At 31.4% G+C, this 72,089-nt stretch overlaps 4 protein-coding genes and 1 long non-coding RNA gene across 9 annotated transcripts; 4 read left to right on the top strand and 1 right to left on the bottom strand.

Annotated features, from left to right (window-relative positions):
• Positions 1–17,818: 17,818 nt before the first annotated feature.
• On the bottom strand, positions 17,819–19,682 carry LOC126654660 (homeobox-leucine zipper protein HAT22-like). The gene is made up of 3 exons (XM_050348595.2): positions 19,188–19,682; positions 19,003–19,082; positions 17,819–18,385 (listed from the first exon to the last, which is right to left on the bottom strand). Exons 1-3 carry the CDS (start codon positions 19,584–19,586, stop codon positions 18,091–18,093), a joined length of 774 nt encoding a protein of 257 aa, XP_050204552.1. The 5' UTR covers positions 19,587–19,682; the 3' UTR covers positions 17,819–18,090.
• Positions 19,683–36,035: 16,353 nt separating this feature from the next.
• On the top strand, positions 36,036–40,859 carry LOC126656479 (uncharacterized). 3 transcript variants are annotated; one of them, XR_007633244.2, is made up of 11 exons: positions 36,036–36,506; positions 36,581–36,767; positions 36,912–37,045; positions 37,140–37,252; positions 37,341–37,464; positions 37,919–38,068; positions 38,210–38,365; positions 38,532–38,611; positions 38,693–38,742; positions 40,259–40,507; positions 40,586–40,859. XR_007633244.2 is itself a non-coding variant. In XM_050351058.2 (11 exons), exons 1-10 carry the CDS (start codon positions 36,108–36,110, stop codon positions 40,396–40,398), a joined length of 1,533 nt encoding a protein of 510 aa, XP_050207015.1. In that variant the 5' UTR covers positions 36,036–36,107; the 3' UTR covers positions 40,399–40,434; positions 40,586–40,859. The 3 variants fall into 3 exon arrangements, 2 of the variants coding, with proteins under 2 accessions (XP_050207015.1, XP_050207014.1); XM_050351058.2 differs by having other exon boundaries at positions 40,259–40,434; XM_050351057.2 differs by having other exon boundaries at positions 40,259–40,434; positions 40,508–40,859.
• Positions 40,860–42,965: 2,106 nt separating this feature from the next.
• LOC126655197 (protein CROWDED NUCLEI 4) lies at positions 42,966–49,234 on the top strand. 2 transcript variants are annotated; one of them, XM_050349239.2, is made up of 8 exons: positions 42,966–43,339; positions 44,788–44,997; positions 45,073–45,326; positions 45,699–45,969; positions 46,064–46,147; positions 46,280–48,000; positions 48,124–48,431; positions 48,533–48,680. In XM_050349239.2, exons 1-8 carry the CDS (start codon positions 43,151–43,153, stop codon positions 48,658–48,660), a joined length of 3,165 nt encoding a protein of 1,054 aa, XP_050205196.1. In that variant the 5' UTR covers positions 42,966–43,150; the 3' UTR covers positions 48,661–48,680. The 2 variants fall into 2 exon arrangements, with proteins under 2 accessions (XP_050205196.1, XP_050205195.1); XM_050349238.2 differs by lacking the exon at positions 48,533–48,680 and adding an exon at positions 48,752–49,234 and having other exon boundaries at positions 42,969–43,339; positions 48,124–48,451.
• Positions 49,235–50,122: 888 nt separating this feature from the next.
• Positions 50,123–54,706, top strand: LOC126656645 (branched-chain amino acid aminotransferase 2, chloroplastic-like). Of its 2 annotated transcripts, none has more exons than XM_050351256.2 (10): positions 50,123–50,391; positions 50,526–50,611; positions 50,732–50,909; positions 51,118–51,294; positions 51,379–51,510; positions 52,535–52,633; positions 52,889–53,005; positions 53,449–53,544; positions 54,068–54,180; positions 54,412–54,706. In XM_050351256.2, the coding sequence occupies exons 1-10, from the start codon at positions 50,245–50,247 to the stop codon at positions 54,524–54,526; spliced, it is 1,260 nt and encodes a 419-aa protein (XP_050207213.1). In that variant the 5' UTR covers positions 50,123–50,244; the 3' UTR covers positions 54,527–54,706. The 2 variants fall into 2 exon arrangements, with proteins under 2 accessions (XP_050207213.1, XP_050207212.1); XM_050351255.2 differs by having other exon boundaries at positions 50,124–50,391; positions 50,726–50,909.
• Positions 54,707–70,544: 15,838 nt separating this feature from the next.
• Positions 70,545–71,245, top strand: LOC130014881 (uncharacterized). Its single transcript, XR_008789566.1, has 2 exons — positions 70,545–70,622; positions 71,026–71,245. It is a non-coding gene; the product is annotated as an uncharacterized LOC130014881 (long non-coding RNA).
• Positions 71,246–72,089: the final 844 nt, after the last annotated feature.

The raw sequence follows: 72,089 nt of genomic DNA, 5'->3' as shown, positions 1-72,089 counted from the left end.
AAATTACGGGTTATTACAGCTAATGTCTTTGGGTATTTATGTCTTATTTGATTTTTAACTGTATTCGGCGAGTATGTTCAATTTTTTCCTTTTAATATATTGTTCAACACGTGTTCATGTAGGATCACAGATCTTCGACGTGTGTTATTTAGATCGTCACGTGCCTTCCATCTTGGGAGTCTCACAAGGTTTTAATAATTTTCCTTTATTGGAATTCATGCATGTATTTACTTCATTTTCTTCAATTTTTTTTTCTTTTTTATTATTTTTCTCAAAATTTCCTTCTCAAATCCGAATATTGTGTTTCTCCTTTGAATCTTATTTGACTTATGCTTCTTATCTTCTCTATTATTCGCTTTGTTTTCAGATATTTACTTGTTTTTTTAAGTGATTACTCATTTAAGTTTCTGAATTGCGCATTATTTCTCTCTGCGTTCTTGACGTTCTTCATTTTTGTTTTTTTTTCTTGGTTTTGATCTGATCATTTTCTGAATTAAAATTTTTTGTTGTTTATTTCTTCTTTCCCCCCAAAATTTCTAAAAATGGCTGATAAAAAAGAAAAACGCGAGATCGCCATGAATTCTATGGTCCTTAGAAGCTTTATCCTTTTTCAGATGAGCAAATTTTAAAAATACATTCTAAGGATATCTTCCTTGTAGGATACAAGGTTAAAAAAACTCGGATCCTCTTTTAAGGGGCACTGTTACTCCGATTCGCCTAAAGATATCGCTTTATTTAAGGAGCATTTCCTTGGTGGACTTAGTTTTTTTTTAGATCTTTTATTTTTGATGTATGGTGTGAATTAGATATTCCTCCTGTACAACTTCACCTCAGTATTTTTCGAGTCCTTGTTTGCTTTGTAGAGTCTTGTAGACTTTAGAGGCAGACCCTTCTATCAATATTCAGAATTATTTTTGTTCTCTATCTCGTAACGATGGAATTTTTGTTTAGTTAACGGTAGGCCAGGTTATCATTAAAGCACCTTCTACGTATGGTTGGCGGTCATTTTTTTTGGTTAGGTATGTCTTCGCATTTTCTAATTAATTCAAGGGTTTTTTATTAAGTTGAAAATTTCACCTTCTCCTTTAAATTTTGATGAGTCTAACTTGGCTGCCGATCTGATGCTTCATTGTGAGATGGCGAAACCTTCAGTGCCTATTCTGGTGAATAGAACTTAGGCGTCGATGGTTTCTTTGGAGGACCCCCCTAAGGGGCTTTCCGATATTTTTCTTGAAGAATTTAATGAAGGTATTCTTCTTCTGACTTGTTTTTTCTTTTTATTTTTTAGAATGAATACTGATCTCAATCAGATCCTTCTTGGTTTCAAAGTAGATTTGTCTATTCTGATGGGTGAGGTCGTCAATACTACTCTTGTAGAGGATGTTCGTGCTGACAAGGACGAATCTCCCTTTGACGTACAAAACCAAACTGATGTCGAGATGCAGCCACGAGAGGAAGGCGGTGATACTATAGCTAATGGCTTCGTCAAGTCTACACTTTCTCCTAGCGAGGCTACACTTGCTTTGGATGAGGCTGTACTTGCCTCGGTCGAGGTTCAATCTGTCTCTACTGTTGGAGAGGATCCTCCAAAGAAGAAATGTAAGAGATTTATTAAAAAGGTTTCTTCTTTGATGAGATGCGGAGCGTAATCGAGTGGATTGAAGGACACGGTCCACCTCGGCTTTCCGATGTTGATGTTCTAAATGGTTTTATGAAGAACTTGTCCAATATCGAAGACATCGAGAAAGGTAACTGATGAGGACTTAGCTCATTTGGCTTGCCTTAATAGTCTTTCAGTATGTTTTCATTTATGTCTTTGCTTTAGTTTATTTCTCTTATTTCTTTGCTTTCTTTCTTGTTGATTTCTTCAACAATTCTTTTCTACTAACGGTTCAAGCGATTCCTGTTTTGAACAATCATCATCGGATTGTTGTTGATGAGGTGAGGATGGTGAAGTCATTGTTTTCCAAGTCATAGTCTAAAAGGATGAGACTTTGGAGTTTGCTGAAGGAGCATGATTCGCTCTTGTTGGTGTTGAAGGTTGCCGACGCAATTTGGGAAAGGCGAGTTGCCATTTTTGAAAGTCGAGTTTCTGAGCTGACTCAGGAAATCGAGAGTCTCATAGCTGCAAGTTCATATATCGTTGCCAAAAGGGACCATATGCGAGTCGAAGTAGAGAGACTCCATATTCAGCTTTTGGACACAAAGTCTTTTTGCTAAGTGCTTATGAGTGAGTACAGGCATGTTCTCAATTCAAAGTTGGAAGAGCAAAATTCTGAGACAAATCTTTCTGGTATTGATCAATTGGATCCCAAGAGTTAGGCCGATACCATAATGGCTAAATTTAAGAAAGACAAGGCTAAATTGTTAACAAACGCTTCTTCAGTTTGATTTTATGTATTTTTGTTCTTTTTTATTTTCTATGACGAGTTTACTCATGATCGCCTTTGTATTTTGTATTTTGATTAATGAAAATCTTTTTCCACATATGTATGCATGGGGATAGTCTAAATCATGTATTTTATTATTTATTATTTATATTTTAAGAATTAATCTGAACTTTGATTTTATTTTAAGATTAACCTAAATTTTATTATTTTTTCAGAATCAATTTAGATTCTATTTGTTTTGTTGACTTTTGAGATTCTTAAGGTTAGTCTAAACCTCAATCAATTTAGATTTCATTTAAATTTTCATATTATAGCTTCTTCGAACTTATTGTTCATTTATTTGTATATTCTTTTTTTAGAATTTTAGACCCTTTTTTATTTGAATCAATATTTTGTTTGAGGGTTTCAGGCACTTTTACTTTAAAATTCATTTGAATCTATCGTTTGTTTGAGGGTTCGAACCCTTTTATTTTAAGATTCATTTGAATTTATCTTTTATTTGGGGGTTTCAAACCCTTTTGGTTCAAGATTCGTTTGAATCTATCTTATGACGATTTTTATGTTAAAATTAGACAATCTTTATTGATAATAAGAATGTGCTTATAAGCTAACATCAAAACTAAAACTTCACCCAGTAGGTTCGGTGTCCCTATTGGCGATGGGCCTCTCTGGTTGTCTTTCCATTTTGCCTATGGAAATTGCTAGGAGGAGTCACAAATTCAATCCTTTAAAGATTGATGTTTTCTATGTGCGCTTTTGTTGTGTTTCTTGCTTCCTCTGTTATTTTACCCATATTGGACTCATTTATCATGTATCTTAGTCAGCGTTTCATGGTAGATTTTTGGAAAACCCGTCGTGGGGGTTGGCTCTCCTGATCCATCTAAAGATGGGAAAACGATGAGGTTTGATCCCCTAATCTGTTGAGTTTGATACTCAAGTGTCGAATTTACAGGATTCAAGTATGAGCTTTCAGGCGCTGAGGTTAGCCCCGTGATAGTCGATGTCTTTCCTCCGCAGGTAGAGTTGGAGGTGAAGAATTTCCAAATCTTTTGGATTTATTGGTTGCTTATTCTTGGGGTTATTCCTGCCTGAATTCATGCTTCAATAAGTATTTGTTTTTGGTTAAAATTTCTTTAATTTGAAGCTTTTTGTTAAGATTTTTTCACAGACGGAGCCAGTTGATAAAATTTGTCTTCTCAATGACTGTTTGACCTGCAAAATAATGTAGACAGCTGATTGTACAGTGGTTGTCTGATTAACTCTCTTATGTTTAAGGGAGTGTTAATTTGTAATTGTTTTGTGTGCAGTTTTTTTTTATAATGAGCATGAAACAATATTTTATAGAGTACAAATAAGAAAAAAAATTCTTATATGACAAATGAATCCAAATTGTTAGAGAAAGAGTATAGTTTTTCTAGCTTACATACCCTCCATTCAAGCTGGGCATTATAAAGTTGCCGACGGCTTATGTTTCTTATAGTTAAAAGGGGCCTTTCAATGGGATTTTTGTTGTCCTAAATAAAGGCTACAAAATCACATGCTAGCAAGTAGCAAACATAGTTTGATTTAATTCCTAAAATCTCAAGACTTTTCTATTAGGTTGTTTTTTTTTATCAGAGATAGACATATTCTAGGGTTAGTTATTAGCGGAGATTAGCCGGAGTTAATATGCATTTTTTGAAATTAAAACAGGCAAACTACGGCCTGAGCGAAAGTCGGGGTTTGAACCCCTGACCTCGCAGTGCACTTATAAAGACCTGGCCATTAGGCCAAGTCCTTATGTGCTTAGGTTGTTGTTAAAGCATAATACTTTATCTGTTCATAATTAAAGATCTTTTAACTGCAGTTTTAATTAAAATTATACTAACTACGTACTTATAATATACTGTTGGAGTATTTGTTAAATAAATAATTTGTTCATAATTAATAGATATAAAAAGAACAGTCGCATATGACTAAAAGATTAAGTTAAACCAAATATCTCTCTCTCTCTCTCTCTCTATATATATATATATATATATATATATATATACACACACACACACACAAAAAAAAACTTCATTTAAAATTATGCCATTTTTATAGATCGATCGCTGATTTAAATATCAGAGTGTTATTTATTAAATTATTCTGACTTATTCTAATCTTCTTCTTTTTTTGATAATTGAAGAGATGAGAGTGTTTGTAGGAAAAATCAAACCCACAATGTTAGCAGTTTATTGGTCAACGTTCATAATATTTGAGTTACAGTTCATTTGTTATTCTAATTTATTTTTTGTGAATGTAAAATATAATTAAAAGAATCAACTCATGTCAATCCGGATCCATCAATTATTCTAATGTATTTTTATCAATCATTGATTTAAAGTAATCATATATATATAAAAAAATTATTAAAAAATTGTTAATTTAAATAATTAAAAATATTTTAACTAATAATATTTTAAATATTTATTTAAATTAATTTTAGATAAATCTATATTTCATATATTTGGGACAAAAATAAAAGTCTATGGATTATGGATTGAGGCTGTATATAGATGAAGGTCTAGTCATTGTTTTTGACTTATATGATGCCAAATGTGGAACATGTAACCCAACCATAATTAATTTATCAATCAAACATTAATTAGTTCAATTATTGCAATTTTCCTTCCAACAATAAACTTTACACCGGCTATTTTTATTTAATTGTCCATTTACTCAAAATTATACATATTAAAATAATAAATATTTATCTTAATTTATAATAATAAATACAAATATAATCTTATTAATTAATAAATATATTTTAAATTGACTCATAAAATTATTTAGTAAAAAAGAATACATTTGAAAGATAATAGCTAAAGTAACACTAAAATTCTAAATAAAAAACTAATTAGAGACAAATATATTTTGCTAAATGGATAACTAAATAAAAACGGAGGAGGTACCAAATATAGGAATATTTATTCCATGTAACGGCTGTGGCACATCATTTTTACAACAAGTTAATGAGTATTTGCGATAGTAATTTTTTTTAATTTTTTTTAAATATTAAAAATTACACATGGCTAACGCACAATTGTTTTATTGCACAAATAATATAGCGCAACGATTGAATTAAATAATTTTTCCAAGTGTAATCATCTAGTCTTTCTAATTTATGAAATATATTATCCAAATATAACTGAAAACTTCTTAAAAAAATATAATTAAAAAGAGATAAAAAAAGTATAGATTACTAACATAAGATCTTAAGTTTGAGTCTTATAAATAATTTTAAAATCACCATAAAACTTAACACTTTTAAATTTGATTGTTTTAAATATTTTTGTGTGATGATTTAAATTTACATGTTGTGGCATTTTTAAAAATTTGAAGTTATGTTAGTTATGCTGTTATGCTAATTCAGTTTCATGATAAATGTATATATATCGATATGGTTAAAAAATTAATACTATATATATTTATGAACAAATTATTCTAAGACTCCTCACGTTTGTAACCGTTTGACATCCCTTGTTTGAAAATTAAACCATTTGATACTTCAGTTTTGATTTTGTAAACTATGAGTCTCTTCTATTATATATAGGTACCAAATCGTTAACGGAATAAAACGTGAGGTAGCAAATCGTTTGCAAATCGTTTGAAATGAGGTATCAAATTGTTAAAATAATTAAAAGTGCAGTACCAATCGTTTATATAATTAAAAATGAAGTATTAAATTATTTGAAAGTAAATATTAAATTATTAAGAAACTATTATAATGATTTTATAGTTTAAAAAATCAAAACTGAATTATCAAATTGTTTGATTTTATATAAGAGATATTAAACTGTGAATTATAATAAATATGAGAAGTTTTAGAGTAATTTGCTCTATATTTAATATAAGCAACTTTTTTTACAGTTGTAATTGTTATGAAAATGCATTTTTATTATGTTTAAAATAAAAAATAGAAAAAGAAAAAGCAACCGTGTTGGTCCACACATGCAATCCTAATAAAGGAAAAGAAAATAGAAATTGTGAACGGTCCACGCATGCATTACTACAATTAGGACTCTTTCTATGTAAATCATTTTATAATTAATTGCCATCAAATGTGCATCACACGTGGTCTTAATTAACGATTGGTGCTAAGCAACCATAGTGTTTGGACTATAGTGTTAGTATAAAAGTATTTAAGTTTAGTAGCTATCAAGATTATATGCGTGATCAAACTAAACCAATAATTGAAAAGATTATTATATAAATTTAATATATAGTATTATGTAATCCGTAACATCATGTCCGTGTTTAATGGTATTAAACTCGACAGACCGACAATTAAGCCAATACAAGACACATGTCTTTGGTATTTTAATACAGTTACGTACTTCCACACGTAAATCAAATCTTACGTTTTATGTTCTAAACTATAGAGACTCTCATTCCGTCCCGTTTAATTTTGCTATATTATTTTGGGATTTTTAGACAAATACCTATAAAACACCTAAATATTCTCAAAAATACCTTTTGACCAAAATTAGTTAAAATTTACTGTTTGACCAAATATTTTTATAAAAATACTTTTTTTATTTGCAAAACTACGATTTCAGTTTACTAACGGTTTACTAACGGTTTACCAAAAATCTATTTACTATAAGTTCACTAACAGTTTACTAACAGTCTGCTATAAGTTCACTAACAGTTTACTAATGATCTACTATCAGTTTATTTAAAAATTAAATTACTATTTTTTATTTTTAAATTATAGAATGCTAAAATGAATTATTACTTAATTTACTAAAATTATTGGTGTGCTATTAGTAAATTATTGGTTAACCAAACAACAAAAATATTACAGATACACAAGTGAAAAAAAAATTATATAAAAAAATTGAAAGCATCATAAAAACAATAACTATAAAATTTACCAACGGTTAACTTATGTTTACTAATAGTATTACTAAAACTAAATTTATTAGTATATTATTGGTAAACCATTGGTAAACCAACAACGACATCATTACATAATTTACTAAAATTTTTGGTGTACAATTAGTAAACCATTGGTTAACTAACAAAAAAAACCATTGCACATACACAAGTGAATAAAAATATTATATAAAAAAATCAAGATCATCATAAAACAGTAATTATAAAATTAACAACGGTTAACTTAAGATTTACTAATGATATTACTAAAATTAAACTTTAGGTATACTATTAGTAAACCATTGGTAAATGTAATACCCCGTAAAATTTTGCATTTTATTACATTTAAATTCCGACATTTTTCCCGGTCGTTTTGAAGTAATCTCGATATTAGTGGCTTGGTTCGAGTTGTTTGGTTTGGGTGTGATTTATTGGTTTAACCAATTATATTTTTAAATTAAAAATAAAAAAAAAATGGAATTTATTCATTCCCGTTCGGGAATTGAAATTCCCGAACGGGAATCTCCTTTTTGGGCCTGGTCTCGTTCGAGACCAGGCATTCCCGAACGGGAGTCATGGGCTGAAAAGCCATTCCCGTTCGGGAATCATAGCAGCCCTTAGGACCCCTTCGTGTGGCCCTCTTCGACCTCGTTTACGGCCCGCTTCCACTCGTTATATCAGCTCGACTTCTAAACAGAAAATCTTCACCACTCATCACTGAAACCCTAGCCGTTTTCCGTTTGTCATTTCGCTGAGTATCGAACCTGTTATCACCTTCCAAAGATCGCTGTTCGGTAAGTTTCTGATTCGTTTGATTTCCAGATTTTGCTTATGAACGACATTACGTAATTTGGTTCGTTCTCTTTCGTTTCTAGATCGAAATTGATTCCGCTTGATCTCAGACGCTCTAGACTCAATTCCCTACGTCTCCCTATCTCAGTTTCGCTGAACGGTACGCCGTCGATCTCGTTCTAATCAATTCCGTTTCATCGTTTTTATACGCGAATGTGTCCTCTGTTTTGCTGTCATGTTTCTGCCGAACCATCCCTTCCTCTTTTGGTTTTGTTTTGCTTGTCTTTTGATTATGGATCCCTTGGCATGATTAGTAGTTATTAGATCAAGCTTTTAGATTGAGTTGTTTCATCATTTGGTTCTCGGATCCGTAGTAAGTTGGTTGTTCTCGGTTTCATTTTCTTTTGTTATAGAGTTACTGTTAACATGTTGACATTGTTTCGTTCTTGCCTTAATCTCATGTTTACAGACTCTAGATTGAAGTCTGATGTGGTTTTGATTGAGGGTTTGAGATTTTGGCATGATTCAGTTTCATGATTTGCTTTCAATTTGAAGTTACATTGTTTGGTTTGTTTCAATGTTTTGAGCTTCTGTACGTGGGTTTCATATGGGTTATAAGTTAGGAAGATGATTGGTTAAATTCTCATTTTAATCACCAAAGACTTTGACTTTAATCAACTTAATCCTTAAGGTTAAACTTTAAACTAATAACTTGGGTTTTATTTTGAATATAAATTAAATAGTGGAAATGATAGATAATTATAAATTAAGTTAATATAATTACTCGGGTAGTTATATTTGCCTTCAAATGTCGTTTTGTCAAAAGTTGGCTAAATTACAATTTAGCCCCTAAACTTATTTTATAACTTAATTAAGTGGATTTTTGATTTATAACTTTGTATTTTGTATTAATTGTAAATAAAAGTAATTAATTTGATTTTTGGAAATCAAATTGGCTAAAGTGCAATTTAGCCCCTAATTGGCAAAAGTACCATTTAGTCCCTACTTGGTTAAAATACAATTTGGTCCCTGAATTTTTATTTGATTTATTTAACTAAGTTTTTGGGGTTGTAACTTGGGTTACTTTGAATTGAAGTTATTGAGTTCCGCTTTTAAAATGATTTATTATTTTATGGAATTTTTTTTATAAATATAAACTCGGGTTTATATTTGATAAACGTTTTGAATCGGGTTAGACTTGGGTCACCCGACAAGTGAGGTTAACTTGGTAGTTTATGATAACTCGGCTAACCCACTATTTGGAAATTTTTTATTATTTAAAGTTATTAAATAATATTTATAAATTGGATTTTAAGCGGGAACTCAATAGACTTATATTAATTGGGCTTTGTTACCTTTTGGATATATTTGTGTTACTTTGGATTGTTATTTACTACGTGTTAATTGTGCTAGTCCTATGTGGTGTCTAGTACTCTCTAGAGTTAGGGTCTGTTTTTAATAATTATTTTATTTGTCTAGACCGTCTATTGTTCGCGCTCCAGAGGCGAACCAGGATTAGTTGCTTGCCGGTTTTCACGTGGATTAGCAAGCAGTGAGTTTGTACTTACTATTTACCGCTTTATTAAGTAAATTGTTATTTTAATATTAAATATATATATACTGTACGTATATTTCGAATTGTTTTTATATTATGGCTTCTAGTTGGAACATGCTACCTAATGGGCATCATTAGGACTGCGTGCGCACCGGTAACGATCTGGAAAAGGTAATTATGGTAATGTGGTAACTCGGTGTGAGCATAGCTCTCGGGACCAAGTAGAGTAACTCGGTGTAGCTCGGCTCTCGGGACTCTGGTATAAGTGTGGTCAGAGGTAACTCGGTGTAGCTCAGCTCTCGGGACCAGACCTATTGGATTATGTTATTTATGTAGAATTGTGGATTAGGGTTCCAACTATTATTCGTAATATTGTTATTAAATGCTTTAAACGTTTTAAAGGTTTTCCACTTAATAAATGTAGATAGTGGTATGAACTCATCTCAGTATATCTGACCCCGTTGTTTTCCCAATTTTCCCCTGGGTTATGATCTGAGAGAGTCTGGTGATCTCCGCATTTACTTTTCCTCGGAGGTTCCCTTTTATTTTAGTAAAACAGTGAAACTATTTTATTCTTAGACCGCAGTAGTAACTAGACGTCTTCGTTATTATTATATATTTGTCGGATTGGTTCGACTGGTTATATTGCTTTGGCGTGTTATATTATTTATATTGGTTTATGATAAATCTATTTTAGACTCGGAATTGAATAAGCATGTTATATTAACTGTTGATTATTATAACTGCTAGTTTAGGTTGAAGTCTCGGTTGCCCCCGAGCATTGGTTTTCTGCAGGTTTATGTGTTTATGAATTATTTGAAAGGCTAGTTACGGGTTTCGGTACTACATTACCCATACCCTAGCGCCGGTCGCGAATCATGAAAATGGGTCGTGACAGTAAACCAACAACGATATAATTACAATCATTAATTACAAAATAAAATCACAAAACATAATGTTTTAATTTTTCTAATTCGGGCATAGACTCCATTTTTCTTCCAATACGGAGGTCCTATACTATATCATTTTTTTCCGAAAAATCTTATACTATTTTTTAATTATTCTAGTCCTTCTAGTTATTCAATTTTTGATTTTTAAGGTCTTTTTATTTAGTTTTTTCCATCCCTCTACCTAATTTTTTTTTTCCAATCAGGCATAAAATCAAAAATGAAATTAGTAAAAGGAACTAGAAGAAAGCAATCTTTCACCATAAATAACACTTGCACTAACACTCATACTAACACACATATGATTAGCATCACAACTTAAAATGTATCCATTTTATAAATTTACCAATGGTTGGCTATCAGTTTACCAACGGTTGACTATCAGTTTACTTAAAAAATAATTTACTATTGTTTTTTTTAATTATTAAATATTAAACTTATGATTTATATCGGTTTATTAAATATAAGTTTACCAACAGTTGACTATCAGATCACCAAAGGCAAAAACAAAGGGGTTATAATGTTTACGTTAAAATGTAAAAATTAGGCAAAAGTGTGCAAAGAATAGGCAAATAATAAAAATATGGTTAGAGCTCAATAAATATGAAAACTAATTGAACCTTTGAGTAACTCTAGCCATAATTATTTCACATAAATATATTTCTTGCAGTGTATTAACCACAACTTCAAAGTTATATAATAAACACTTTAATATATTTTGAAAGTGAATATTAACCATAACTTGAAACACAGTAATATATTTTGAAATTTCCTTGTTACACTTGCTACATGTATAATTTCATATTAAATTAAGTAGCATCCAATATTAATGACTCTGCTATTATTACTTTTTTCTCCATTTCATTAAGTGAATCAAGGACTTTCCCATTTCATTGAGCACATAAACAATATAAAAATTTCTCTCAGACTTTTCATCAAACACTTTATGTGCAACTTTTTTAACTCTTCCATTGAATTCATTCTTTTTATACAGTACCCATTTTATAAAAACAAGTTTCAACAATCAAATCAAAATAATAAATTACATGAAATTATAAATAAAGCACAACAGTAGCAACTTGTTATCAGGAATTAGGGAAGATTACATAGTTTTTTTTAGGAGTAGATATGTTGATTTCAATTTAACTACAATTGAATCAACCCAACATCGTAATCCTTAGCCAATTCGACGAAAATTTTGCATCATGGCCGGAAAAGTCTCAGCGAATTTCTATTCCGACGACGGATTTATCATCATTGGCGGAGAAAACGGTGGTTGTCGGGGCCATTTGTTAGATTTGGATATTGAGATAGCATCGATGTAAAATCAGTAGTTGAAGTGATAAAGATTAGAATCGAACCCAAGCGGAGATAGTCGGGCGGTTTACGGTAAAAACAAAAAACAAAAAATCAAAAATGAAAGGAAATCAGTTTTGGTCGTAGTCTTAAAAGGATGATAGCCGCATCGTATTTGTGAGAATAAAATGGATTTTGATGGTGGTGAGCCTAATTTCCTCTATTATTTTTTATTTTATTCTATTCCTATTAAAGATGATTTGATAAATTAGGTTTGAAATTATAATCATTAATATAAAAAAATATTTTTTATATGAACCTTTTAGATGAAAATAGAGTATAAAAAAATAAAATATGTCCCTTAAAAAAATGAAAATAAATAAATTTATGTAGATGTAAAGATATTTTTTAAAAATTAAATATATTAAAAAAATATTAAAATACATCATAAATCAACTGATATAAAATATTTTGAAAAACAATAAAACAACAATCAATCTTCTTAAAAAAACAAACTATAAAAAATTAAAACTAAAATGTTTAATGATTACTTACTAAACATAGAAAGTTTAAGTGGTGATGATTTTCTAGCACCATTTGCACTTTATAATTTTAATTTTTCAGTATTTTTATTTTAAATATAATACAAAAATTTATTTAAATTTTAATTTATAATAAAAAAACTAATTTATAATAAAAAAAACTAATTTAAAATTTTAACAAACGCTAAATATATTTGATTTAGTCAAAAATTGAACTCAAAAGAATTGAATAAACAACATCAAAGCCCGTACCAAAATACAAAACTATGACCATACAGGCAGAAATCTTATAATTTCTCTATCAGATCAGATAGAGAAGTATCACCTGAAAAACCATTTATCTGAAATTTTATCTTCCTAACTTTTAATTTTCTTAGGACTTTGATTTTTCTTTTTCTAACCGCTTTTATTTATTATGTACAAGATAACTTCGATTGAATTTTTTTAATTAGTTTAGAGTCAAAATGGAGAAGTTAAAGGAGAGGTGAAAGAATAAAAAAAATCGATGATTAGAAAAATACTAACAAATTCTTTTTGAAGATTAATTACAGACAACTGATAATTATATATCAAAAAGAGCGGTCACCTATTATAATGAGAATAAAAGCACCTTTATTTTACCATGAAATGTTTTGAACGGGTTCTAACTATGAAACATCGCCTTCAAAATCTTCCACATTCAATCTAATTCCCTCGAATCGGGTAGATCCCCTTGCGAAAAACAAAGCTCTTGTCCAAAATTTTAAACGGGTGCATACATGAGTACGGTTTGAACCCACAACCTCAATTAAACCAGGAAAACTCCTTTGTTTAATCTAATAGAAATACAACTTTTTTGATTTTTTTTTTCATATTAGTAACTTCTATTTACACAAAAACTAAATATATTTTTCAACTAATGTATTCTTTTATTATTATTGGGGAGGAGGGAGCGCTTATAAAAATTTGAACTTTCAACCTAATAGTTTGCTATTATATGCTTATACCATTTGAGTTATATCTCTATGGTAATTAATATTTTTTATTATAATACTTATAGCGATATATGATGTATTTAATATAATACTATGAAAATATAAATACAAATATAAAAGTTAAATAAAATATTATCTATTAATTTATTGTCATCATTTTCTCACCAAAAGTTTTGTTCTTTCTCTACTAAAGCTCAATTGATTTCATTTAAAGACTCTCCCTTTATATAAAAAAATATACTCCCTCTGTCCCAATAGAGTTGTCCACTTTGAGAAATTTTTTTGTCCCAAAACTCTTGTCCACTTTCAAAAAGTAACTAAATTTTACACTTAATTTTCCTATATTATCCCTAATTAAAATCCACTAATAAGTAAATTAAAAGTGGACCCTATAATTAATAGGGGTATAACAAGAAAAGTAAATAAAATTTTATAAAACCCATAAACAATAATTACTTTTCTTAAACTGTGTGATAAAGGCAAAGTGGACAACTCTATTGGGACGGAGGGAGTATAAAGCAGTAGAGAATCTCTCTGAATTAGTAAAAACATGAATTAATTAAACAAGAAAGACAAATCTCAAATTAGATTATAATTCCGTGTTTGACAGATTTGCAATGATTATTTTATTGATTTTCAATTAGACCTCTAATTATTTCTTGGGTCATAAATTTGAAAATGTCAAAAAGTAATTTAAGTTATTTCTTGATCACTCCCGATAAATTATACTAGTATGATCAATATTGACTTTGGTCTTTCATAGTAATGTTTAAAATGTCCATTGCGTAAGATCAATTGTTTTGTTTAAAATGTCCATTGCGTAAGATCAATTGTTTTGTTTAAAATGTTTAAGATGATATAGATGAAAATTTTGATTTAATATAATTAATTAGATATAATGATTTAACTTAATTTAGATATAAATACTTGGTTTTTTATTTTTTTAATAACGTTACAAAGATTTAAATCTAAAACTTTGATATTTGAATAATGTATTTATATTCTATATTAGAGTTGTCTAAACATTTTAGAATTTCTTGTAGAATAAGAGGAGAGATGAAAAAATCTATAAGATTTTTGAACAGTTGTTAATTAATCATCATTAAAATCATTAATTTTTTTATATAAAAAACAAGGACAAAAGTAGTATCAAATAGGTAGCGTATAATTCAAAAGATTAATCATGATGAGTAACTAAAAATGAAAGATTAATTTTTTTTTTAATAATCGGATAGGCATAATTACATAATGGTAAAAGAAAAATGGGCGATGAAAATGAGAGAGTGCAAGTTTCGTGGAAAGTTCTAACTTTTGCAGGAAAGCCCCCTCAGGGATTTATTGGTCCACACCATAATTCCAAAATATCGAATGCGTAGATTTATGACGAACTTCTCAATCATTTCAATGATACACAATATCCATAACAAATACTCCCTCCGTCTCAAATTGATTGGCACTATTTGTATTTTCTTTGTCCCAAATTATAGGCAGTAATTTATTACTTGAATGACTAATTGTCATATATACCCTCATTAATTATAGTTGAATGCATTAAAAATAACACAAAAGATGCTAAAAGACAAAATTGCTACTATAATAAATGAGGGTAAGTGTGATATTTGTTTATAAATTTACTCATTTTATCTTGATAAGTACAATTTCTTAACACTTGTGTTTGCCCTAAACTGCCTATCAATTTGGTATGGAGGGAGTAGTAATTATGACATAACCGAATTAAATTAACAAATCAAATAAATTTAATTCAATTTTAGTTAATAATTTTGAATATTTAATCAATGAAGATTTTGGTTTTAAACCTAAATTTTTTAAAGTCAAAGCGACCGAATTAATTAAATTATTTGTACGCTTTTATTTATAAAAAAATGTTATTTTTATAATTTTTAAAAAACTTATGTGTAATGAACAATTACTAAATTATTTTTATTAATTTATAATTACTAATTTCTATAAAATTTGATTATATGATTAATTAAATAACTAATCAAACGACTAAATAATTTTAATTTAGTTATAATTTAAACATTTCAATCACGATTCAGTTAAAATATAAAAGAAACTTATTTCAGTTAATTCAATTATATTTGTTTGATGATCAAAACAACCTATGTAGAAGGTTATTTTTGACTTTTTCTGTAAAAAGCTTAATAAGTTATAAACATGAAAAATATTTAGACCGTCCAATAAGGTTGATTTGGTTAGTAAAAACCTAAGATATGATCCATTATTGTAAACTTGGAATATGAAAAGTGAAAGGGACCCAATGAAATAGGAAGGTGACATTGAATTCATGGCAAAATTCCCATGATGATTGATCAACATTTAGATAGGTCATGCCCTACGTACACCCCATTGCTACATCACGTGGCTTATGACCCACTACTACCCCCTAAAGAGTAAGCACCTCACGAGACATTTCACACAAATACTCAATTTATTTATTTCATTTTCAAAAATTATTCTAAATAAATTGTAAAAATATAAAAGTAAATTCGTCTATTTAAATAGATTATTTTATATGTACGACTTTTAATATACTCCTTTTGCCTCTTAAATCTAACATAAAAACTCACATAAAAATATTATATTTTAGTTGTTTTACCCTTTTACGCTTTAGAAACCTTTTTTCTAACTCGACTCTACTATTTTGATTTTATTTAATCTTTGTAGAAAGTTGATAATTATTAAATAGAATAAAATAAATATAATATAAATTAAAAAAATATCATTAAATATTTAATAGTCATAAGAGAAAGATAAAATAATAGCTGCTCATAAATTTAATTATATTAACGAGCTAAACTCAAATGGTGTATATGCTGTATAGTAAAACGTCAAAACTATGGACACAATTTCTTTAGGGTTAATTACATATAAAATCACCACCTTTACACGAATTTTCAAAAATAACACGACCTTTAAAACGTGTCAATTCAGGGCATCACCTTTCATTTCTTTTCAAAAATAACATGGGCACATTTTTTGATAAAATTTTGCTGACTTGGACATCTGATGAGAGTGCCACGTGTCACGCCACGTCAGCAAAAATGCCACTAAAAATGTGCCCGTGTTATTTTTGAAAAGAAATGAAAGGTGGTGCCCTGAATTGCCACGTTTTAAAGGTCGTGTTATTTTTGCAATTTCGTATAAAAGTGGTGATTTTATATGTAATTAACCCATTTTTTTAACAAGCGATTCCCTTTCAAAAGATGATATTTTTTAGTAATATAATTATATAATAAAAAGTCAAATTTAAGCCTATGATAAAAATTAAAATAATCAAAAAAGGGTGGGTCTTATATTATAGTTTATTAATTGCAAGTGAATCATCCATTCCTTTCTTTGTCTATACGTTTCTCCACCACCACTCATTTCTTGACCCTTTTTGGCTTTTTTCCTTTTTTTTTCTTTTTTGTTTAATTAGAACACAACTGACTATATTAGGGACAGTTACACGTGACCTAACCGCCCTCTCCTCCCCCACAATTCTATCTATCCAGTCACTTAATCATCACCTTCAACTCATTTATCATTATCCCCGTTTATTATTATAAAATTGGACCAAATCGAACCAAATTAGATTAAATTTGATTCGGTTTATTACTACAATAATATTAATTTTTTTGATTCAATAACATAAATAAACTAATTAAATTTCGGAAATCAAATCAGAAAAATTAAATCAAATTTTAAAAATTAATTAAATTAATTAACTTAATTCAAATTAAAATAAATTATTATAAAATTTAGTCCGATTTAATTTGAATGAAATGCCGCCCTAGTTGGTGTTATGGGCACAACAAATAGTTGAGCAAACTACCAAAAACAAAAACAGAAGTTGGCACTAAAAAGCATGATATGTCTAATTAGTCTTCACTCATCATTGTGGTATGACTCATTTCTACTTCTTGTAATTAGGTTTTGTTAGACTTTGGCCATTCTAGTCATTATTATTTGGTTGATTATTAGAAAGTTGAATCAAAATTTTATATAATTTCTTAATCTTATTAATTTAACACATGAACCATATCATTTTTTTATATAATATACTCCCTCCGTCCCGTTTAAGAAGGGCATATCTCAATTTTTTTTGTCCCACATAAGAAGGCCAAATCATGGTTTTTGTGCCATTTTACAAGGAATTCTCTTTTATACCCTCATTTTCTCTTTCTTTAATTAAAGCTAATACTCTACACACAAACTACAAGACAATAATTAATAGGGGTAAAATAAGAAAAGTCAAAAGTAATTATTATTTTCTTAATTTATGTGTAAAAGGGATATGTCCCTTCTTAAGTGGGACGGAGGGAGTACATAGAGAGATTAGTAACCATGCCATTCAAATAAATCAAAAACTTACTAAGGAAGTTTCCAACACATGAACTTATAATAACAATCAACAAATAAATAATATAGTTGCCATTTTATATATATCTGCTGAAATGTATACAAGCTTATGATAAAAATTAAACTAATTAAAAAAAGGAAGATTAGATAGATTAGTATTGACTATTTCTCTACAAAATAATAAATTACACTATACTTAATCTATAATACAAGCCCTTAACCAAAAAATAGAGGGATTATGGGCACAGTCTATTTTTTTCTTCTCCTTTATAAAATTTTCCTATATTTAGATAACCTAAAACCATGATTAAGTAATTAATAAATTAATTAACATGCTGCTGAAGGATTAGTGAATGGATTATAGAAATGATGAGATTTATTAGGAGCCAATGAAAATGGATTATTATTCTTTGCTGAAGCAGTCTCACCAACACCACCAATTCTTTCGCAAGATGGACACATAGTTAGGGTTGCTGCCGGCATGTGCATGTAAAATGGCTGAGCCATTTTCAAAGCTTTTAATTCTTGAATTTCTTTTTGTAGCCTTCTATTTTCATCAGTTAAGGTTTCACAGCATTTTTTCAAGAATTCACAGTCCACTTCTGTTTGCTTCAGCTTTGTCCTGCAAATTAATTATATTAATCAGGCATAATTTAAGTAACAGATAATTTTATTATTCACAATATTTGAAATTAGGTTAAAACTACCGTACTTTCTATATTTTAAAATTTTATTATTTGATGAAATAAATTTATATCCACAATTTTAACTAATTTAATAAATATATTTTAAAAATAATTCGAACATTCTAATTCGTTAATTTTACGAAATAAAATAATCAATATCCTAACTTCGAATTATATTTACTTTTACGGTCCATTAGATAAATTTTTAATTATATAAATAATTATTTTACACAATTATTTTTTAATTTCAGTATAAAAAGGATTAATATATTTAAAATAAAAATCCTATGTTGGAAAATAGGTTTAAATTGAGAGATAAAAATACATGTTCCAATGCATAAAATAGACGGATCAAAATGTCATACTCATTTTTATGGCTAAGTTTAATAGAATTGTATTTAAAGAAAATTTTATTTTAAGAAAAAAAATTAAAATTTTAGTTAAACAAAATTAAATTTTTAAAATATAGAAAAATAGTAACTCCAATTACTAATTAACCACTATCTTTTTGGAAATGAATATTTAGAGGATTTAAGATGAATAATATATATACCTGGCTCTTCTGTTTTGGAACCATACTTCAACTTGTCTAGCCCTTAGATTTAACTGCCTAGCTAAAGCTTGTTTTTGCTTCTGCAAATTAATTAAGAAAACAAATTAATTAACCAAATTAATTAATTAAAAAAAAAAAATAATCAAGAAAGCAAAAATTAAACAGAAAAAGAAAAAGAATATTACAGGATTAAGAGTACTGTGTTGCTTGAAACTTTCTTCTAAAAGAGCAGATTGTTGTTTAGTAAGCCTTAATTTCTTTCTAGTATTACCATCTTCATCTTCATCACTAGCAATTCTTGAAGAAATCTTCTCAACTTCTGTATCTTCACTGCTAAATTCTCGCTCTCTTTTAACCCTACCACTCGAGAAAGAATTAGAGATAGCGCTGCAACTCAGTGGAGAAGACGCTTGACGAATCAAATCTACAGAACCGAGTCCCAGACTCAGTGATGGCTCATAATTATTACTACTAATCTTGACTATGGATTTTTGATTATTTTGGTTGGTGTCTGGTTTTGAGGTTGAGAACCCTAAACCTAGAACAAGACCTGTGTTGCAAACTTGTTCATCAAGACAGCCCATTTTGATGTTAGAATTTTGTAAGATTTTTGAAAATTTTGAAGTTTTTTGAAAGAGGAAAAGTATGAATGTGAAGATGAGAAAAGGGGTCTTTTAAGTAGGGATTGAAAGATGGGTTGGACTTTTTATTTTTTAGAGGTGGGTGGGTGGGTGGCTATAATTATAATAATGATGATGATAATAATTATAATTATTATTAAAATAAATGAAGTATATGTTTATTAATGTGCAACTATTTTTCGTTTCTCAAACATACCACCAATTTAGAATTTTATTTATCATTTTTTTTAGTGTTATTATTATATTTATGCTTATTGTTTAGCTAACGTAACATAATATTGTATAAAAACTATATATATTAATATATAATATTATGTTATATTTTTTATAAATATGAATATATTTTTGTAAATTAAACAAAAAAATTAAAATTATATTTGATGAATAAAACATATTTGTGGATAGCTAAATATAATTTATTATTATTAATCACAGAAATGAATTTTAGTTGAGAACAGAATCTTGGAGGCATGGAAATCATGAAAGGGTATAGTAGTTTTAAACTTTAAATTCTTTTTAATTTTGTTTATCTTTATACAAAGGTTGACCATTTGAACCCCACTAATATTATCCTCTTTATTTCTAAATATTTCGTGTTATCGTATCAAACAAACAAGAAAAAGAATTGTTTTATTATTGTTGCCTCTTTAATTCTATCTCAGGAATTGGATACTACTATACAGTTCACATGGCAGTGGAAGACACATCAAGAGAATGATTCGCTCACCGGTTCGCTACCCATTAACGTACCAAATTTAACTATTACCTTTTAGAAAACTGACTTCTTTTAGTCCACATGTTCTAATTAATTGTCAAAAAAATCCAATTTAAAATATTTATTAAAGAAAGTATAAATTTATTTTTATATTATTTATTATATATTTATAATTATAATAAAAAATATAATAAAAAAACTAATAATAAAAGAGAATAAAATATCAATTAAAATGAAACATTCAAAATAAATATTAGTCAATAGAGTGTCAACAATAAAATGAAAAATAAATGATTTGCCCAACAACTATGAATAATTATTATGGTAGAACAATCATTTAAAAATAATAATAATCAAATAGGTCATCTAATTATCATTATAATGTACAAACTAAATTAAATTTTAAAAGTAAAAAATAAAAATATCAAGACTACTCATCATTAGAAGAAAGAAATTTTATATTTATAAAAATTTAACTATATCTTCCATAAATAAAATTATGATAGTTCATCCATCAAAATTTAACGAATTTATAAATATTCTACTATTTTCAAATAATAAAAAAATTATTCATATGAGAATAATCCCTCAGAAAATTCAAATTGAATAACAATGTCAATGTATGTAGTTCGTTTTAAGCGACGAATCAAAATTTAAAACCTATTTTGAATTTTAATTTATTTTAAATCTAACAAGATAAATTTATAGAGTTATTTAATTGTTTTTTAATATGTTCTTTTTTCGTAAAATTTGAAACTAAAATCTTTTATTAATAAAATTTTAGTGATTTCAAACTCTATATTAATTGCTTTTACATATATCAAATAATTAGTAGCCAACTTCCCACCCTATATTTAGACCTATTATTATTATTGATGATATTTTTCTTAGTTGCACTCATTCAAAGGTTGCTTTGTCTCAACTTAAAAGAGGGTTAGGGTTTACAGAAAAAAAAAAAGTAAATGGGAAAATGATAATTGGATCGGAGAGAGGCATTATTTGGGGATATTATTAGTTCATAAGTTTTCTTTAAAACAAACCACATGATCTGTCTCCCACTCCATGCCTAATTGGTTTAACAATGGGAGAGAGATGGGCATGCATCATGTCACATTGCTTTACCCATATATCATCCCCTTTATTTCTTCGAATTTTGAAATAAATTACTCTTTTTAATTAATCAAAAGAGAGGGTGGAGGTGGATAGGTTTTCAGCCGGTTAACAGAAAACCGGCTAGTGGTGCGATCTAATAACATAAAAAAATTAAAAAATTATGCCAGTTAAATTGGTCTAGATAAAATTGGAAAAACTGGATCGATGTAAGGTTGAATCACCGGTTAAACAAGTTGAATCATAAATAGAGAATTATCATCAAATGAATCTTTATTTTTTTATTATTTTATTCAACCGGAAACTAGTTAAACTGAAAAATAATAGTTTCATTGATTTGACTATTGGTTTAATTATTAAAATGCTGATCTTTGAGGTTGAATGTCGGCCATTTTAATGATAAAACTATCAAAATTTTCAAACTAATCGAATTTTTTAAAATAATAATTTCTGGAGCTGAATGTCGGCCAATATAATAATTCATTTCAAAATATTTTAGACAATTGATACTCTAGACGTTTTGATTATCAATTTTTTCAAAAAATTGAATCCAAGTAAGTAATTATAGTTTTTAATTTGCAAACTAGAAACTAATTAAATTAATTTTCTTTTACAATATTGATTTAATGCAATTTTGATAGATCTATTTAAACCCACAATTGATAACTTTATTCCTGCTTATTATAAATGCGAGTGGGCTTATTTTTGGCTTCTTGAATTTCTTGATTTATTGTGCAAGAAAATAAAAAAAATATAATATAATTAGAAGGAAAAAAAAAAGTAGGTAGATGACACAAATAGAGTTACAGAATTGAGAGAGTTAATAATGGTGGCAGAATATGATTCATCAACAAGAATCCGGATCTTTGCTTAACTAGAAAGTTGATGTGGTGTGTGATTGGGACCCACTTTGCTACGTATACATTTTACAAGCACTTTCAATAATGCTTTGTCGGCTATGCTGATGAGAAGTTAGGTCACCCACAAAGCATGATAACCCTAAACTAATTCATATTACCACATTTAATAGATTTAATAATTTATCAACAGTACTGTTAGAGGTGGTAAGCAGTTTGATATCGTTTAAGTAAGGTTTTGAGTTCAAATTTTGTGAATGTAAAAATTTCCGCTAACAGACTCCTCCATCACACCAGATGCGGTCAGATTCGAATTAGTCAAGGCGAAACTCTGCAAACCTGATGAACAATAACAAAAATAGATTTAAGAATTTAATATTATCATGCCTCACTATCAAGTAGTATTAACTTAACTTTATTTGTATATGTAATTAAGATAACCATTTTCAAAAAGAGAAAAAAGTGGTAATTTTTTCATGAAACTGTCTAAATGATTGAGTTTAACATGGCAGTAGAGAATTTGTTGTGTACCGCAACCGATGCACATAAAACTACCCTTCAATCAGTATCTTCTTTCCAAAAAATCAAAGTGTTTTTGGAAAACAAAAATGCCCTTATAACAATTAAAAAATTTAGTTTAAATTGCTCGTAAGTGTTTAAATTTTATTGCAGTTGGACCTAAATAAAAGTATTAATTTTTTTTTGATAATTAAGTATTAAATATTTAGATGACTTGGACCAATTTAATATTAATTTACTATGGTTAAATCTAATAGAAATATTTGATGGTTAATTAAAAATGTACTATAGTTTAAACAATTTAAACAAAAAAAATGAACATAAATTTAGTAAAACAAAATGCAAACCCTTGCTTTATTACATTAACATTCCAATTATTAACAAAACTATATAATAAATTCCATTAGACAAAAAATTTAATTATTAATAAAAGATATGAAGAGAGTGATTATAGGTTAATTATAGGGCAGCCATATATATAAATGAAAAAGGTGCGGCGGACCATATCGCACAAGAATATAGTTAATGGCGGCATTTAAGAAATTGATAGTTCGATCAGATTCATACCAGCACAATGCTGCTAAGCAGCCCTAAGAATTAATGGAATGTGTTAGGCTTCTATGCAATATAAAGGATAAATGATTAAAAAAGACTAAATAATTTTATCTATATCGTTCCAAAATATAAATTTTTATTTTAATAATGTTCAACTATATAATTTTGCTGATATGACGTTTACGTGGCACTGATATATAGCAAAATCGCCTATTGGACATAATTGAAATAACTGCATTTCATAATAAATTGAATAAATTAAAAAACTGAATATTTATGAGGCTTTTATAAAAAAATTAACCTTTTAAAAATGACAGGGTTCACAGATACATATATATATATTAATAAAATGATAATTATAAATATACTATATAAAGAAGGATACAAAAATTACATTCTTACATGGTGATCGTAAGCGCGAAATTTTAAAATAATTATTATAATGAAAAATTTTGGTTTTTCTCCTCTAACTTATATACATTTTTATTAGGCCTAAAACCTTAAAACATTCAATCTTATAACTCATTTTCGATCCTACCATAATGTTGGAAATTTGTCAATTTTATCCTATTTTGCATTTTATCGTTTCAGTTATACCCTAATTTTTAAATTTTTGTCAATTTTTTTACTTAAACGATGAAATCATTCAATCAACCATATTTAAAGATAAAATTAAATTCATTGCCACTTAAAAAAGTACAAATAAAGTTTTTATTTTTAGAAATGATCTAAAACCCATAATCAAATTAAAATTAATTCTTAATTTTTAATTAATTTAAGTAAATCTAAATAAATTTTAAACATTTACAATAAATATATGTTATACATGGAGAACGTTTTTAATTTTTTTTTTCAAATAAAAAAACGTCAATTTAATATTTCAGTGTATAATTGAAACGATAAAATGCAAAATAGAATAAATACAAGTTTCAACGTCGGGATGAGATCGAAAGGGGCTATAAGTAGGAGTTTTTTTAAGGTATTGGACCTTTTTATTATGTTAGATATAATTAGAAAGATTTCATATTTAATAATCAAATCATTTAGACATATCATATTTTTTTTATAATAAATTAATTTTTAATTAGGTTGTAATACAGAAAAGAAATAGAATTGCGGCTCAACTAAAAACCCTTAAATTATATAAATATATATATATATATATATATGTCTAACAGTTAGTTAACCTTCAATTAAATTTATTATTATAAAAAAAGTCAAATAATCAAAAAAGATCAAATTTTTAATAAAAAATTTATAAATTTTAAATATTTTAATTTTATCCAATTTGTTCCAAAATACATAATTTCGTTTCAATTATATATTCAGTTACTCCCAATCTTATTATCATGGAATATCTGTATACCAAAATAGGCCAATATTATGGACTCAAGATAGACATTGACTTGGACACAATTGATTGGAATATAAATGGTTTATATATAAAAAAGAAATATCACTAATATTCAAATAAATAAACAAATATTTATATTTATAATTTACTTATTTATTGGTTCATATTTACAACAAGTTAACGAATATTTATAATAATTTTTTTTAGTTATTATCTAATATTTTATCATTAATTTTTTTATATAGACAATATATTACTGGTGTATTATATGAATGACATAACGTAATAGTTAGGTGCTATAATTTTTTACATTTATAAATTAATCGAGATCAATATATTATATATCTCCTCCAGCTTCGTAGCTTTTTCAAGATATCACTGAATAATTGCATGCATCATCCAACTAAACCTAACCTTTTTTCAATTATTATATTAAATCTTTTCCATATCTCATCCACATACCAAAGCCAACATTTAATCATATGTTAAGAGAAAAGGAAAATAAACTCAATAGGTGGCTCTCTTATCATAACCATTTATATTTTTATGACATTTTGAATAATATTAAAAGAATTAATGAAATTAAATAATTTCTATTTATAAAAAGACTATCCGATATTTAAGAATGATGGTTCTCTCCCACCCTTTCAACCCTAACTCTAACTCTAGTCAAATTCCTTCCTTTCGTAACCATGGTCGTAACCTGCCAAATCTATCCCGTTCTCAACCTTCAGAATCTTCTTTGGCGGTGATTTACTTTGAAAATTTCCCGCAGTTTTGGAAATTCTCATATCTTCAAAGGGATTTTGCTCAATATGGGATTTATAGAAAATTGTCAATTGCTCGTCGTTTGAGTCGAGCTAGCAGGAGATTTGGTTATCTGAATATTGAGGATTCGAGGCATCTAACAGAGGTTTTGAGATTGATGAATACGGTTTGTATTGGGTCCTATAATATTAGGGCTTTCAGAGCTAGATTTCCATTCAAGGTTGCTCCATTTTTAGTTCAAGCTACATATTCTGTCAAGTCTGTTGCCAGGATTTTGCCTCAAAAAACTATGACTATTCCTTCGATTAGGGATACAATATCTTACATGCAAGTGGTTAATCTCCATCCTATCCTAGTTACGCCTTTAATGATGGTGGAACACTCCTATGCTAAAAAATGTTTTATACACTTATCATCTAATGATTGACACACTGTATTCAAATTTAAAAGTTAAATTTGAATAATTTTTGATAATTAAGGAAAGGGCGGCGCTTGTCGGAGAAATTGATCCCACAACCTATGCTGACCAGCGCATATAACATTTGAATTATATAGCTCATTGGTAACTTAAAATATTTTATTATACACAGTGATAAAAAAATTAATAACACGTGTCAAGTAGTAAAAACGAAGCATGCGACGTAGACATAAGAGAGGCCCTACCAATAATTTGCGGATGGGGGGCATTTGAGTCCATGTGGATTGAATGATTGTGGAGCGTAGAAATTACCGATGATGACGAACCGAACTTTGGAGATAAAATAATCTTTTTCGTTCCTTAATTTCCTCCTTTTTTTCAACCTCTGTTGATGGTGCGGCTTGCTGTTTTTTTCAATATTTTCATAGTTGGCCTTAACATTCACCTGGTAAAAATAGAGTGTCAAGGATTAAAAGTTTGATCAGGATAGAGCCGGGACAATACTGGAATTTAATCAGAAGTTAAAAATAAAAATATATTAATAATTTTTTATATAATTTTATAAAAAGAAATAAGTTTTTTACATAGTAAGAATAATGGAAATAGAATTATTTAATATATAAATTATTAAAATAATAAATTAAAAAATAGACATTTTATCAAAAGAGCTCACTCTAAAAAGTCAAATAACCTCTATGAAATTATATATATTTCTATTTAATTAAATAATTTGATCAAAAATAGAAAGTATATGTTTTATAATTAGTTTTATTATTCAATCATTAAATTTTAAATGACTAAATATTTTAGTTTTTTTTTTTGAGTTTAAAGTGAACAATTAAACTAAAGTAAATAATAAAAAAACTAAAACTCATTGAATTTGGACCGAATTTTCCAGGTTAAATGGATTTCCAAATGGTTAAGCGGTTTTAAACGATTTATCAAAAAGATGGGTTTAAGGGTAATACCGGATAGGCCAAGGTATCGATTTTCAGGTTTTTTGGTTGAACCGGCTGGGCCAGGCCAGTTCTGAGAACGACACTTTTTTTGTTTAATGTTTTATGCATATATGTAAGTATTTATGTAATTAAACCAAAAATAAATAAATAAATAAAAAAAAAGCACCGACTGAATAAATAAAGAAAATGGCTTTATGAAATAGCTTGTCCCACTAGAATTCTCTCCACAACTCTGTATCTCTGATGATGGATGCAGTTTTCATAATAACATTAATAACAAATCATCATTGCTTGCGTTTAAAATTAGTGAAACTGGAGAGTTCACTGGGAGGTATGTAAAAATTAAATCAAATTTAATAATCGAATTTAATTGATATATTGGATTTAGTTAATTTGGTATTATAATTTTTATATTTGATTAAATTTATAAATAAAATTTTCTGGTTTTTTTAATACAAACCCAATCAAAATAATCACAAGGAATTTTAAAGATCAAGCGAGGGATGATGCAAGGGACCTACGATTAAGGACACTTGTAATTGGGTTATGGAGATGGTAAGGTGCTCTAGAAATTGATATGGGGAGTGGTTGGGGCAAAACAAGAGAGCCCATTACAGTTGAAAGATTGCCTGCTTCATTGTGGCACAAAGTTAGGGCACTAGGGACCCATTTTATCATTCATGTAATTTTAAGGGTTGATTATTGTTATTTTATGAATTTAAATTTATACCATTTATCCACCATGTATTGGCTCAATTGGTTACAAATGTGAACAGTAAATTTGGAACTTAAATAATCTAGGTTCGAATCCCATCTCCACAAAATGGGACTTAATTGGAAAAATATAGTGATGAGTCGTTATAAGGCTCTTATTAAGTAGGAGGTCCGCACAATGAGATGCCGAGTCTAGCTTTCCCAAAAATTTATCTAGATGATCGGGTTCGCCCCTAAAAAAATGGTCGGACTTTGTTAGGGGTTCTCTCGTCACAAAAAAAATACCACTTTTCACTAATTATATAAAAAATGCATAATTGTGCTTATAAATTGATTTTTAAGATAAAATGCATACTTGTACTCATAAACTTTAACTTTTAGAACTCTTACACACCTCAAACTTACATCAAACTTTAATCTTTATTACATTTAAACACATTTAAAATAAAGATTCATCATCAACAAATAATATATTAAATAGTATAAATATTGGGCAACATTCTATTAGATCGTGGAATTATTTTTTCCCACAAACGCTCTTCCCTTCCTAACTGATGGAGCATGCCTTCTCAACTGGTGCAAACCTGTAAAATAACGTTAGACTGCTGATCGAACGGCGATTGTCCGATAAACACTTCGATGCTTGAATCAGTATATTAATCACAATTCAATTTTGCACAGGCATACCTCAAGTTATTTCATATTGAATATGGAGTAGATTTATTTATGCCGGGCCGCAAAGCTTTGTAATTTTTTTATATAAATTCAAGCCCGGCTCGGGCTTTATATTGCCTACTCAAACTTGGCCCTAACATTATATTTTTACGGGCTCGGGCGGTCTTGAGCGGGCTTACATGGAAAGTTTATAAAAATAAAAATCCAAAACTGCCCATAAAATAGCGGGTCTTTTTCGAGGTTGGACTCGGACTGAGCTTGTGAGAAAAATCATTGTCCAGACCCGGCACTAAAGACCGGGCTTCGGCAAGCCTGGGCAGATATGCAAACCTATGATCAAGTCTATCATGGAGCTTGTAGGGTACAAATAGGATAGAGATTCCTACTTAGCATATGAGTCCAAATAGGAAAGTGAGCCTTGTTTAGCATGTGAGTCCATTTAGAAATAAGTCTACTAAATAGAATTATATTTTATGAATAGGAATATGATTCTGAATATAAATATCTATTGTTTTTCTAGAGAATATAAATCTTCTAAAATCTCATTTATCATTGATATTGTAATTGAATTATATTTATATTTTAGATCTTCGAATATTCGTATTCGGACCTTCGGTCTCTTTCTTATTTAGGCGAATCTGTATAGATTTTTTTTTAAGTGGATGAGATTAGTAGGACTGAGTCTTTCTTACTTTGAAGTTGGTTTTCAAAATTATCATTTTTCGCCGAGTTCCGAGGTCCGCCTCGGTGGGCGAATTCCAAAAAATTCGGTTCATAATATTGCTATGTGGAATTGGATGTCCATCACTAATTATAAAAATATAAAGATTCATTATTTTCGGATAAAAACTGTTTAAAATTCTAATTTTTTAATAAAAGATAAAATTAATAACAACTTATAATAAAAATATTAAAATAGAAATTTTATATTTTGTATTTCATACTTTCTTATTTTATGTAAAATGATTACTTTTAGTAATAAGATTACCGTATTGCTTAAACCTTAAATTTATAAAAACTATAAAAATTAACTAACATTTATTTTGAAAATAAATAAAAAAAATTATTTATTTTTTATTTCAAATACACTTTAAATTTTTAAAAGTGATCAACTGTGCTTCTTATAAATCAGAACATTAACACAGTTTGAAAAGAGAAAAATACTTACATAATTTAAAATCTTTAATAATGTCTTGGAGATAAAAAAAAATAGTTATTTTTTTTCTTACATGCTAAATGGAGTAAGTGCTAAAATTATGGCTACCAAAATTGATTTTACATTTTTAAAAGAATTATGGGATAAGGAATATATGACCTATGTCTATGAATTCAAATTATTCTGATAATAAAAATTCTTAATTAAAATTCTCCGAATCAAAGGACTAAGGTTTTTGTTTAATCACTTATCAGCATAATATATATATGTCTATGGTCAAACCTCAATCATGCATGCACTTGCTTTTTCTATTTAATAATAATTGAATTTTACACGGAATATATAGATAACTAGTGTAAAACCCTCGCTTCGCTTCGGAATTGATTAAATTAAAGATAAAATATGAATTGAAACTCAGTAATTTAAATTATATAAATATTGACGGTTTAGAAAAAAATTATTATTTTAATATACAAATTATATGTTTGATTATATAAATCTTAATATTTTATCTGACATGATAGCATAAATTTTTTGAATAAAATATGGATAATATATTATACTATTAATTAAGCACTATATAATGGTATATCAGATAATTATAAGTTATATTAAATACGGCTATTTAGTTTTTCAAAAAATATATATCGAGACAAATAAATAAAAAATTGATAATTTTTTAGATTCAAATATAAATAATTTTTTTATGTAAGCATAACTTACTATATATATAAAATATTATAAAATATAAATATACAATAAATATACAACAGAATATATAATAGAATAAACATGCATTTTTAAATTTAATAGTAAAACTAATAAAAATATGTATAGTATATTTTAATGAACTTTTTTTAAAAAAAAATTGTTAATATTTTACTTTAAAAAATATTTTAATTTTTTTGTTGAAATTTATAATTTACTATTGTTATCATTAAAATTAATATTAAATTTATATTTTTTGTGAAAATGTGATTAGTTTTAGATTTGGACTAATGCAGGAAGTAATTAGGACTTAAAGGATTGTATTTTTATTATATTTCACATATATAGATAAAATTATTATTTTAAAAATAGATTATAAAAAGAAGAGTGGACCCCATCTGTGTGCATAAATATGCAACTCGAATGTTTTTTTTGTAATTAAATTACAAAAATTGGCTTTTGATATTTAGTAATAGTTGGTGTTTTGGTAATAAAGTAAGGAAGTGTTGGGCATTAAATAGAGAACTATAAGGAAGATACAAAAATGGACACCAGAATTATTCTGTCTATAGTGGTTAGTTTGTTATTATTTCAAAAGCCTTGGTTTTTTAGTAAAGTGAACCCTTAATGAACAGTGTTTTGGGTTCATCTTTATACTAGTTATATAGATTTGTAAGAGAGATTTATGCTTTATACTTGTATACCATCCTCAACTAGAGGGATACTCTTTTATTATTTCTTGAGCAAATTACTATGAAGCCCCTCACATTTGATATAATTCACACTTTAATCCCTTTTATTTGAAAACTAAATTATGTGGCCCCTCACTTTTGTTTGCGTCAACATTTTAGTCTCTCCATCCATTTTTAGTGTTAGTCAACGAAGTTAAAAGACTTATGGATAAATTAATTATCAAACATGAGGGACGAAATCGTTGACAAAAATAAAAATGAGGGGTGAAATCGTTGACAAAAACAAAAGTGGGGGACCATATAGTTTCGTTGACTTCGTTAACTAACATTCAAAATGGACTGAAGGACTAAATCGTTGACAAAAACTGAGGGGCTATAAAGTTCAAATTTCAAACAAGAGGGACTAAACTGTAAATTATGTCAAATATGAGGGGTGTCATAGTAATTTGCTCTTATTTCTTTTTTTTTTCATTTTCTTTTGGCTCTTAGGAAAAAAAAATAGTACATTCAAATAGAATAATGAACATTATTTTGTTAACTTTGAAGGATTAATATTCTTTGGTGATTAATAATATATTCCCATAATCATATGTAGCTTTTCATATTCTTTGTTCTATTGGTGTCCTAATGGAAATGCTCAATCTTGGACAAAAAAGCAAAGCTTTTGGACAAGGTCAATGACCTGCCTCATTAGATAAGTGGTCTCTAAGAACGACCGTACAAAAATTAAATTAAACAGAATAATCAAATTTAATACTTTAATTTGATTTTAAAAAATAATTAAAATTATGTTCAGTTTGAATCAGATGCATTTTTAGATTATAATTCTTTTTATGCTGATATAATTTTATTTGACTGGAATTTAAAGTGTTCAGTTGAATGAAAAACTAAAGAATGCAAACCAGTTTTTTTTCTTTTCAGAAGATTACCATTATTATAATAACAATAAATATTTCAATAATAAAAAAACGAAAAATACAATTTGATTAACTACTATATAAAAAAGATACATTCAAGAAATATAAGACAAAAAAATTAATTAAATAATGAAAATAGATATTGACAATTTTTAATCGTATTGGTGAAGTTTTTTTAATTATGAAATTCGGCGATCCGTCAATTTCATTTAATGATTATTTTAAATCACAAAATCAAATTTTTGAACGAGTCTGCTCGAGAGAATATCAAAAATATAATTTTCATGATAATAATTTAGATCTTCTCTTCATCAATGTATATATGAATAAAACAATATAAATTTATATATAATATATATTACAAAAACTAATTCTAGATTAGTAAAAAATGGTACACCATGGATGACAGTCGGTGGCAAAATTAATTTCTTTTTTGGTAAGCCCATCCGGTTTCTAAGGCTTCGTCCTGACTAATCCGAATCCGACCAGCGTCGCGCACCTGGCATGGTGGGTGAGTCTACCAGTGAAAATTTTCTGCATTCATAAGGATTCGAACCCGAGACCATACTTAAGCAAAATTAAATTTTTTTGATAAAGAGTTAAAAGAATAAAAAGGAGATGGCTGGATTTTTTATAAATGAAATAATCTATATGTAAAGAATCACCATTATGATGTATCAAGTCTGAATGAAAAATTCCCATCGGCAACTATTAATTTATTTATAAATCTTGTACAAACACAAATGGGATTTCATTATATAAATGAAAAATATTATTGTGGACCCTTCCAATTTGCAGTCTTGGTCATTTTCTTGTGAGTAATCAAAATTGGTGCATTTCATCCATTGGTCACAATTTAGCCCTATTACTGCGTATGCATGTGGACAATATACAAAATATCAACGCTTAAAGTTTACTACTCTCAAATAATTGTTTTAAATTATTGAAAAATGACATGCCTAAGTAATTATTTTGACAATCTTTAAAGAATCAATTCTCTGATTCTAGTTCTTTATGTAGTTTTTATTATTATCTATTGATCAAATTAAAATTATCATTTGAAAACCAAAAAGTTTAAGAGTCATAGATGCCTAAAATTGCTGATTTTTTAATTTATATTTATAAAAGCACAATTTGATTCCTCATATTTGGTTTGACTTTTAATTTAAACCTTAATAATTTTTTTATTATTTGCATCCTGGCATTAAAGAAAAAAAATTCAAATTCAATCATCTTTTAACATGTTTTTATTTTATCATAATTCATGTTGAAGTGAACAAACACGTGACATATTCGTGTTATTGACGAAAAATTTATTTTATACTTTTTAGGCTAAAAGTACAAAAAGATCGTTTAATTTATTCATAAAAGCCATTTAAATCCTTTTAGTTTTGTTTATTAGCCACAGTAGAACCTCTATGTTTTTAATTTTAAATGTTGTATGCTTATAAATACACACTTAAGTCAATAGGTTAAGTTATATGTTTTTCGAAATAGTAAATCACAAACATATTTCACGAGATAAAGAAAATCACATTAAATTGTAATTGTTTGGAGAATCAAAAGTGTTAGCACATTTTGAAAAAGTACGTTCATGAGGATATTTGTAGAGGACATATTCTTTTGAAGACGTTTTGATCCACAAAGTATACTAAAACCTCGAGTCAAGGTGTCACTAGAGGGGCCCGGAGGCGGGTAATTAGAGGCGGTTGTCCGAAGGGTGGTTGAAGGTGGCGGCCTGGACGGTCCCCGGAGGCGGGGCTGCCCGAAGGTGGTGGTGGCCGAAATTGATCGGTGATCGAATTAGGTCGCTTTGAGTTGGTTTGGGTTGGTTAGAATTTTTTGTAAATATGTAAGATTTTTATATATAAATATAATAAATAGGCTTATTTTATATTTTTGTAATGAAAAAATTACAAAAAAAATCAAAAAAAAAGAAAAATTACAAAAATACGTACTTTTTAAAAAGTTTACATTTCATACCTAAAAAGTTTATAAAAATACAAAATAAATTTTTACTTTTTACGTACTGTATCGACGATGTATTGATAATGTTTCAAACATGTATTTTTTTATAGTAATAAAAGTATATAAATTGTGTAGTTCTTTTATTTTTAAGTATAGTTAATTTTTTTTGACTAATCACGTTTTTTTATAAATTAAATAATTTTAAAAATAGTTTTGTAAATATTCCTTTTCTAAATTTGTTTGCTTTTAGAGTAGTTTTGTAAGAAGCCCCTTATACAATTACGAGAACAAAGAGTGATACATTTGGTAATTTTGGTTCGGCCCAATGTCAAGCTCAATGTGGTTGGAGAAATGGTTGAGACTTTTGAGTTTAGGCAGAAGCCCAATGGTCTGCCTCATTTTGTAATGGATAATCAGATCCTTTTATTTCCTTCTGTTTTTTTTTTTTAAATCAACTTAGACTTCATTCAATATCTAAATCAATTACATTTGTGAGAAATTTAAAAAAATAATATAACCACTCTTGATAACCTAAAATAAAACATACATTTTTAGCTAATATATGTACAGTCTGATTCACATATCACCTCACAAAAATAAAAACAACATTACTAAACAACTTAGCTAAATTTAAACAATCGTCAATTAAAAAATTTGAATTAAATTTTACTATTTCCTCCAAATTTTCATATCCTTAGTTGTTTTATGGTTTCTTTTTAATTTCTACATAGTTTATGTCTAGTTTTAGCCTTCTCTAGTTTATCTCTTGACCTTTTTTGGTCTAGTTCTAGTTCAAAAACTAGTTTGTGTCTTAGTTAGGTTAGATATAATCTAATCTTTAAAATTTGTATTTCTTCACCTACGGAGTTGAGATGCGAGTTTTGTGGTCAAGAGAGCTGGAACTGTGCAATCAAAGCTATCATCCTCGTCAAAGATCCCTTCAGACAATTGAGTCTCGGTGAACCGCCAGTTTTTTTATCCCTCGGTGGATCCTTATTTGAATTCACAATGAGTATGGTTCATTTGATACCTCTCAATTGTTTGTGTTACTGGGTTATAAAATTTTAGTGGTTCTTATCTCGTATTTTCTCCCTTTGGTGAGTGTATTGTACGTTTGACCTAGTATAAATGAAATCTTTCATTTTTGATAAAAAAAATTTATTATTATTTTTCATGTTTATTATTTTAAAAAATAAATGATACATTTGGTAATGTTTTTTGTTATATTGATAAAAATTATATGCATCATAGTCTTTATAAAGTAATATTTAATAATTAATTTTTTTTTATCACTGATCATCTTTTATATGTTAGATTTAATAAACGATAAAAATTAATATATTGACAATTTAATGTTTCATTAAAAATATTATTTCGACTTTTTAAATTTTTTATTCATAAGGTTGTATTTTCTTTTTGGCTTTGAAACATATTTTAGATTTTTGGATTTTTTTTGGATCTTGTTAGTCATTCTTTCTTGTATTTTTTTAAAAATTTAAAGCTCTTTATCATAAGGAATATAACCATCAAAGAATACACAACTGGTCTCTTTATTTTAAAAACAAACCAAAGAAATCAGTTTGTCTTTTCAAAATTCTTTATCTTTCAAAAATCCAACATATATTTTTATTTCTTCTCACTTCTCTCTCTACTTTTTTACTTTTCTGAATTTCAAACCTGTTATCTCTATATTTAAAATCCAATTGAACATAAATTTACTTTTTATTTTTTACTGTTAAAAATATTTTTTATTTATTTAAAAATATTATTCTAAAAAAATACTATTGGGTATACTCTTACATGTTTAGAATTAACATAAATATTATCCAATTTAAAAGGTAAATAAACCTCAACTTGCAAGTGGGCGTCGATCCAGTTGGCAACGCTCACATTGCATCTCTCTGAGGGTATGGGTTCGAACCACTCCTTGGACAGCTAGTAAGCTGATTAAAATAATACTAATACTAATATCTAACATCTAATGTAGTAATTCTACCTTCGGAAAAAAACCCCAACTTCTTTTTTTTTTCTTTATCACGATGAAAAACAAACATTAAACTTACAGATTGAAATTTCTCAAGTTCATTTTAAATTTAAGGAGATCATGTCACAATTAGATAAAAAAAATACTACAATTTTAATCAAATTAATCTACACCCGTCTATTTTATAATAAAAGGTGTAAATCGTGAATATGATCCCCAATAAACTTGATCGAATCCTAATCCCTAATTTAAACTTTAAAATCCGAAACAAACAAATTAAAACAAAATCAATCATTCGTCGATACATTATAGAAACCTACACTAGCAACCACCCGAACTTCACTCCTCCACCTTCATTTAATCAGAAAACAACACACAACTGAAACTCTACTAAAATGTCAACTCTCAGTCCAACCACTCTTCTTCTCATCATCACCATCATCACAGCATCATCACTATCCCTCGCATCACAACCGTCCTATTCTCCCATCTCCAGAAAACTTCCCCCGCGTTTTCCCCGCAAACTCTCACACCAGATTAAAACCCAGCAGCAGTTACAGTACCGATACGAAACACGATACTTTAACCAAAAACTCGATCATTTCAGCTTCTCAAACCTCCCGGAATTCTCCCAACGCTACCTCATTAACTCCGATCACTGGTCCGGTCCCGATCGACTCGGCCCGATCTTCCTCTACTGCGGCAATGAAGAAGATATCGTCTGGTTCGCTGAAAATACCGGATTTGTTTGGGAAATCGCTCCTCAGTTCGGCGCGATGGTCGTTTTTCCCGAGGTTTGTTAATTTTCCCGAGAAAATTAGATTTTCCCGAGAAAATTACTAATTACGGTTTTTTAACCTCCTTACAGCATAGGTACTATGGTGAGTCGATACCGTACGGGAGCAGAGAAGTAGCGTATAAGAATGCTAGTACATTAGCATACCTAACTGCGGAGCAAGCGTTGGCGGATTTTGCGGTACTGATAACTGACTTGAAGAGGAATCTAACGGCTGTGGATTGTCCTGTTGTGTTATTTGGCGGATCCTACGGTGGAAGTAAGTTTAATAAGATTCAAATTTTAGTAAGATAATTTTGTTTTTTAAACTTAATGCTCAATTGAAATTAGTTAGTTAGTAAGATATTGATTAGTGAGTGTTTTTTTTAATGAAAGTAATTATTATAATTATGATTGTAAACAGTGTTAGCTGCATGGATGAGACTAAAGTATCCACATATAGCAATTGGCGCGCTAGCTTCGTCTGCTCCGATGCTTCAGTTTGAAAATATTGTGCCGCATGAAATATTTTATGATATCGCTTCTAATGATTTTAAGGTCAGTTATAATTTTGTTGCACATTTCTTGTTTAATTAGGCAAGTCTTAATTATCCTACTGGTTAGCTAAATGTGTTATATATTATGCCTGCAGCGTGAGAGTGATAGCTGCTTTAATACTATAAAAGATTCATGGGATGCAATTGCATCTGAGGGTTTGAAAGAGAATGGATTAGTTGCACTTAGCAAAACTTTTCACATGTGCAGGTAAGAAGGTAAAAAGAATTGTTTGGTTATTTTGCATTAGTTTAGTTATGTTGAGATGATCGATGTTTGAAGATTATATCTTTGACAGGGTTTTGAATAGCACAGATGAGCTTGCAGACTGGTTGGATTCTGCTTATAGTTACTTGGCGATGGTGGATTACCCTTATCCTGCTGGATTTTTGATGCCTCTTCCTGGACATCCCATAAGAGAGGTCACTTTCGGTTTTCTTTTTGCAATTTTGAAACTATATCAATCGATGCCATTCATTCATGTACTCGTAAGACATAGGTAATTCTTCTAGCTACATTAGATCAAGGGAATAGAATCTGTTGCAAGTGAAATTTTAGGAGCTAGAGTAATATGAATTTATTCTGGGATGGAAGAACCTACATTCTTCTTGATTTTGAAGTCATATTAGGTGTCAGGAATTGGTATTCTGGCATTGAAATGTTGCTCTTAGTTTATTTCTTTTATTTTAAGTTCCTCAGTTTTGTATTTTGTTTTAAGATCCTCCTAGCATGAGATTTGGGGTTAATGTTGCTATTGTCTTTTTTATGCTTATTTATATCTCAAAAATTCCCTTGTGGGCTTGTCTGTTTTACTTATTACGAGCTATTGTTTTTCATATGAGTTTGTAATATCATATGTATATTTGTTTTGGGTAGGTTTGCAGAAGGATTGATGGATGTCCTGATGGTACTAACAATCTAGAGCGTGTTTTTGAAGGAGTAAGCGTCTATTATAATTATACCGGCAATGTCGACTGCTTTGAACTGGATGATGATCCTCATGGTTTGAGTGGTTGGAACTGGCAGGTATAGAGATACTTGGGCTGTTCCTTTTTTCTTATTTTATTCTGTGCTGTTTCTCATCTCATTTTTATCTACAATTTTTGATAAGCGCAATTGATTTGCAATCCTTATCTGTTTTACTCTCTTCTGTTCTCAATTTTACAGGCTTGTACAGAAATGGTGATGCCAATGGCCAGCAGCAAGAATGAAAGCATGTTCCGAACATATGAATTTAATTACACCTCTTTCGAAGAAGAATGTTGGGAGGAATTCAGGGTTGTTCCTAGGCCCAGATGGATAACAACAGAATTTGGCGGACTTGTAAGAGAAATGAATAGCTTTATTTCTTTTTATAACATTACATCGTTTGGTCATGTTAATTTTGAAGTCTTCTTTGCATATGCATTTTATGCAAGTCTACTCACAGATTTCCCTTGCATTATCCATTCTATGCTTTGGTTCTTATGTTTTCTGATTTATTGAGCAGGACATCAAGACCGCCTTACAAAATTTTGCTAGTAACATCATTTTCTCTAACGGTCTACTGGATCCTTGGAGCGGTGGCGGGTAAATATATGTAATTTGTTTTCTGTTCTCTTTATATATATAAGAGTAAGTTGTGATGATTGGTGGTGTTGTTTCGTGCAGTGTTTTGCAGAATATATCTGAAACTGTTGTTGCCCTTGTTACTAAGGAAGGTAATAATTTAATTCAATCCTTTGTGCATTAGAGAAATCCTTTCCTTCATTGCTGAAAATTTCTGGGAGTTGTTTCATGAACAAACCTTTCATAATTTAAGTGTAAACAATGGTCCTCAACATTTCCATCTTACCATATTAGTCTATGAGCTATGATCTGCGAGACTGAAAGATATCCAAATCGCCGTGTGGCTCTTGTCTCCTCCCTGCTTGAGCCTGGTGAAGATATAGATAACTTTGACAACTTCCGAAGAAAAAATATTTTCCAATGATAATAACATCAAGAATACAAGATGATTATGTACAGGTCTGATTACTAAATCAGAAAGGTAGAAATTAGGTTTCTCTTCTTAATAGGATAAATTAGTTCCCTACAAATCAGGAATATATATACTAACAAATCTTAAATTTTTTTATAACTGTACACAGTTGACTTATTAACAAATCGGAAAATTTCCCACAGGCTTGTCATTAATTTTATTGAAAAACATGAATTATTTGGTCTAACTGCCAACAGTCAGCTTGCCAGTTGCAATAGAATTTGGAACCTAAGTTTATTACATTTGTTTAGTTCTCTAGTCATTTGATGATACTCACGGCTATTCAATGTGCTTGCAAAGTGTTCTGGAGCTTAAGTGCAAGGTTAAATCAGTGGTGTATGTTTTAATTTTCGGTTAAATTTATGCGACATTTAAGCTTGGGTTAGGAATGAGTTAAAATGATAAAATGGAATAATTTTAAAATAATAAATTAAACGATGATTTACGAATAAGTAATTGGTTTTTGAACTTTAGTGACTATCATAAATAATTAGGAGTGTAAGAAGATGGTAGACATCCAATTAATTATTTGCCATTTCATGTTTTGCTTGTTGGATTATCATGGAATTAAGGAAAATTGAAATCAGAGCATAATCTAAAAACTTTCTGACTGTGTTTTGTCCTCCCGAGCTGCAACAGTCAAAATTGCATACTCCTACACATAGCACCAATCCTTGAAATTCATTAATGTTATTGTACCAATCCAGTTTATTTTTTGAGTTTTCCGGTGGTCCTTGACTACTTGTCTAAGTTGAACATAAACTTCTTCAGTCTTATGTTTCAGCGTTGAAGCTTCAGAAAAATATTTATGAAAACCCGAAACTCTATAATTATAATATATTCTTGTAAAAAAATATTATTTGCCATTTTCAGTTGGGATGTTTTCCGTTTCCGGGCTAAATAGTTTCTTGTAGCTTACGGGAGTTTATTCCAAGGCTGAAACCAATTTGCTTTGATTTGTCATAAGTCATTACGTTTATGGGACTTAGTCAGCGTGCTACTCAGCTACTGGCACATGCAATTTCATATGATGCCTGAGTTGCTATGATCTTTTAATGGGTACCGTAACTAGATATTAGATAATAGTTGATGCTTAATTGAGTTGATCCCAATTGGAATATGGGATCATATCATTGCAGCTAAAGCATGGTGAACATGCTATGATATGCTTAGCTAACCTGTGTTTTGACCATCAGGGGCTCATCACATCGACTTGCGTCCTTCGACACCTGAGGATCCTGATTGGCTGGTAGAGCTAAGGGCAACTGAGGTGAAGCTGATCGAAGGATGGATAAATGATCACAATCAGAGAAAGAGAACAGCTTTTTACTCGTAGAGTTTAAAGACTGCTCTGCTTGATCATTGCTTCTAGGTATCTCCAACATTTTTTTCTCTCTGATCTACTCTGGAATAATCCAATGAAATGTCTAACATTAGTGTCGCAGGTATTACACATGGCTGTAAATTATTCTGTTTTTCGGCTGCCAGAACTTTGGAATCACCTGCTGTTAATTTATCTGCAGGAAAGGGATTCATGCCGCAACGGATATTACATAATAATTAATAACGATTAGAGACTGGAATTACCTGCCGTTAATTTAACTGAAATAAACTGTTCATATTTCGAGTCAAACTCCTACTGAATCCTGATATCTGTCCATGGCTTACTCACTATATTGTGGGAGTGTCATATAGTAGAAGTATCGTAGTTTAATATTTTTTTCTTTTGGATCTTTTGCTTGCTTTGTACTAACTTGTAAGAATAGACAAAAATAAGGGTCTCAGATTTTATTCTAATTTTTTATTGTACTTATCAATAATTAATGGCCTAATCACTCAAAAACCCCTCACCTTTAAACTTTTTTTCAATTCCACCCCGACGTTGAAAATTTGTCAATTTTACCCATTTTTGAATTTTCCGTTTTCAATTGTACCCCAATATTTTAATTTTTGTTAATTTTTTTACTTAAATGATGAAATCATTCAATTAATTAAGTCTAAACATGAAATTAAATTCTTTTTTATTTAAAAAAGTACAAATAAGTCCTTTATTTTTAAAAACTAACTAAAAACCATAATCAAATTAACACTAATTTAAATTCTTAATTAATTTAACTAAATTTAAATAAATTTTAAAAATATACAATTAATATATGTGAGACATGGAGAATGTTTTAAACAAATTTCCAAACGCAAAAGACGTTAATTTAATTTTTCAGGGTACAATTGAAACACAAAAATTCAAAATAGGGTAAAATTGATAAAATTTCAACGTCAAGGTATGATTGAAAACGAGCTAAAAGGTCGGGGTTTTTTAAGACATTAGGCCTTAATTAATAGTTTGTGTAACACACCTGATGATTTCAAAAAAATTATACAACGAGATCTGTACAATACATTTAATATAGTTCAAATTACAAAAAAATATATAATTATTTCATTATGTAATATTATTACAGTACAGTTTTATTATAATTACTGTCTATACATTCTCATATTTTTAAAATACTATCTAATTGTATTATTATTAACAAATTATTAAATGGATTTATTTGTTTCTAAATAAAAACTTACAAAATTATCAAAATAAAATAAATCAAAAACTAATAAATTTATTAGTAAATTGTAATAAATTAATTTATATATGAATGTGTGCGACACAAATTTTACTATTTATGAAATGAGTTTAATAAATTAAAATAGGCCTAATCACTCAAAAACCCCTCACCTTTAAACCTTTTTTCAATTCCACCCCGACGTTGAAAATTTGTCAATTTTACCCACTTTTGAATTTTCCGTTTTCAATTGTACCCCAATATTTTAATTTTTGTTAATTTTTTTACTTAAATGATGAAATCATTCAATTAATTAAGTCTAAACATAAAATTAATTTTTTTAATTCAAAAAAGTACAAATAAGTTTTTTATTTTTAAAAACTAACTAAAAACCATACTCAAATTAACACTAATTTAAATTCTTAATTAATTTAACTAAATTTAAACAAATTTTAAAAATATACAATCAATATATGCGAGACATGGAGAATGTTTTAAACAAATTTCCAAACGCAAAAGACGTTAATTTAATTTTTCAGGGTACAATTGAAACACAAAAATGCAAAATAGGGTAAAATTGACAAATTTTCAACGTCAGGGTATGATTAAAAAGGGGCTAAAAGGTCGGTTTTTTTTTAAGACATTAGGCCATTAAAATATTTGTTTACTTGTTATTTTATTAAACATTTATGAACTCTGTAACACTAAAAAATGAAATCAAAACTATTATTTGATTATTTCTAATAAAAAATATAAGAAATTTATAATATTAAATCATGAATTTTGATAAATATTTATGTACATATATATTAGGCCAAATGTCGTAAAAATGCCAAATCTTTCACAAAAGTTTCACAAAAGTCTTGACCTTTCAATTTTGTCGATTTTGGCCAAAAACTGATTATTTGGTTTCACAAAAGTACTGACCTTTCAATTTTATCGATTTTGGCCAAAAATGGATTATTTGGTTTCACAAAAGTGCTAACCTTTCAATATATGTGCATGCCACGTAGGCGCCACATAGGCAAATTGAAATCAAATTGAGAGTTGGCCACAATTGAAACAAAATAATATGTTTTTGGCCAAAATCGACAAAATTAAAAGGTCAGGATTTTTGTGAAACGTTTATGAAAGATTTGGTCTTTTTATGACACTTGGCCTTTATATTAATATGAAAATTGCAAAAGTAGGGTAGCAAAGTCAAAGGAGGTAATATGTACTTCCCAATTTAAAATTAATTAACCCTAATTGTACTGTTTAAGCCGCTAAAACAAAATCTTTTAATCACAATAAATCCCGCCCACCAACTTTTAAAAACGACGTCGCCTCGTCTTTTGCGAAGATTCCACCACTCAGTCCCCAGTCTCCACTCTTTCCCCTTTCAGTAAATAAAGTAAAAGTAAAGTCACTATTCAACGCCGGGCAAAGAGAAGGGAAATCACAAGAAAATCATTGAATTTAGGTTTCAATTAGCTAAAAAAATCAGCGAGCGAGTCAAAGATCGTTTAAAGATAAGGGTTTCGGACGGAGAAGATGGCGAGTCCGATGAGTTCGAGTAGTGTGAGAGGATTATCGATAACGCCGGGAGCTAGGGTTTTGAAAACGCCGCTCAATGACGAGACTATTTGGAAGCGGCTTAAAGAAGCTGGGTTCGATGAGGAGTCTATTAAAAGAAGAGATAAAGCTGCTCTTATTGCCTATATCGCTAAATTGGAATCCCAGGTTTTTTCTCTTTTTCTTTAAAATTTGTTTTGAATTTTATATTTCAAAAAAAAATTAAGTGGCAGATTCTTTAGGATTGAAATTGTGTGTTAGGAGTAGTCATTGATGCTGGCTATGACTTCAATTTTAGTTTATGTTTGGCTTTATATATACTTTGATTATTGTCTTTGAAAAGTTTGCAGTTATTAGAATTTATTTTGTTTCACTTTAATTGATTTTGGTTTAAGAGTAATGCAATTAATGACAGGGGTTCTAGTGATTAAAGATAAAATTTTAAGAATTTGTTCATTATGTGCAAAATGCTGTCAATTGTTTGAAAAATTATCTAATTAAGGATATAGTATTTTATATCCGGGTATTATTGATTTCATGGATCTTTGATTAGGAATATTATTTATTCTTATAGTTAATTTAACTTTTATTTGGTACATTTGGTCGTCATAAAATCGAGCGTTGCTTTGTGGTCAAATGTGGAATGGATTGAACTCGTTTTTTATAGCTAGCTGTCTTAAGGTGTTTCATACTTTCTGTCATTGTTTTCAAACCGCGTGTTAATTAATCTGCGATTAATCTAGAGCATGTAATGCCTCATCTGCTAATGATTTTCTCTTTCTGGAAAAATCATTGCTGAAGAGACCGTTGTTGAACTGGTAGGGGCATTTGTTTCATAATTGTTACTCGACTAGATATTGGGCTCCAGTTTCATCACTTACTATAGTTTTTCTAGATTAAGCAATAAACTGCTAAAAACTACTGTTTGAGAATTATTCATAGTTTCATACCATATGAATGTTCATAAATGTTGTTTTATTCTCCTGTTTTTTTTTTTACAGTTGACTTTGATTTTAGGTCCGTTCCTTTTGTAGAAGTTTATGAAAAATTGAAAGATTATGATCAGATGGGAACTTATGCTCTCGTGGCTAATTATATTTAAATGGACACTCACTATGCTATATCTGTGTTTGATTTTGAATTGGGTATACTGTGACTTGATATTTTATAAGCCAGTGGCTTATGGCTTGTTTGTCAGGCGCATTATGTTCCTTTTTCTCTTAGTCTATGTTTGTTTGAGAGGATGGAAACTGGGAAAGATTGAATTTTGAATAACATGGTCTAGATATGAAATAGAAGAAAAGTGTCCACAGGCTTTATTGTTTCTGAAAATCAAATCCTTCCACGTTTCCAGCCGCTAAAACGAACACATCTTTGGGATATGTTTTATATCGAACATGATTACATACTAACATGGTCTAGATATGAAATAGAAGAAAAGTGTCCACAGGCTTTATTGTTTCTGAAATTCAAATCCTTCCACGTTTCCAGCCGCTAAAACGAACAGATCTTTGGGATATGTTTTATAGAACATGACTACATACTGGTCAAATACAATATAGCTTTGGCACAGTATCTTGCTTTACTATGCATCTGAACATTGTAGCTTCATTCAGATCTATGATCTTCAACACCATATGGGTCTTCTCATACTGGAAAGAAAGGAGTTGACTTCAAAATGCGAGCAAATCAAAACCTCTGCTGAAACAGCTGAACTCATGCATAAGCGTGATCAGGCGGCCCACTTGTCAGCTTTAGCGGAAGCAAGAAAGCGAGAAGAGAGCTTGAAGAAGGCTTTGGGAGTTGAAAAAGAGTGTATAGCAAGTGTAAGTTTTTCCTTGAGTTATTTTCTTTCATCTGCTATCTATCGTTGTCTTATTATTCGCTGATAACTTTTATAGATAGAGAAGTCCTTGCATGAGATCCGTGCCGAGTCTGCTGAAATTAAGGTTTCAGCTGATCTACAAGTGGCAGAAGCACGCACTATGAAGGAAGATGCTCAAAATAAGTATGTAGACGCTGAAGCAAAACTGCTCGCTGCAGAAGCTTTACAAGCAGAAGCTAGCCAGTATCGCCGTGCAGCAGAAAGAAAGCTCCAGGAAGTTGAAGCACGTGAAGATGATCTTAGCAGACGCATTAGTACTTTCAAAGCTGAGTATGTATTTTATTTGTGATTTTAATCTTATAACTTAAGAAAATGAATTACTATTTGAACAAAATGAACTGATATTATTACATCTAGCTGCGCTTCTATTCTTTAATGTAATTACCTATAACATGGTTTTGTTCATTGGTCTGGTAATCAGGGAGAAAAAGTAGGCTATGAGATTGCATCTAGATAGCTTTATGAAGTTCTAAACCCTTCTTTGTCATGACAGATTATTTAAATATGCATGCACGATGGGTATTCCCTCATATTTTCAACTGCTTCATTATGCCTTAATGTCATATAAAAATGAAATGACCTGCTTGTGATTGGTAGGAGTTTCATGAGCTAATAATAATTTCTTTCCACTTCATGTCTTAGTTGTGATGCAAAAGAGAAGGAGATAGATCTTGAGAGACAAACTTTGAGTGAGAGAAGAAAAGTTCTGCAACAGGAACATGAAAGATTACTTGATGGACAAGCTTCACTGAATCAGAGGGAGGATTACATTGCTAGCAAAGCTCAAGAGCTAGATCGTTTAGAGAAGGAATTGGAGGCTTCCAAAGTAAGTGTTCAGGAGGAACTTAGAGTCGTGAATGACAATAATTCCAAGTTGGAGGCAATGGCTGCTTCCTTGGCTCAAAGGGAACAGGTATGCATTTCTCTTGAAATTGATTTACGTTGTCCTGCCAACTTATTTCTAACGATTGGATATTTCGATTTCTGTATTCTTTTTCTCCATGTAGACAACTATTGAGAGGGAAGCTCAGCTAAGCAAGAGAGAGCAAGATTTACTTGTTATGCAGGAAAAACTGGCCAGCAAGGAATCTGTGAGTTGTTCTATCTTAACATCCTCTTTTGGTGGGTGGGATGGAATAGTATGTAATTTGCAATAAACTGTGAACCTCACCATTATGCATACTTGTGCCTTTTTTAACTTAAAGTTTTTATTGGAATTACAGGATGAAATTCAGAAAATTATTGCTAATCAAGAGACTGTTCTAAGAAAAAGGAAGTCAGAATTTGAAGCTGAGTTGGAGGTGAAACGAAAATTGGTGGAGGAAGAAATTGAAGTAAAGAAACGAGCTTGGGAATTAAAAGAGATGGATCTTAGACAACGGGAAGAACTGATGAGCGAAAAAGAACAGGAGTTGGAGGTTCAATCAAGGGTTTTGGATGATAAGGAGAAGGATGTGACGGAAAAAATAAAGTTTCTTGATGAGAAAGAAATACGCCTTAATACTCTTGAGAATGATACTGAAATGAGGAGTGTCCTTCTACAGCAAGAAAAAGATGAAATTAATAAAATGAAGTTAGAACTTGAAAAGTCTATGAATAGTTTGGAAGAAGAGAAGAAGCAAGTTGATAGTGCAAAGGAGAAACTAGAGAGAATGAAAAGTGAAACAAATGAACTTTCGAGTTTAGAGGTGAAACTTAAAGAAGAGGTCGATATGCTTAGGGCTCAAAAGGTGGAGCTTATGACTGAAGAAGACAAGTTGAAAGTTGAAAAAGCCAAGTTTGAAGCCGAGTGGGAGTTGATTGATGAAAAAAGAGAGGAGCTAAGGATAGAAGCTGAGCGCATAGCTGATGAGAGACAAGCTGTTTGCAGGCTGCTCAAAGATGGGCGGGAGAGCCTAAAAGTAGAGAAGGAAACAATGCGAGAACAACATAAACGTGATGTGGAATTGCTTAACCATGAGAGGGAGGAGTTCATGAATAAGATGGTGCGTGAGCATTCTGAGTGGTTCAACAAAATTCAAAAGGAACATGCAGACTTCCTTTTGGGTGTCGAGATGCAGAAAAGAGAGATGGAGAGCAGTATTGAAAAAAGGCGAGAAGAGGTTGAATGTTACTTAAGGGATCAAGAGAAAGCCTTTGAGCTGGCAAAAAAAAATGAACTCGAGCATATTAGTTCTCTCAGGGAGACAGCCTCAAAAGAGTTGGAGCAGGTTTTTTCAGAAATTAAGAAGCTTGATTATGAGAGAACGGAGATAAACTTAGACCGGGAGAGAAGAGACAGTGAATTGGCTGCGCTGAATGAATTTATTGAGGAACTTAAGGCTCAAACGCAGAAATTAGAGAAACAGAGAGAATTGTTGCATACAGAAAGGCAGGAGGTCTGTGCTCAGATTGAACACTTGAACAAGTTGGAAGATTTGAAGCTTATGTTGGACAATGTGGAGCTGGCTAAGATGCAGCAGTCCAACATGGAGTCTAGTCAGAAGAAAATTTCTGCAATAAGACATATGAGGCTCCAGTCTGCTGTAAAAGATGCTGAACGGATTTCACACAAAAGAGTAGATAATGGTAGTAATGAAGTTGGTCTTCTTTCTCCGTCTATTCAAAAGCTAGATGTTTCACCATTCCTGAACTCTGCTCGTTTCTCTTGGATTAAACGTTGCACTGAACGGATATTCAAAAGTTCTCCTGAAAAGGTCCAATTGAAGAGTGAGGAAAAATCTCTAATATCTACCCCTAAAGATAAAAGCTTGATATCTGATGGAAAATTAGATTCTTCCAATGGAAATTCTAAACAATTGCTCAAAGCTGGAAGGAAAAGGAGAGTTGATAATTCTTCATTGGATGTTACCACTGATCCACCTGAGCAAAAGCAGAACAGTAAAAGGAGGAAGCAAAAAGAAAATTCTGCGGCAGGATTATTACCAGAAGCCAATAACATCAGGTACAACTCCTATTTCTTGAAAACTAATTCTTGTAATGCTTCTCCTGATATTTTTTAGTATGGATGCACGTGTTTGATCATGCTACTCGTTGAAAACAGTTTAATTAGTTTATCTGTTTGCAGTGTAAGTTCAAGTCAGGAAAATTCACCACCACAGGATCATCATTCAACTGAAGCAGGTGCTGAAAATCATGTAATAATTGAAGAGAATGTCATTAAAATATCAGAAGTGACTACTACGATATCTCACACATACAATTTTTCAAATCAAGATAAGCCAGAGCAACAACTGAATTCTGGAGATGATCACTGTGTTGTTCAAGATGGTGGTACAAATGGTCACGCAGACCATGAAAATGTGGAGCATAATATGCAAACATGTGTTTCAGAAATATCAGAAACATTGAAAGGCCAATTGGAAAATAATGGACTTGGTACTCTGCCTCATCAGGTAATGCCTTATCCTGTTAAAGCATGTGAATATAAAGCAGTTAGGTGTAAGATTTTTCTCATTTTTTTGTAGTTTGATTTTGGATTACGTCCCAATTGTCGGCTGGTACTAACATAAGTATACATGAATTTTACTTCTCTATCAATTGGATTTCCTTTGCTTATAGTATGACGAATTTGTCGGTTTGGTTCAATTTTTCAGTAGGTTAACTAGTGGTTGATCCATAATATTGTAGCTGTTACCTGCAATGTCATTTTTCCTTCAATTTTATGGCCTACAATCTTGTTATTGTCATGCCAGATTCTTGAAAACGAATTGAAGAAAGCTGATCTGACAGTGAAAGATTCTGATGTGACATCTGACTCTAGTGAGAAGGTCGGGAAGGATATAATAAGGATGACAAGATCAACTCTGAAGCTGTAGATTTCTGTCAACAGTGTCATTGTTCAAGCTGTTAATTGTATGTCGGGAGTACAGATAATCCTTGGCCGAGTTGAATTCTTATGCTTGTCGATTTATCTAGTATTTCAAAATTTGTGGTTGGATCATCTCACAGTGAGTGGTAAATTTGTAAATGGTTTCTGTTATTGTGTGTTTTGTGAGGTGGTCTGGTGATGTTGTGTTATTGAATAGGAGTGAGCTTTTATGTACAGGAAGAGGTTGCATCTATGACTGGTTTGCTATTTGGTTAATAGTTAGTTTTTGTCTAGTTAACTAGAATCTGGAATGAATGAATTTTTATAAATTTTAAGAAATTTATATGATGATATTTGATTGATTTAATTTTAGTATTCATTTTTTTTTAATTGTACATATCTAGTTGTAGCTGCATCTAATTTTAATAAAATCGATGTAATTTCCATGTATATCCTATCCAGCGTTAATAACCATAAAAAATTCCTTAATATTCACAAGTAACAAATTTAAAAGGGTTATCCCCTTAAAAACCCCTCACCTTTTATCCCCAATTCGTTAACACCCTCACATTGCAAAACCATCAAATATACTCAAATTACGACCTTTCACTTTTCAATTGCACCCTCAAGCATTAAATTGATATCTTTTCACTTGAAAAAATAGGTTTATTTTTATTTTAAATAAAATATTAAGTCCTATTTTAAAATATATGTTAAAATTTAAAGTATTGATTTGAACATTTTTTAAGTGAAAAGAGGTCAATTTAATGCTTGCGGGTGCAATTGAAAGTAAAAGGTCGTAATTTAGGTATATTTGGTGGTTTTACAACGTGAGGGTGCAAACGAATTGGGGGTAAAAGGTGGGGGGATTTTAAGGGGATAAGCCAATTTAAAACATATAAAAATTTGTTTTATGAAAAATAAATATTTAATCAAATAAATATTATTTCAACCTTATTAATTAAATTTGTTTCGATTCAGAAATGGAAATAATATTTTACTTTGTAGGACAACGGATATTAAAAAAGTTAAAAGTGAAATTTACTAATTTTTTTTTTTAAATGAAGAAATCCTTTTAGAATTAAAAATTCTAAAATTGAAGATATCAAATTATCCTAGTCATTGGTGTGTAATGAATATATCTTACCTAAAAGTAAACGTATTTATCTTAGTAGAATCTGTTGAGATAAGCCTAAAAATAAAATAATTAGGTAACTCATAACTGAATAAAGAGGATGAGAATTTAGGGTCAGCAATTTGAAGCATTACAAAACGACATCACATAACTTAAATATCAAACTCAGCCTCCACTCTCCAACTTTTCTTCGTCTGCTTATTAAGAAAACACTCAATTAACTGAGTCATAATCCATAATCAATGGAGAGCAGCTCAACCGCCGTCTTCGGAGGTTTCCAGCCAAATTACCTTCTTTGCCCTCACCGGAACTCCTCCTCTTCTTCTTGTCTCCTCTCATTTCCTTCTTCATTCACTGACCGTTCGCTTTCTTTATCTTCTCCTTTCAAGGTACTATTATTTGCTCTCTTTTTAATTAACTTCATCCTTTAATTCATTTATTAAAATGTATTTAAGTTCATCATTTAATTTGTTTATCGAAATGTATTACTCTCCTGAATTTGTGTTTTTCTTGTGTTTTTCAGGTACAGAAGCAGCAACATACTCATTACTCTTTACTACGATCCGTCTCTCCTTTTCGGCGCGACGCCATTGTTTCCGGTACTTATAGGTTCGTTCTTTTCGGTTTTAATTATTTTTTTTAGGGAAGATTTTGACCTCTGATAGATGAAATGTGTGACTTGTTAATGATTAGCATTTATGTATTCGTTTGTGTTGAATGTAGTAGCAGCAATGGAACAACTGAATTAGCTGACATTGACTGGGATAACCTTGGTTTTTCCTATGTTCCAACTGATTACATGTATGTCATGAAATGTGCTCGAGATGGCAGCTTTTCTTTTGGCGGATTACAACGCTTTGGGAATATTGAGTTGAGCCCCTCAGCCGGAGTCTTGAATTATGGCCAAGTATGCCTATTACTCATACTGCATTTTTTAACCTTGTTCAGATGATGTTAGATTATATGCACCGATACTACAGGATTTCATGGAAAATAAGGATTGATTCTCCATGTTCCATGTTTTCAATATTAGAGAATGGAATTGAAATCGTTTTTAATATCATTTGGCAGATGACTTATACAATTGTTTTGTCCCTTTTCTTGTCTGTCTCTAGGGATTATTTGAAGGCTTGAAAGCCTACAAGAAAGAAGATGGTAATGTTCTTCTTTTTCGGCCTGAAGAAAATGCAATGCGGATGAACGTTGGTGCTGAAAGGATGTGCATGCCATCACCAACTGTGGAACAGTTTGTTGAGGCTGTAAAGGCAACAGTTTTAGCAAATAAACGCTGGGTAAGCTGTAGTTTTACAGTGTTCATATGTGTTTTTTGTTGGCAATAGAAGCTAGATTGTTATATTTTTACTCTATGATTTCAGATTCCCCCTCCTGGTAAAGGTTCCTTGTATATCAGGCCATTATTGATGGGAAGTGGAGCAGTCCTTGGTCTTGCACCTGCTCCTGAATACACATTTTTAATTTATGTTTCACCTGTGGGAAACTACTTTAAGGTTTGTTTTTTCTTTTTGCAAAGTGTGATCAAGCACAGGCTACGTATTTTTTTTGTTATGGCGCCTATTTCTGCCCTTGGTTTTTTTAGTTTCTTTTCAGTTATCATCTTGTTTGACTTCACTTACATGCGAACATGTGCACAAGCTGCACTTACAAACACATTTACACAGAGACATTTGTGATTGCAAGTTTATGTAAACAGGTTAAATTTTTGTCTTTCTTACCTAAACGTTCCTTTTGTAAATAGCGTTTTGAAGAGTCATTGGCTTAGAACTTCTAGATTTTATTGAAATCACATCTATTAATTGCAGACTATGCTCTAGAATAAGGTTTTAGTCCATTCTATTCTGTGAACAAGCAATAATCTGATACATCAAATTAGATGACCTCTGTTTGAGGTTTGAGAACTAGTAGTGGATGTGATTATATTATTCCTCTATGTGAGAAAAATCATCTGCACTAATTTTAACTACGTGAATGCAAAAATGTGCGTACATAGAAAAAGAATGATATCATTTTGTTTGTTTATGAAGTGTTGCCATAATTCTAAGCAATGGCATGGATGTTAGATGTATGTACATGCATAACATGCCGCCGAAACAATATAGAGGCACTAAAGCTTCTTCAACAAAATCAAAAAGTAAAAAGAAAAAATTTCTTCATACATGTACAACCTGCCTTCAGTGTTTTTTAGATGCACAGTAGTGACTAATTGGATTGTGCTTTCTAATAATACTTGGTTGATGGATGTTAATAATGTAAAGAAAAAAACATATATAAAAAATACTGTAAAGAAAATACTCTATTTTAAATTTTCCTCTTCTAAAAGTAAAACTATAAAGCAGACTGCTAGACAGATACTGGAGTATGAGTTCAGGTGAAAGACTTTTAATTCCATAAAAAAAATGCCTTGAGCCACACTTGAATGCCAATATTTATTGGCTTGTATATATGATATTTGATGACGGCATATCCCTCTCTAATGTTTATTCACCGTGTCCTCTATTGCATGTCTGATTCCAGGAAGGCGTTGCTCCAATTAATTTGGTTGTCGAGCATGAATTGCACCGAGCAACTCCTGGAGGTACTGGAAGTGTTAAGACCATAGGAAACTATGCTGCGGTAAATTTCTTGTCAAAGTGTTTAACTTTTCCTAGACCGTTATGCAGTATCTATTTCTTAAAATGGAATTTCATATGGTTTCAAGCGGTTCATTGAACTAAATATTGTTTAACTTTTCATTAAAGAAAAACTTAGGTTTAAATTTGTTAAACATCAGTAACATAATGAATATTTTTATTTGAACAAAGTATTTTAAAGAGTGGTAACTGTTGATCGTATCTAAATATTCTTTGTTTATTTGATTATTACTCGTAGGTTCTCAAGGCACAATCTGCTGCAAAAGCCAAAGGATATTCTGATGTTCTATATCTCGATTGTGTTCACAAAAAATATCTGGAGGAAGTCTCGTCATGCAATATTTTCGTTGTGAAGGTATGGTGATTAAATGATTAGCATTTCTATATTTATAAAGATCTCGATTTTTATTGACAGGAGTTTGTCATTGTTGATCTCTGGGAAAAGAATAATCATTTAGCTCTAATGCATAGTTGATCGTTTTTTTTAAAGAATCATGTTTTCTCGAGATGATAATTTTTGCTGGCGAATTGTGCTGTATAGTTTTCTGGTTTTTATGTGTGTGTTTGTCATTGTCATTGTCATCATGACTTTGTTGCTAAGGAGCTTGGCTTCTTTGCATGTTTTGGTTCCGAACTGGTGCTATTAGCCCATTTTAATCGAGGCTTAATCTAATTTGGATGGAATTTGGATTTTATATTATGCTTTGTAACTTTTTGGTTATTCTTTCTGTGATACCATGTTGAACTACATCATTTGAATTTTCTCGGAGCTAATATTTTCACTTACTCTGCTTTCAGGATAACGTTATCTCCACTCCAGCAATTAAAGGAACAATCCTTCCTGGAATTACAAGGAAGAGTATAATTGATGTTGCTCGAAGCCAAGGATTCCAGGTACCTTTTTCATTTGCTAAAAAGAAAAAAATTATATGATTCTGGAGCAACGCTATCTTGATTTTTATCGTCAGGAATCAGGATTACTTTAGCATTTTACCATGTGGTTGTGGTGTCGAACTTTATCTCCCTATGCTATGCTAGCTACCAAAAAAGGGGGACTCGTTCAGACAATTGTATTTTGTGAAAATCATAATCAATCATCATGTTTCATCAATATGATCTGATAAGAGCCCCATAAGGGAACGGCTGACTTTCTCAATGCGAAAAATGCGGGTTACTCATGGTAATGCTTGACCTTCACATGCATGCTTGTTGTTTCCGGTAACCGCTTCTTGGCACAACTTTTTGTTCTCTAATCTGATATAATTTTGCATAGGTTTTTAAAAAGATTCTACACCCTAAGGCCTAAGCTTATTATAGAGAGGACAAGGATATAGTATACTCAAATAGCTATTTCTCACACTATTTTACACGTTATCTCTGATGTTTAAATAACTTTTTTCTATCTGATAAAATGCAGGTTGAAGAACGACTTGTGGCAGTGGATGAATTGCTCGATGCAGATGAAGTTTTTTGTACGGGTACTGCTGTGGTGGTGTCACCAGTGGGCAGTATCACTTATTCAGGCAAAAGGTACGTACAGTTTTTGGCTACATAATCGTACATCCGATATTACTTGGATGGCCGAGTCAAATCTTTTCATTGCCAATTTTTTTGTTTCATACCAAAATTCATATTTCTTTTTCATAACTATAAAAAAGAATCTAATAAGATCTGTTGTGTCACCTGCGATACTAATAATTCTTTTAAGACGAGGTAATTTAAGCTTTTCTTATAATTGTTTTTTTCCTGGGTATCTTGCAGGGTGTCTTACGGAGAGGGTTTTGGTGTTGTTTCGGAAAAGCTGTATACCGTTCTTACCAGACTACAAATGGGGCTTACGGAGGACAAGCTGAACTGGACTGTTGAGCTGAAGTAGCAGTCTTGAAGTGTAATTCTCTTTTTCTTTTTATGATTCGACCTCTAGCAGTTTAAGTTTTTCACTTGATTTGGTTTGGCTTCTTTTTAGATTATGTAGATAATTTTCTTAGACCATTTGTTCACTTAGCTTTTTATGAACTCTAATATAGAGCCATCAGCCATGCTTAAAATTTCCTAATGTTTCTTGAATTGTTTTAGAGTTGAAACCTGAGCAGCTCTGACCTTGTTGGAGGTTCATGCAACAGTTTTTATTAATTCTCTGAAAATATATCACTTGATTAATTCTCTACCCAATGTAAAAATTGTCTAAAATAGGTCAAAAGAAAAACAAGCAAAATTCTTAAAGGTTTTGCAATGAATAACGGGTCATTGATATTTTTAAATTTTGTGAGGATTAGTTAATTCATTTTAGTTATTTTAATCAATATTTTATATTCTTTTAGACATGGTCTTCGCAGTTCTTTAGCTCATTCCTTTCTATACCATTCGGAAGTTAATTGACCTATAAAATGAGAATAGTATTTTAAATTGATTAAAATTTGTTAATTGTGAATTAATTCTTGATGCATAAAATCCAAAGTCACGATAACCGTTTGCTCGTTTGGTGACTTATATTATATTCACATTCAAAAACCACTATTAAAGGAGGATTAGCAAGTAATGCCACTAAATTCACTTTCTCATTTAGACTTCAAACATGAATCCATTGTCATGTAAGCTTATAAGCTTACACATTACTTTAACCATTTGGTATGTAGGCATTATATTAGACGGTTATTAATTTACATTTGGAGAAATTCTTAGATAGACCGAATCTATCACGTCATCCGTAGACTAAGCCACTTATAATGTAACACCTCATTAAAATGATGATAATATCATAATAATTGTGCAATTGAGATGAATAATATAATAGGGTAGAAAAATTTATTAAATTTCAATGCGTTCGAAATCTATTTCTTCTAAACTTTTCCTTATTAAAGAATTAATATAAAGGTAAGAAAACGCGTCGGTAAATATTACTACTTTATGAAAAGATCAGATTTGAGATATGGTAAAAAGTTGCACTTTTCTTCTTCATAAAATAGAAATTTTGTAGCAGTCAATTACGGGAATGCTTCTTTGCTTTGGTCATCAACCATTAGCTCACTTAAGTCGGTTGCCAAACCAATTAGTGACACTTTTAGAGACAAAGTTTTATAGCACAATTTTTAATAAATTATTATTTTTATTTACATCAAGATACAAACACTTTGTTACTAACTTTTTTTTAAAAAATACAAAATGCCATTTATCAAAAAAAGTAACTCTAGAATAGAAAAATAAGCAAAATTTGCTAATTGCAGAATAGAAAGGGATATTATCAAATGCATAATTTGGGAAACTACCACATGGAGTGGATCGTTATGATTGGCCAGCTCTCACACACTGGTAGCCAAAGCAAATTTAAATCACCTTTTTTAATTCTATCACTAACAACTCACACTCCTATTATCAAGCATTTGATGGAAAATGAAGAATTTATCAAGAAGTTGATTTAGGAAATTAAGACAGAGAATGTCAAAAGCTTGATTGTACACTTGTGACCCAAGACATACTAGAAAGACTCAGGATTTTTTATTAACCTCGTTTATTTTATCGAATAATTATTCAACGTAAAGAATGTGTCACGTATTCGTGCAACAAATCAGTGAGACGGTTATAATATTATAATAATTAATGATAAATAAATATTTTATTTAAATATTTAAAAATTGTAAATATTTATTAGCTTGTTATAAGAATGACGTGATACAACCATTGTATAAGATAATCATTTTATTCTGTACTAATAGAAAAGGTCATATATATTTCTAGAAGTTAACAATCGTCAACTTTTTTTATATAAGAAGTCATTTTCTTATGTATCTTTTATACTTAAATTACTGCTATAAAATCATAATCTCTTTGAATGTTTATGATTTCCAAATACATGCATTATGCTTGAATTATCTCCAATTGAGATATGGACAGCAGAAAGAAATGTCATGTTAATTATGATATACTATAATTATATATTCAGAAATTTTAGAGCAACGGAACATTCTTGGAAACTACTAGTTTATAACATATATTTAGCACTCTGATTCTCAAAGTTTATATGTATAAAATATTACTACAAGAATATATTTTTTTCTTGCCACGTTATATGGAGACACAAAATTTTATTTTAGCATTAAAATTTTATAAAATAAAAATTTAATGACCGTAAATTTATTAAATTCATTATTGATGTAAGGGTTAAAGTCTGATTCTCACACAAATTTAATTTAATCTGAAATTACTAACAAACTTTTTGTTGCTTATAATTTTTAAATTCAGTATTTAATATAAACATTCGGATGCATTCCATTCACTTTTCATATAAAAAAAATAACAAATTAGTTAAATGTATAGAAAAGTTGCTGGGAAAAGCATCACCGGGAGAAAGAAATGCCTTGAGAATAATTGAAAAAAAATGCCTTGATAATGGATATTCAGAATATGTAAATAATTAAAAACAGGAGCAAACTCCATAAATCCAAATAAATATTCTTCTTGTTTTTTCCTTCTTCAGAGCCACCGGTAGTCAATATTTGATTTGCAATAGTCTTGTTTTCTTTTATTTTAATTTTTTATTGATCTGCTGGTTATTTTAATGCTATTTTACATTTTACATTTTATATTTTTAATATCTTTTTTTATAGAGTTTATATTTTTTAAAATAAAAATTTACATATTATCCAGATTTTGTAGTGCGGTGAAAATTTGAATTTTTTATGGTGAAATTTTTATTTTTATTTTTCAGTCAGATTCATTCAAAGTGAAAAAAATGTTTCATGGTTTACGAAAACCATCATGTGAAATGGACATACTTTCAAGATAAACATTAAAATAAAACCATCAAAAACAACTAAAGATTAAATTTAAAAATACTAATTTTTATAGTTCAGTTAAGCGATTCATATTAAAACCGTCATAGGTGTAAATTGTGGCCCTGGTACAATACACTTTAAATTTAATATTAATTGACGATTAATTGAATTTTGGGGCAGTAGCCGCAGAAGACATTATATGCTTGATCATGACTTGCAATTTTCTGATTTCATGTTGCTATTATAGGAATTTTTAGCTTTTTTTTTCGAGAATTAAATTTGTTGAGAATTTTTAGCTTATTCATTCGGGTAAAAAGGTTTACAACAGTTTATATTTATCATTAATGTATCTGTATATGAGTTATATGTTTGAGATCTTTAGAATTGTGATAAAATCTTATATTTTATTCTGAAAAAAAGAACATTGGTTAAAATATTTTCTCTATTAAATTTAAAACTTATCAATGATTAAACAATAGAAGTATATAATAATAATTACATCTTTCAAAAAAAAAAAAATTACACATACAATTACAAACTGAACTAAAGGAGAGTGGTCGGACGCCGATCACTAGATATTTTCAATCTTCTTTTCTACTTTTTAATATGTTTTTATCGTCTTATTCCATTCTCTTATAATCTATTTTTATTTGTTTATTTTATTTCTTTATTTCCGCTACTGTTTGATATCGACAATGCATGTCTTCTTTCAATTTTGTTATATTGGTGAAAATATTATCATCAAACAAAACCACAAAGCACTAATAATATTTTTTTGGTAAGCCCATCCGGTTTTCAAGGCTTCGCCTTGACTAATCCGGATCCGACCCGCGTCGCGCACCTGGCATGGTGGGTGAGTCTGCCAGTGGGAATTTTCTGCATTCACAAGGACTCGAACCCGAGACCTTGCTTAAGCGATATCAAGCCGCTTACCACTTGAACCAACCCCCATTGGTTACAAAGCACTAATAATATAATATAATATAATACCAACATTGACATTTAATACTGTTCTACCTTTATTGTTTTTTCTTCCTTTTCTGGTAATCTATTTTATTAAAATTTAATTAAAAAATTTAAAGCATAAAGAGACAAACCATAAGGTGTCTCAAAATGTGATGCAGAGGACGTGACAGTAGACTTTATTGTTTTGCTACTAATTAATAATATATATTTTTTTGTTGTCCATTTAGCCAATATTATATATTTTTTTGTCTTAATTTATAAAAATATATATTAATATAGCCTTATTAATTAATAAATATTTTTTAAATTAAAACATAGAGTACTCATTTATTAGGGATGGGTAAATTTGGAAGATAAATGGCTAATATCATATAAAATTTTTAAATGGATAACTATTTGTAGATAAATAAAATTGGCTAAATGGACAACTAATAAAAAACGGAGGGAGTAGTAAAATTATGACCATAATGCATTCATCTCTAATTTATGCCCGTCTCCTAATTAAGATATTAAATTATTTTCAGGTCCCCAAATTTGCTCTATTTCTTGATTAATTTGATAGAGAAAACATTTTTTCTTTCCAATTTTGGGGTCTAGGAAAAACTTCAATTATTGTTGTTCTTATTCGAAAACCAATTTTTTTAGTTTGTTGGTTACGTGTGTATTAGAAAATTATTTTTAAATAGTTTAATTACTCAAAAACTCCCCATTTTTAAATTTATTTTTAATTGCATCCTGACGTAAAAAATCCTCTCAAAACCCCTTCACCTTTAGATTCTTTTTCAATTGTACCTTAAAGTAAGTAAATTGACCTCTTTTTTTATGAAAAATAATTTAAAATAATATTTTATTTTTAATCTTTATTCTAATTAAACACTAATATTATTAATAATGTAAAAAATCATTCTCCCTAAAATTATATCTAATAATTTTTTAAAATCAAAATTATAAAAATTTTCAATTCAGGGTACAATTGAAAAAAAATATAAAGGTGAGGGGATTTTGAGAGGATTTTTCTATGTCAGGGTGAAATTAGAATGAAATTTAAACGTGAGAGGGCTTTGAGAATGTTTTCCAACGTCAGGGTGCAATTAAAAAGAAATTAAAGGTAGTCGGCTTTTGAGTGATTAGGCCTTTTTAAAAAGTACCCCTATTTAATTTTCTCTTTATAAGAAAAAAATAATATTAAACTATGTTAGTAGCTATAATGTAACATATTGAATATTAATTTTTCATCGATCATGGGTTAAATTTTTCTTCTGGTTTGGCCAACCAACGGTAACAGTAAAACCCTATATATGTTCAAATTATAGCTTGCAGACTACATTTCACTGATCAAACTAAGATGGTGATTATTTTATTCAATTTATGAAACTAGAATTTTTTTTACGGGTTATATAAATAGGGGTGCATGTTGAAACATTGATACCGATTGTTGAATCTTTGGTACCAATTGTCGTGACCGGTTCTTGACCGGATTGGTATGCGCAGCGGAATCGAAACCATTGGTAGGTATTTAATTATGGATTTGATCAACAAACAATAATATAGCAAAATAATAAATAACACAAGAGATTTACGTGGGTCTGCATTAAAGCGTACATCCACGGGCGAAAGATTCGAGCCATCCACTAATCATCAAAAGGAGTACAAAATTGGTGGAGAATCACCAAATAGAGAACATCTCTAGTAAATATGCCCTTAGAAGAAAAACCCACAAAGTGTTTCTCTCTCTACAAGAAGTACCAAAAAGGGTAAGAATTAACTTATATTCCTCACATCACACACACCCCCTTTTCCCCTTATTCACATCAATGTCTACATTGTGTGTTCGATTTTTTTGGTGTCTTCTAAAAGGTGAATAAGATAGTGTATATATAGTGAATAAATAGTCTATATGGCATTAGGAATATTAATCCTAATTGGATTTATACTTCCTAGTTAGCCAATGATAACAAAGTTATCCTTCTCCCAAACACTTCATTAATAGAGTCCTAATTGTAATATCCCGTAAAATTTTGAAGTTTAAGTTACGAGTTCCGGTAACAATTTAGTTGTCGACGTAATTAAATTTATTTTATCAGTCGATTCGGAAATGGTTTAATTTTAAGTCCGGGTTAGAAAAAAAAAAGTTAATTAAAATCCGGGTTCGGTCCAACCAGAATCGGTTGGACCAGGTGTCGGTTGGACCAGGTCTCGTTGAACCGAGACCTGGTCTCGTACGGGATGTGCAGGTCTCGTACGAGACCTGCTGCGGAATTTCAGGGGGGCAGTTTTGCCCCCTGATTTCTCTCGATCTATCCGCGTTTTAAAAACGCTTTCTAAACCAAATATCTTCACCACACATCAGTCTAGCCCTAGCCGCTTTCCTCATTCAATTTCGCCGAGAATCCTTTCCGAAATCATCAACCAAAGTTTGTCAAAAATCTTCGGTGAGTTGATTAATATTTCAGTTTTGATCAATAAACGACGCCTCCGTTCATAACTGATATCTCACTCGTTTCAGATCCAAATCCAGTTCCGAAACGTTCCAGTCGAAGAAGACTCACGTATCTACAAATCCCAATTTTCGTTTCGTAAAACGGTACGCTATATTTCTCGTATCAATCGCCGCCGTTTTACCGTTTTTAAGAAATTCTGTTTTTGCTATTAAATCGATCTCTTGGGATTTTAATTTGTTTGGCAGCCGTTCGGAGGTCGAAATCAATTCCGTTTGTTTCCCGTGAAAGTAGACTCACGCATCTACGTTTCTACACTTTCCGTTCATCAAACGGTACGTAAACGAACCCGTACCAATCGCCGCCGTTCCATCGTTTTATATAGTTATAAGCAGTGAAAAACTTGATAAGCTACTGCCGGTTTTTGTTATAATTGATAGGCCTTGTTTCTGTGATTTTTATTGGTTACGTGTTCCTTGTAATTCAAGTTATGATTTGATTATTGTTGAGAGATGTCTTGGTAAGTTTTGATTTCATAAGGAGTTATGGTTTTGAGCTTCTGTAATTGAATTGTAATGATGGGCGGGTTAGGCTTATGTTGGGGGTTGAAGATGATTGTGTGTCAATGGTTGATTAGCTTATTTTAATTTTATTTGGTTAAATGGTTACTTCAGTCACTAAAGTTTTATGCATTAAATCTATTGATTCCTAAACTTATCTTTTAACTCTTTTAAATGATTTTTAATTTCAATTTACAAAATTGGTTTCAATTTATTAATTAGCATTTTAAATGATAATATTATTTATAAATTGAAATTTCTCCGGGCATTAATATTTTTAGTTTAAATTAGATATTAATTTTATTATGGTTATAAGTAAAATTTTATATTGACTATATTAAATAAGTATTGGGGATTTTATTTTATTTAAAAGTTTGTCAAATTAAGTATATTATTTTTAAGGCCTAAAAATAATATTTGAATATTTAAAAATTAAATTAATAATTATTATTAATTATTATTTAATTGTTAAATTGATATTTTTGGCTTAGAATGCCTTTGGAAGTAAATTTATATTTTAGCTTTGTTTGTTATTTAATTAATTGAGATAATTGCCGGTAATATTTAATTACTTGAGTTTCAAGTTATTGAGTTCTATTTTGATATTAATTAATATCTTATTTAATATTAATTATAAACTTTGGTTTATAAACTCTGGAATATTGGTTTGGGTCGGTTTGGACTTGGGTCACCGACATGTGGGTTTAGCTTGGTAGTTTTTGAAAAACTCGGCTAACCCACTATTTGAGGAATTGATTTTATTTATCAATTAAATATTATTTTAATAATATTTTCGGACTGAATTTAAGTACGAACTCAATAGTCTTAAATTAATTACGGCATTACATTTTATTTGAGAATTGTGTTCTCTGTGATTTATCTGGTTATTTAATTGTGCTAGTCCTACGTGGTGTCTAGTGATCTTAGAGTTAGGGGTCAACAGATTTTAACCTATTTATTATTTTAGACCCGTCGACTGCTCGTGCTTCGGAGTCTACGCAGGGTTAGCTGTTTGCCAAGATCACGTGGATAAGCAAGCAGTGAGTTTGTAGTGCTATTTACCGCTTTATTAAGTACCGCATCGTATTTTAATATTATAAATGTTTGTGAACTGTTTTTACGGATTATGGAACTGGATTGAAACGAGCTACTCGATAGGCTTGTATCGAGACTGTGTGCACCGGTAAGTACTCTGGGAAACGGCAGACTAAAGTCTTGCTCACGCTGGTATATTTATTTGACGAGGATTTGTTCCCGTCCACTCTGGGTTATCGGTATGCTATGTCATACTTACGCTGGGATCATTTCAATACTGTTTTTCCATAATCATATTATATTAGTATAAAAATGTTTTGATTTAAGGGTTTTAAACTTAATAAATGTAAATAGTATTGCGAACTCATCTCAGTATATCTGACCCCGTTGTTTTCCCAAATTTTCCAGGTTTATGATTTGAAAGCTGGTTCACTCCGATTCTTTTGACTCCTCGGAGGTTTTTATGTTATTAAACTAGTTTCTATTTTTCGAACTCTTAGACCGCAGTAGAACTAGTTTATACATTACTTATTATTGTACTTTGGGATTGTCGATTTGAGCGACTATTTATATTTGCCATGTTCACTCTGGAATATTATTTATTTATATATAAGGCATGCTGTTGAACTTTTCAGATATTTAAGTTATTTATATTGTTTATTGTTTTTCCGCAAGGCTTGCTACGGGTTTTGGTACGACCATACCCATACCCTAGCGCCGGTCACGATCCACGAAATTGGGTCGTGACAAAGTTGGTATCAGAGCTTTAGTTTCGAACTAAGGCCAAATTTTCTCATGTTACGTGTTTATCGCGTTAAGGCATGTTAAGTGTTATAGTTGTGTCATAGGATCTACTGCGGAATTAGGATTCAAGTTTTGTCTTTTGAAACGTCATCTTTTGTTTTTAAAACTTTCTACCTTCACCTTTAGGGATGTTTGAGTCGGTCTTATGTGTTACTAATGTTTTACTTTGCGAAATTTTTGCTTTACTCTGGAATGTTTGTGTTATTACTCTGGATAAATTGTTAATTTTTGAGCTGTTAAATTATACTCTGGGTGTTGCCAAGTGGGCATTATTTAAGAATTGTTTGTTTCATTCTTAGGAATGAATACTCGTAGGCGTGCTGCAGCTGAGGCTGAAGCTGATGACGCTATGTCAATTGAGGTCGACCAACATGAACCAGAGGTTCAAGTTGGCAGAGGACGTGCAGGTGGAGTTCCGGCCGGTAGAGGCCGAGCTGGCAGAGGTCGGGGTGGCAGAGGTCAGGCTGCTGGAGGTAGAGGTAGGGGACGTGGTGGTGCAGGCGTTCAGGCACCAGGTGTACCACAAGCTCCTATCGATCCATTTGACTTCACGACGTTTTTGGCTGGGATCACTGCACTCCAGAATAATCAAGTGCAACTGCAGGCGGGACAGATCGCTATGCAGAACCAGTATGCTATGCTGGGACAGATCGTGCAGCAACAGGCACCACAGGCTGGTGGTGTTGCGGTTGGTGGTGTTGGAACCACTGACAGGGAGCTGGTATTGGCTTACATGAGGCTGAAGCCAACAGAGTTTGACGGTTCCGGAGACGCGCTGGATTTTCTCGAGGAGGTTGAGCAGAATGCTCGGCGACTACAGGCTACAGAGCGTCAGACCATCGTTCTGGTAGAGATGTCAATGAAGGGTTCAGCTGGGGACTGGTTTCGTAGCTCTGTTCATGCTGCAATGGCTACCATCTCCTGGGCTCAGTTTGTGGCGAGATTCAGAGCTTTCTTCTTGCCATTTTCAGTGACAGAGGGTTTCAGAGACAGACTGCTGGTTCTGAAGAGAGATGACAGATCGGTACACGAGTACACTACTGAGTTCGTGAGACTTAGTCGCTTTGCCCCAGATCTGCAGACTGAACAACAAAGGGTGAACGATAGATACGTGAAGGGTCTGGGTGCTGACTTTATTAGTCTTCTGACTGAGACGACCAAGGAATTTTCTGCTGTAGTGGACAGTGCCCGTCGGATGGAGGCAAATTTACTGCACTTTGGGAAAATGACTGAGACGAAGAAGGCGAGTGTTGGGCAGCAGGGTGGTAGCAGCAACTATCACCACAAGCCTTCCCAGTATAAGAGTCAGAAAGGAGGTGTTCGAAAAGGGTATCAGCCGTATTCTCACAGTTCGGGTTACAGTGGGAATAGCCGTGGATCTGGTCGCGGTTACAGTGGTACTTCTAGCGTTCCGTTTTGTCAGAACTGCAGGCGCAGACATTCGGGACAGTGCACAGTTGCACCAGGTAGCTGCTATGCTTGTGCCCAGCAGGGTCACTTTGCTAGGGAGTGTCCGTCGTCTGGGCAACAGATGTCATCGGCTAGTGTTGCTCAGCCGTTCTTTCAGCAGCAGAGGCCCGTTTTCACTCCTTCGGCAGGGTATTCTCAACCTGCCGCTTCGTTTGGTGGCCAGCGGGGCCGTGGTTCAGGAGGGCGTGGTTTTGGTGGCCGTGGAAACGGTGGTAGAGGCTCGGGTAGCTACAGTTCTTCTCAGGCACCGCAACAGGGACAGGGTCAGGCCAGAGTATTTGCTCTGACTCCTCAGAATGCTCGTGCATCAAACGCCGTGGTGCAAGGTACTATTCCCATTTCATTTGTAGATGCCTTGGTTTTATTTGATGCGGGTGCTACACACTCTTTTGTTTCATCGAGTTTTGCTGCTAAATTGGGTGTGACACCATCTAGGTTGTTAGAGCCTTTATCTGTATCTACGCCTTTGTCTGACTGTGTTGTGGTGGATGTGGTCTATCCTTCTTGTTCTGTGGTTATACATGGTAGAGAGCTTAGTGCTGACTTGATTATGCTTGATGTATTGACTTTTGATGTCATCTTGGGGATGGATTGGCTTTCACGCCATTTTGCATCTATCGACTGTCGAGGGAAGTCGGTATTGTTTGGGATTCCGGGTGATATGCCTTTTTCCTTCCAAGGGGAAAAGACAGAAGCGCCTAAGAATCTAATTTCGGCGATCAAGGCCAAGCGTATGATGGGCAAGGGTTGCCAGGCCTTTTTAGCAGTTGTTCGTGACTTAGAGGGTGACAGTGGTGATGTGCATAGTGTTCCGATAGTGAATGAATTCACTGATGTATTTCCAGAGGAGTTGCCTGGATTACCACCCGATCGTGACATCGAGTTCTGTATTGATGTTGCTCCTGGCACAGCTCCTATTTCGATACCGCCGTATCGGATGGCTCCTGCGGAGCTTAAAGAGTTGAAGGAACAGTTACAGGAATTGCTTGATAGTGGTTTTATCAGACCGAGTACTTCTCCGTGGGGTGCTCCGGTGTTGTTTGTCAAGAAGAAGGATGGGTCATTTCGGCTGTGTATTGACTACAGACAGCTGAACAAGGTTACTATCAAGAACCGGTATCCTCTTCCTCGTATTGATGATTTGTTCGACCAGTTGGAGGGTGCTAAGTGCTTTTCGAAGATTGATTTGAGCTCCGGGTATCATCAACTTCGGATTCGAGACGTCGATGTGCCTAAGACTGCTTTCAGAACGCGGTATGGGCATTTCGAGTTTCTGGTCATGTCCTTTGGGTTGACTAACGCACCAGCAGCGTTTATGGATATGATGAACCGGGTATTCAAGCCGTTTCTGGATCAGTTTGTCATTGTGTTTATTGATGACATACTGATTTACTCCCGGAGTGAGGAGGAGCATGCTTTCCACTTGAGAACGATACTGCAGACTTTGCGTGAGCATCAGCTGTATGCTAAGTTCTCGAAGTGCGAATTCTGGCTGGATCAAGTTACTTTCTTAGGACACGTGGTGTCAAAGGATGGGATCAAGGTTGATCCGACGAAGATTGAGGCGGTTATGGATTGGCAGAGGCCGAGGTCAGTTAGCGAGATCAGAAGTTTTCTGGGGTTAGCTGGCTATTATCGTCGGTTCGTGCAGGATTTCTCCAGAATATCTGCACCGATGACTAAATTGACACAGAAAGGTGTTAAGTTTGAGTGGACTGACAAGTGCGAGGCGAGCTTTGAGAAGCTCAAAGAGATTTTGACTACAGCTCCTGTGTTAGCTTTGCCATCTGGCATTGAGGGGTTCACTGTGTATTGTGATGCTTCCCGTATCGGTTTGGGTTGCGTTCTGATGCAACATGGTAAGGTGATTGCCTATGCTTCTCGCCAGCTGAAGAAGCATGAGGTGAATTATCCTACTCATGATCTGGAGTTAGCAGCTGTGGTTTTTGCTCTCAAGATTTGGAGGCACTATCTGTACGGTGCGACTTGCGAGATCTTTACTGATCATAAGAGTCTGAAGTACATCTTTGATCAGCGTGAGTTAAATCTGAGGCAGCGAAGATGGTTGGAGTTACTGAAAGACTACGATTGTTCTATTCAGTACCATCCGGGCAAGGCTAATGTGGTAGCCGATGCGTTGAGTCGCAAATCTTCGGGCAGTTTGGCCCATATTTCTGAGGTTGGGCGGAGACCCATGATTCGCGAGTGGCATAGTTTGTTAGCTTCGGGTTACAGGTTTCAGATTTCGCAGAAAGGTTGTTTATTGGCACAGTTGCAAGTGCAACCGGTTTTGATTGATAGGATCAAAGCTTCATAAGCTGAGGATCCACAATTGAAACGGATTATGGATGAGATCCACCTGGATGGGAATTCTGAGTTTGTTCTGGCGGACGGAGTTCTCAAATACGGTTCTCGACTGTGTGTTCCGGATTCGGATGGTTTGAGAGACCAGATTCTGGAAGAAGCGCACAAGTCAGCTTATAGTGTTCATCCGGGTTCTACCAAGATGTACCATGATCTCAAGGGTACGTACTGGTGGAGCGGAATGAAAAAGGATGTTGCAGAGTTCGTGTCTAAGTGTTTGACTTGCCAGCAGGTAAAGTTAGAGCATCAGAGACCGTTTGGATATCTGCAACCGCTACCTATTCCAGAGTGGAAATGGGAGCGAATCGCTATGGATTTTGTGGTTGGTTTGCCACGCACCCGACAGGGGTATGATTCGATTTGGGTGATAGTTGACCGTTTGACCAAGTCAGCTCACTTCTTACCGATCAAGGTTACTTACCAGGCTTCGAAGTTGGCACAGTTGTACATCGATCGGATTGTGAGTCTCCATGGTGTACCAGTGTCGATAGTTTCGGACAGAGGTTCAGTTTTCACCTCTCGGTTTTGGAAAGCGATGCAGGAATCTTTGGGTACGAGATTGGATTTCAGTACTGCTTTTCATCCTCAGACTGACGGTCAGTCTGAGAGGACTATTCAGACCTTGGAGGACATGCTCAGGATGTGTGTTCTGGATTTTCAGGGTAGCTGGGATACTCATTTGCCTTTGATTGAGTTTTCCTACAACAACAGTTACCACGCTAGTATCGAGATGGAACCTTATGAGGCCTTGTACGGGCGCAAGTGTCGATCTCCTATCTGCTGGGAGGAGGTTGGCGAGCGCAAGCTCTCGGGAGCAGAGATTATTCAGATTACCTCAGAGAAGGTACCATTGATCAAGCGGAGATTGGAGACAGCGTTTAGTCGGCATAAGAGTTATGCTGATCCGAAGAGAAAAGACATGGAGTTTCGGGTTGGAGATTTCGTGTTTCTTCGGGTTTCGCCTATGAAGGGCGTTGTGCGTTTCGGTGTTAAGGGGAAGTTAGCACCGAGATATGTTGGTCCGTATGAGATCATTGAGCGTATTGGAGCAGTGGCGTATAAGTTAGCGTTGCCACCAGATATGTCGTTGGTTCACCCAGTGTTTCACATTTCCATGTTGAGGAAGTGTATTTCTGATCCTTCTCACGTGATAGTACCCCAGAGTGTTGAGATTGACCATGAGCTATCTTACGAGGAGCAGCCTGTAGAGATTGTTGATACGCAGGTTCGTAAGTTACGGAGTAAGGAGATTCCGATGGTCAAGGTTCTTTGGCGGAACCATTCTGTTGAGGAGTGCACTTGGGAGACCGAGTCGGATATGCGGAGTCGCTATCCTTTTCTTTTTCCTTGAGGTACGAAAATTATTTGCTATGTGAAATTTTTGTGAGTTTTACTTGTGTTGTGTTATTTTAAGTGTTATGTGTTAATTGTGATTAAATTCGAGGACGAATTTTTAATAAGTTGGGGAGAATGTAATATCCCGTAAAATTTTGAAGTTTAAGTTACGAGTTCCGGTAACAATTTAGTTGTCGACGTAATTAAATTTATTTTATCAGTCGATTCGGAAATGGTTTAATTTTAAGTCCGGGTTAGAAAAAAAAAAGTTAATTAAAATCCGGGTTTCGAAAATATATTTTTTATATTTAAAAAAAAAAAAAAAGTTCCGGGTCGGGTTCGGTCCAACCAGAATCGGTTGGACCAGGTGTCGGTTGGACCAGGTCTCGTTGAACCGAGACCTGGTCTCGTACGGGATGTGCAGGTCTCGTACGAGACCTGCTGCGGAATTTCAGGGGGGCAGTTTTGCCCCCTGATTTCTCTCGATCTATCCGCGTTTTAAAAACGCTTTCTAAACCAAATATCTTCACCACACATCAGTCTAGCCCTAGCCGCTTTCCTCATTCAATTTCGCCGAGAATCCTTTCCGAAATCATCAACCAAAGTTTGTCAAAAATCTTCGGTGAGTTGATTAATATTTCAGTTTTGATCAATAAACGACGCCTCCGTTCATAACTGATATCTCACTCGTTTCAGATCCAAATCCAGTTCCGAAACATTCCAGTCGAAGAAGACTCACGTATCTACAAATCCCAATTTTCGTTTCGTAAAACGGTACGCTATATTTCTCGTATCAATCGCCGCCGTTTTACCGTTTTTAAGAAATTCTGTTTTTGCTATTAAATCGATCTCTTGGGATTTTAATTTGTTTGGCAGCCGTTCGGAGGTCGAAATCAATTCCGTTTGTTTCCCGTGAAAGTAGACTCACGCATCTACGTTTCTACACTTTCCGTTCATCAAACGGTACGTAAACGAACCCGTACCAATCGCCGCCGTTCCATCGTTTTATATAGTTATAAGCAGTGAAAAACTTGATAAGCTACTGCCGGTTTTTGTTATAATTGATAGGCCTTGTTTCTGTAATTTTTATTGGTTACGTGTTCCTTGTAATTCAAGTTATGATTTGATTATTGTTGAGAGATGTCTTGGTAAGTTTTGATTTCATAAGGAGTTATGGTTTTGAGCTTCTGTAATTGAATTGTAATGATGGGCGGGTTAGGCTTATGTTGGGGGTTGAAGATGATTGTGTGTCAATGGTTGATTAGCTTATTTTAATTTTGTTTGGTTAAATGGTTACTTCAGTCACTAAAGTTTTATGCATTAAATCTATTGATTCCTAAACTTATCTTTTAACTCTTTTAAATGATTTTTAATTTCAATTTACAAAATTGGTTTCAATTTATTAATTAGCATTTTAAATGATAATATTATTTATAAATTGAAATTTCTCCGGGCATTAATATTTTTAGTTTAAATTAGATATTAATTTTATTATGGTTATAAGTAAAATTTTATATTGACTATATTAAATAAGTATTGGGGATTTTATTTTATTTAAAAGTTTGTCAAATTAAGTATATTATTTTTAAGGCCTAAAAATAATATTTGAATATTTAAAAATTAAATTAATAATTATTATTAATTATTATTTAATTGTTAAATTGATATTTTTGGCTTAGAATGCCTTTGGAAGTAAATTTATATTTTAGCTTTGTTTGTTATTTAATTAATTGAGATAATTGCCGGTAATATTTAATTACTTGAGTTTCAAGTTATTGAGTTCTATTTTGATATTAATTAATATCTTATTTAATATTAATTATAAACTTTGGTTTATAAACTCTGGAATATTGGTTTGGGTCGGTTTGGACTTGGGTCACCGACATGTGGGTTTAGCTTGGTAGTTTTTGAAAAACTCGGCTAACCCACTATTTGAGGAATTGATTTTATTTATCAATTAAATATTATTTTAATAATATTTTCGGATTGAATTTAAGTACGAACTCAATAGTCTTAAATTAATTACGGCATTACATTTTATTTGAGAATTGTGTTCTCTGTGATTTATCTGGTTATTTAATTGTGCTAGTCCTACGTGGTGTCTAGTGATCTTAGAGTTAGGGGTCAACAGATTTTAACCTATTTATTATTTTAGACCCGTCGACTGCTCGTGCTTCGGAGTCTACGCAGGGTTAGCTGTTTGCCAAGATCACGTGGATAAGCAAGCAGTGAGTTTGTAGTGCTATTTACCGCTTTATTAAGTACCGCATCGTATTTTAATATTATAAATGTTTGTGAACTGTTTTTACGGATTATGGAACTGGATTGAAACGAGCTACTCGATAGGCTTGTATCGAGACTGTGTGCACCGGTAAGTACTCTGGGAAACGGCAGACTAAAGTCTTGCTCACGCTGGTATATTTATTTGACGAGGATTTGTTCCCGTCCACTCTGGGTTATCGGTATGCTATGTCATACTTACGCTGGGATCATTTCAATACTGTTTTTCCATAATCATATTATATTAGTATAAAAATGTTTTGATTTAAGGGTTTTAAACTTAATAAATGTAAATAGTATTGCGAACTCATCTCAGTATATCTGACCCCGTTGTTTTCCCAAATTTTCCAGGTTTATGATTTGAAAGCTGGTTCACTCCGATTCTTTTGACTCCTCGGAGGTTTTTATGTTATTAAACTAGTTTCTATTTTTCGAACTCTTAGACCGCAGTAGAACTAGTTTATACATTACTTATTATTGTACTTTGGGATTGTCGATTTGAGCGACTATTTATATTTGCCATGTTCACTCTGGAATATTATTTATTTATATATAAGGCATGCTGTTGAACTTTTCAGATATTTAAGTTATTTATATTGTTTATTGTTTTTCCGCAAGGCTTGCTACGGGTTTTGGTACGACCATACCCATACCCTAGCGCCGGTCACGATCCACGAAATTGGGTCGTGACACTAATACAAATAGGAATTAGAATTCTAGGCATATTCCAACAATCTCCACCTTGACTTGAATTCTCCAATAAACTGTGATTACTGTTGTGCTCCACCTTCTCCATTTAAGTCCAAACTGAACTTATTCCAAAAGAGGTTCTTTGAGGAGGACCATACAAGCGTCAAGAACGTCTTGAGCTTGCTGAAACCAAAATGACTTGAAGATTTACTATCTTCGGGTGTATCAATCAAAATTTCACGAAGCTTCGAATTTTGTTGGTCTTAAAACTGATACCAGAAACAAACGTCATTAGTAGCTTATAATGATTAAATCAAAAAACAAATGTTGAGGTCGTAGCATATCCCTTAATCTTCATAAGTCGACCAACCCAACAGTAGCGGATCCAGGAATTTTCTCCAGCCCGGGCTATATAACATGTAATTAATTAATAAATAAACTCATTTTTATAAAATTTATATTAGTAAAAAAATAAATAATTAATATTACTTACATTAGTTTTAATCAATGCGAGGCAATGGCATTCTCCGCATCTGCCTGCGTAGTTTGAAAACATTGTAGAATGGACTCATTATAAATCTTCACAAACATTTATTTCTCAATATAACAAGACAAATTGTCGCTTAAAAACTCATTCCCTATTTTGTTATGCAAATCAATCTTGACGATACTAGTTGATGAAAGTGCCCTTGACAAAATCAATATTAATTATATCAATCGACAAA

This window comes from Mercurialis annua, linkage group LG7, assembly GCF_937616625.2.
Source record: "Mercurialis annua linkage group LG7, ddMerAnnu1.2, whole genome shotgun sequence".
Lineage (NCBI taxonomy): Eukaryota > Viridiplantae > Streptophyta > Magnoliopsida > Malpighiales > Euphorbiaceae > Mercurialis > Mercurialis annua.
The sequence above is the reverse complement of the archived record's forward strand: the minus strand, read 5'-3'. Positions and strand labels throughout refer to the sequence as shown.

Bases quoted from the DNA above. Each gene is read 5' to 3' on its own strand.
- LOC126656645 (XM_050351255.2), top strand. From the start codon at position 50,245: ATGGAGAGCAGCTCAACCGCCGTCTTCGGAGGTTTCCAGCCAAATTAC. The intron at 50,910-51,117 runs GTATGCCTATTA...GTCTGTCTCTAG, and splicing joins GAGTCTTGAATTATGGCCAA to GGATTATTTGAAGGCTTGAA. The intron at 53,545-54,067 runs GTACCTTTTTCA...GATAAAATGCAG, and splicing joins CTCGAAGCCAAGGATTCCAG to GTTGAAGAACGACTTGTGGC.
- LOC126654660 (XM_050348595.2), bottom strand. From the start codon at position 19,586: ATGGGCTGTCTTGATGAACAAGTTTGCAACACAGGTCTTGTTCTAGGT. The intron at 19,083-19,187 runs GTAATATTCTTT...ATTAATTTGCAG, and splicing joins AACACAGTACTCTTAATCCT to AAGCAAAAACAAGCTTTAGC. The intron at 18,386-19,002 runs GTATATATATTA...ATTAATTTGCAG, and splicing joins TTCCAAAACAGAAGAGCCAG to GACAAAGCTGAAGCAAACAG.
- LOC126656479 (XM_050351058.2), top strand. From the start codon at position 36,108: ATGTCAACTCTCAGTCCAACCACTCTTCTTCTCATCATCACCATCATC. The intron at 38,069-38,209 runs GTATAGAGATAC...TCAATTTTACAG, and splicing joins TGAGTGGTTGGAACTGGCAG to GCTTGTACAGAAATGGTGAT. The intron at 38,612-38,692 runs GTAAATATATGT...TGTTTCGTGCAG, and splicing joins GATCCTTGGAGCGGTGGCGG to TGTTTTGCAGAATATATCTG.
- LOC126655197 (XM_050349238.2), top strand. From the start codon at position 43,151: ATGGCGAGTCCGATGAGTTCGAGTAGTGTGAGAGGATTATCGATAACG. The intron at 43,340-44,787 runs GTTTTTTCTCTT...AGCTTCATTCAG, and splicing joins TCGCTAAATTGGAATCCCAG to ATCTATGATCTTCAACACCA. The intron at 48,452-48,751 runs GTAATGCCTTAT...TTGTCATGCCAG, and splicing joins TTGGTACTCTGCCTCATCAG to ATTCTTGAAAACGAATTGAA.